This window comes from Tamandua tetradactyla, chromosome 7, assembly GCF_023851605.1.
Source record: "Tamandua tetradactyla isolate mTamTet1 chromosome 7, mTamTet1.pri, whole genome shotgun sequence".
Classification (NCBI taxonomy): domain Eukaryota; kingdom Metazoa; phylum Chordata; class Mammalia; order Pilosa; family Myrmecophagidae; genus Tamandua; species Tamandua tetradactyla.
In genome coordinates this window covers 106,761,867-106,833,955 of record NC_135333.1, presented here as the reverse complement: position 1 = coordinate 106,833,955, position 72,089 = coordinate 106,761,867, and the positions used below count along the sequence as shown (strand labels likewise).

General features: G+C 35.0%; 1 protein-coding gene across 5 annotated transcripts; it reads left to right on the top strand.

The window, feature by feature from the left end:
* The first annotated feature begins 23,530 nt into the window (after positions 1–23,530).
* Positions 23,531–63,773, top strand: SLC38A4 (solute carrier family 38 member 4). Of its 5 annotated transcripts, none has more exons than XM_077170663.1 (17): positions 23,537–23,630; positions 30,252–30,389; positions 32,645–32,873; positions 37,241–37,331; positions 37,826–37,941; positions 41,672–41,745; positions 42,198–42,290; positions 46,860–46,941; positions 47,030–47,112; positions 47,222–47,280; positions 48,081–48,356; positions 48,489–48,568; positions 49,876–49,976; positions 53,763–53,887; positions 58,963–59,107; positions 60,131–60,228; positions 61,589–63,772. In XM_077170663.1, exons 3-17 carry the CDS (start codon positions 32,755–32,757, stop codon positions 61,688–61,690), a joined length of 1,644 nt encoding a protein of 547 aa, XP_077026778.1. In that variant the 5' UTR covers positions 23,537–23,630; positions 30,252–30,389; positions 32,645–32,754; the 3' UTR covers positions 61,691–63,772. The 5 variants fall into 5 exon arrangements, with proteins under 5 accessions (XP_077026775.1, XP_077026779.1, XP_077026778.1 ...); XM_077170662.1 differs by having other exon boundaries at positions 32,642–32,873; XM_077170660.1 differs by lacking the exon at positions 30,252–30,389 and having other exon boundaries at positions 23,531–23,630; positions 32,642–32,873.
* The last annotated feature ends 8,316 nt before the right edge of the window (positions 63,774–72,089 follow it).

Here is a 72,089-nt window from a genome sequence, read left to right as displayed (position 1 = left end):
ATATAACTCCACCATCACCTTTGACCCGTCTCCCATTCTTTAGGGGTATTTGGGCTATGCCCATTCAAGCTTTTTCATATTGGAAGGGGCCCTCAATAACATGGGGTAGGGAGATGGATCTAGCTGATGTTTTAGAGAGGCTGGCCCCATTTGGAGGTTGTAGGTTTCTGGAAAGTTACCTTAGTACATGGAACCTTTGTGGAATCTTATATATTGCCCTAGGTGTTCTTTAGGATTGGCTGGAATGGTTTTGGTTGGAGCTTGGCAGGTTGTGATAGGTAGCAATGTTTAACTGAAGCTTGTGTAAAAGTGACCTCCAGAGTAGCCTCTCGGCTCTATTTGAACTCTCTCAGCCACTTATACCTTATTTGTTACACTTCTTTTCGCCGACTTGGTCAGGATGGTGCCAGGGACAGACTCATCTCTGGGAGACATCTCCTTATTAAATATTTTTAATAGTCTGTTTTCTTCTGCCATAAATAAAAGGAAGGAAAAGGAATAAATGGGAAAAAAAAAGTTAAAGAATACTCATGCAGGATAGTCCACACCAGAATAACATCATTCCCTGGATAATACAACGATGAAACATTCTCTTATCTTCTGATGGCTCTTTTCCCTCTTTATTCCTTATAAATCTAGTGTGCATTCATCACTAAAATGAACTTTATCTCTAGTTCCAGTGCTTTCTCTCATTTTTGTCTGTTTCGCTCACTGTTGTAGCCCTGGTGCCTCACACAGTACCTGGCATAAACAGACAGCACACATTTGTTGAATGAATGAGTAAAGAAAATGTTTTTTTTAACAATATTTTTTCTTCAAATAAACACTTTTTCGTTGTGCTGTTAAGGTCTTTGCAAAGTGAATATGGGTCATTATAGTTAGTACAAATATGTTCTAAATTAAAGTATATTGTTGCATATGGTTAAGAGTACAGGCTTGGAAGTCAGGTTAAGTGGATGTGAATCCCAGCACCACCATCATCATGATAAGATCATGGGCTCCAGAGGTGGGCTTCCTGGGTTCATATCTTGGCTCTACCATTTAGATTTTCTGAGTTCAAAGTTTGGCTTTACTACTTTCTAGCTGAGTGACCCTGAGCTTAAAATGGCTGTGTTTCCTTTTCTTTTAAACCCCTGAGAGGGATTTTATGAGGATTAAATGAGTCTAGATGTTTGTTAAGTTAAATAGCCGAAAGAAACCCTAGTGTTCCAATTAGTTATAATATAGTGCTTTTCAAATTTATTGTGAGGATACTGCATAGCACATAATAGTCACTCAATTAAAAAATGTTATTCCTATTAATATTGCAAATGTGTATATCTATTTTTCTACAATGAGGATCTGGGGCCTTGATTTAGCCTTTTCCTTTTTTTTTGTCCACTGAAAATATTGATTCTACTTTACCTATCATGCGTAAGTTCTTCTGTCTACCCTGTTTGCTCTGTCATTTTGCCTTGCATCATTCTCTCCTTTTACACGGTACTCTTCCCACCGGGGACTTAGCTCTTTGAGTTGGCATAGTTTTCTAACACTGGGCAGACTTGCAGTCCTATAAAAATGTCAAAGAAGATAAAGAAAAAAGATGTATTTCACCATGAGGCAACTTTGGCCGACGGTTGGTGGGGCCCCCCGTTCTGCTGGCAGTGTCGGGCCCCGGTGCGGGGTTGCCCGGGCGGGCGCCGGCCGCGGGAGCATGAAGCGGGTCGCGGCGCGCAGAGAGGACAGAGGGCGGCAGCCGCCTCGGAGACACCGCAGGACTCACAGGTCTGTCTATTTCGCGAAGACTTGGGGAGAGAGACCAGAAGAGGAAGTGAGATGAACTTAGAAGGGGAAGTTGAAAAAGAAGTCTAGCAAAGAACTGAAAAAGGAGGGGAGAAGAAAGGATTCATTAAGGAGATAAGCTGCGGCGGTGCAGTCTGTAGTTAAGGGCCAGTCACGTTTGCGGCGTGCTAGATGGGGCTCCACAAGCTATGGTCTTGTTTTCGGGAATTTTTCCAAATGGGAGGAACTTGTTACATGGATGCTAAAGCGATTTACTTAAAAGGATTCTTATTTCCAATTTCACTTTCTGAATGCCTGAAAAGCATTCAAATGGTTGTGTACTTCATAAATGTAGCTATTTTATTACAATCTTGAGAGCACATTGCATTACTATTTTATTCCTTCTAATGTTTTGAACAATTCTTTAGTAACAGCACACATTTTCCTCCTTCTTATATTAGATACTCTTTTGGCATATGTCAGCTATGTCATATTTAATTACACTTGCTGTAAGGAGTCTATACGGTTGCTTGACAAATATATTTAAACTTTTGGAAAAAATAATTGCAGCTCTACTTTGTGCTGCCCCTTTATAGTCACACCCACTCCTGTACCCCACTCCTGGAACCACTAATATATTTTTCATGGCTATAACTTTGTCATTTTGGGGATACTCTATAAATGGAATTATATAATATGTGGCCAATTTAAAGTGATTTTTTTCACTCAGCATAATGCAGTGCTCTTGAGATCCATTGAAGTTGTGTATAACAATCATTCATTCATTTTTATTGCTGAATAGTATTCTTGTCAGTTGACTATATTTAGTGGTATATTTTTTCTCAGTTGCTATACTTTTTTAGAATTTCAGTGGAATTAAAGAGGTGCTGAGGGCTTTTGGTGAAGTGAAAACTATGAGGAAAAATTTGAATAAATTTTTCTTTTCTAAGTGACATTTGTGTGTACTAAGGCAAAAGGATGTATTAATTACACCTTCAGTTAATACCCGAGGTCAACATTGGCATACTGGAAAAGAGAAAAGGAAAAGGGCAGGGGAAAGGCATATGTTTAGACAAAAAGGTGTAAAATCTAGTATATTTTTAAAATTTCACATCCATATAATAATCTATTCTGTTGTTTTACCTTTAGTTAAGACAACTTAGATTTCTTGAAACTAAGAAAAACCATGACTGCAATAGGAAATTCTCTGCCTTTCTATACTGACAACTCAGGGCAAGGGTATGGCTAGACATGACAGCAAGCACTCTTCAGTTTGATAGGGGTCACTGGGAGTCAAAACAACATCTTTAGCCCAAGGGCAACTGTTAAGGGCAGGATGTTCAACCCAAGACTGTCAGTGCTAACCTACACTGGCTTATCACCCCTTTCAACTGGTGAAAGAAGCATCTCTCAGAGATCACTTTAAATCAAATTTTTAAAAAGGCTGTTATCCTCCACATGAACACCCACAAACATGAGAGACCTGAAAAGTAGAGGCTGTGACTTACTAAGGGAAATAGATCATTTCTGAACAGTGCCTAGAAGAGTTAGGCCCGACTCCCGCCTTCAGCCAGCACCTACTGGAGAACTTTCTTTACGTTGCTCGTCCCATCCCCACCCCCCAGCCCTGTCCCCAAAGAGGAACCAAAAACATCCACTATTATCTGAGAGGGTTTGTAAAAACCCCATGGGTCTTTAGAATTCCACATTTTGGATTTTCAGAGACATATTATCAACTCTCATAATAAAACAAAGTTTCAATCTGGAGCCCTAACTAGACCTGAGTTTTGCTGAATGAATGCGTTGCTCCAAATCTCAATTTTTATGATTTCTGTTACCTGAAAAATATTCCGTAGACCTAAATCTGCGAGATTGGAGGATAGTTAGGGGATGCTGATTCTGAAGTCTAAACATATCAAGGGCAGTTATAGCAAGATAATTTAGTATTCCGCTTTGCAAGTAAAGCAACTGAGTAAATCAGCTCAAAGAAGATTTACTGGACTGCCCGTGTATTTTACTTCTAGTTGCCCCATTATCTACTAGCCAACACCACAAGTATGGCACCAGTGTGGCACATGTGAAATACTTGGTTCAGCATTGGGCTCACAGTAGGGCCTCAATAACAATTATTATTACTACCATGAATATGATCACTATTAATGACAATTTTACACTAACAAAACAAGGTTATGGTCTGAGTGGAAGTTGCAGATCATAGAACTTGTTTGTTTAGGCTTCTCTGGGTATCTCAACTCTATTCCTATAAAGCAGAGGGCAGAGTCCCTCTACTCCTATCAACCAGGAACTGAGAATTTCCAGTGGCCCACCCATTGAATTTGGACAAATAGACTAAGACAAAAAGATTCCTTTCTTAGTTCTGACAGAAATATGGGTGGCTTGGCAAAGATTTTATTTTTGGTTAGAGATAATCAAATGATGGTTGATGAATTTCTATTATAAAGAAGGGAACAAATGCTAGATATTGGCTTTAAAGAATAATTAAAATAATCTAGTGATGCATCATCTCTCCTTGAAGTTATTTGCAAATCCAATCTGTAGCCTTAGAAATATGAAAACTTCAATGAATGAATGGGTTGTTTGATCTAGATAATACCAAATTATTAGGTTTTCAGACACTCCCCTAGAAATTGGTTATTTCACTAAAACATAGCTTCCATCAAATCAACAGCATAAACTTTAGCACTATATTGGTTACACGAATGTCTAAACAAACCCCTTTTGTGTTTTGAATTATAGGTCAAAGGTGATGCATTTAGACCATAAGATGCAATTACACACAGAATAGCAATCAATACTTTAAAGAGCAAGGTAGACTGGGTTTCGAGTAAGGGGTGCAATCACACACAGATTCTAATATTAACCAGTTCCTGGGTCTTGTTAAGTTATTGGAACTCTTTGTATGCATGTGCTTCAAAATAGTAGCCCCTTCCCACCACAAAAGATGCTGCCCAAACAGCATTTTTTAGTTAACTACACATGCACATGGATGTGCATAAAATTCACAGGTATAGAAGAAGGAAACTGCTCAAAATTCTTTACTTGTCTACTTAAAGGTTCTTGGTTATATGATTAGGGAATGGAGTGTTCTGGTTAAAAGAAAATTATTTAACTGCCATGGATTGTTGATTTTCAAAGAATTAGAATGCAGTAAGGTTCATTTTTAAATCATTTTTAAATTTTACTGAACATAATTTAATCCTTCAATATTTCAGAGTGCTCCAGGATCATCAATGTAAACGTTTTCTATAATGGTAAACTCAAGAAGTATGAATTAATAGAAATTTTTGGATCATTGAAGTAATTAATAGTATCTTCCTTCTGTTTTCAAACTTTTGGGGGGAATATCAAGAAAAATCTATGTAGTAGTTCTAAAACTAGGAAACACACAAATCTAATATATGGAATATTTCTAATACAGTCTAAAGTAGATAGAATAGATAATGAACCTCTATTTTCATCCAACTGTCTGATTTAATCGATACCCACACCTTTCCTCCCTTCCCATTCCTGCCACAGTCTTTACTAGATTATTTCAAAGCATATTCAAGTAATCATATATTCGATCCATAAATAATTCTGTATGTATCTCATAAAGATAATAACTCTTTGTGAATAACCAAAATATAATTATTACACCTTAAATAAACCAGTATTTCCTTAATATTATCAAATAGCCAGACAGTGTTCAAATATCCTGATTGTTTCTCTGTCTTTTTTTCTTTTTTTAATCCTCAGTTTGTTTGAGTCATGATCTAAACAGGGTTCACACATTCATTGGTTGATAAGTCTCTTAAGTTTTTTTATTCATATGTTCAACCACCCCTCATCTTTTTTATTTCTCTTGCAGTTTATTTGATGAAACCTACTCATTTGTCCTACAGATTTACCCATATTCAGAATTTCATTGATTTATACAACTTTTAAAATGCCATTCTCCAACTCTGACATTTTACCTTTTTCAATTTAACCCTTGTACAATTGCTTCCCTTTTAAAGTTAAACTTTTCCTGTTGTAGTTCTTTTACCCAGCTGCCCTAGGATCCCCCAGTCTATATTTTACCTGATTTAGCTAAATATACTTCTTAATAGTCATAATTTATCTAACACTTCTTCCTGAAAGGAGGTGGTTGACCTGGAATGCACTTTTAATCAGGTTTCAAAATGTGTTCTGGTCTACTCACCAGAGGTGCTTGCTCAACTTTCTCTAAGATTGCAAGACATAATCAGTAAACAGGAGGTGTTGTTTTGGTTTTGATTTGTTCATATTGTACCACCAGACAATCTTTTAAGAAGTACTTTTCTATTATTGATATACACCGAAATATTTACCATTATTGCATTAAAATAATGGAAGCAGGGGACTGGTGGCCCAGATGAAATAAGATCTATTCTGCCTTGGTTGATAATTGTTTAAGCTAGATGATGGCTATATGAGCGTTCCTTATATTATCGTCTACTTTTTACAGCTTTTAACTTCTCCATTAAAAAATTGAAAATGAACTGTACTATGTTATCAAAGCTAAATAATGAGATATTTGATTTGGAGAGCTTATTTTATAATATTTTAGTGAAGGATCATCAGAAAGTCATGCCTAAGGAGCAATGTACTTGCTTTTCTCATTCTGTAAATCTGGTTTGCCTAAAAATAATCTAGCTTTAAACTGAAAAAAAAAAAAACATCATATAGTAATATTTAAATAAAATGAGGAAATGGTTTGAAATAGATCAAAATATGATTCGCCTGGAGGTACTTCATAGATTGTGACTTGTAAACTGCCTTATTAAGAATGAATGTCCTGTGTCAGCATGGCTGAACCCATTGACGTGCCTCCTGAAGTCTACGTGAAGCAGGCAGAAGACTCCTAGAAGTGGAATGACTAGGTAAGACCCAGACCAGTTAATTATTCCATGGGAGAAAGATTTTAGGATGGATTATGAAGGTCACATTTACATACTCTTCCTACTGCAATGCCGGATGAACAAATAGGCCCTATTTTTCCAAGGTGAAAGTCAAAAGCAAACCTTTCCAGAAACTTATCTTCCTTTAACTTTACTCTTATTTCTGTTTATGCTATTCAACTGTTGAAAATAAGAGAATTTATCTGTGCTTGCACTAACCATATAAACTAGAAAATACTTTTAAAGGCACTTTAGCCTTTATTAATTTTTTATTACTTTATTAATATTATATTTAAGTAATTTATTTGATGGTAATTGATTTTAACTATCTATTCAACTATGAAATTCATTATATACATGGATTTGGTTCAGTGTATTCTTTCTGTAGTTACACACATTTAATATCATATATGCAAATTCTTAGTCATTTGAGGATAATTAAGGAAAAAAGAGAAGGAACAGGGGGCCTGAAAAATGGAAAGGGAAGTAAAAAGGATAAGAGGAAGGGTTTTTGTGTGAAGCCCTGGGAAATATAAGGAGAAGCTGGAGCTTGGGGTCAGGCCTTAGAACTGGGTTTTTGTTTGAGAGGAGGGAGCTACAATGAGTGCAAAAAGGGCAGGGAATTTGTGCCTTGTGATAGAGTTTTCAAGTTGAGGGTTAAAAACACCTGTTTTTTGAGTGGCAAAGGAGTGGACTTGAGAAATATCTACTCATCTAGGCCTAGAAGATTAATTAAAAGTTACCAGAAGTTTTTCCATCTCAAGCATTCAAATTAGTTCTTCTTACTGGGCCAACATCAGGAGCTAGCAGGAGACAACACCTCTAATTCATAAAATCCGAGAGGTATTAAATTATAAAAATGTTTTAATATTTTTCTCTCAGTTGTAACAAATGTATCACACTGATGCATGGTGTTACTAATAGGTGGTATATGGAAATTCTATTTTATTCATGATTTTTCTGTAAACCTACAACATCTCTAATAAAAAAAAGGAAGTATTGATATGTGTATGTTTGCCTAGAACAAAGCAGCATGAATTTACAATTGTTGGAACACAGGAAACTCTTTGGTGAGGAAGATAGGAAATTGAAATTTAACTGTATTTATTATTACCAATGACAACCATGATATTTTTACTTTTATGCAGTGTAAAAATATTTTACAGGCTCATGAATGTCAGGTCCCACCCCTAGTAACTATATCTTCCCCATAAGCTATTAAATTACTCAATCTGGAATCCCCTTGCCTTATTCTGTTCAAGAAATTAATCTTTTCCATTGTGAGTGATTTTTCTGTACCAGGGTTTCCAAATCCCTCTTAAGCTATTACTTCTTACATAGTCACTTTTAAAAAGATCTTGGTCATTGAAATAAAAAGCTTAGTAATGCCCTTTTGTAATTCTTTAAAAAAAATTAATACTACATATGTACATAGTTAAGAATTTCTAGCTTTATAAATAATTTTATCGTTTGCCCCCAAATTAAAAAAAAAACCAATATGATAGCCCATGTGAAAACATTTTATTACCCTTTATTCTCCACCAAAATTAAGTAGAATAATAAATGAGAGCAGCATTCTACAAACAGGGAGAAAAATAAATGAGGGCAGCATACTTTGATCAGGAAAAGTAAAGAAATGGTCAAGTATGGTTGTTTTTGAATTTCCCATGGGACTTAGGCTACTAAGTACGTTGATAGGGGCCAAAAAGAAGGCCCAATTAGCTGCCCATCTAACAATAAACCAAAAATAAAATTTTCACAATAAAAATAGAAATGTTTTATACTTGTACTTTAGAAATAGGTATAGAGGCATTTTTTGTTGTTTTTTAGTTTCTTCAAAATTAATCTTTAACAAATAAACTTCAATATATACAGAAAATGTCAGGCAAAATTAAAATAGGACACTATATTTAAATACCATGTGTATTATATAAAATGAACCATTAGCCCAAAATTTTACATTGCTATGATTGTGTTCTTTGCCAGAGACACCATTATCCATCCAAATATACTTTACATTTAAGATCCATTTTGTAAAACAACAAAAATATTTAGTACTTAGAAATATTCCATTTAGAAATATTTAGAAAAATTCTTATGGTGTTATATTAGAATATATTTACTATACACATTTCTGATTTGCAAAATATCTAATCTGAATCTGTATAACTAACCTATTTTATTTATTTATATTTTTATTAATAAAACAACATACAAACACACAGTCTTAACATACAAACATTCCATACATGGTATACAATTAATGGCTCACAATGTCATCATATAGTTGTATATTCATTGCCATGATCATTTTTTTGAACATTTGCATCACTCCAGAAAAAGAAAGAAAAAAGAAAAAACTCATATATACCATACCCCTCACCCCTCCCTCTCATTGACCACTAGTATTTCCATTTACCCAATTTATTTTAACCTTTGTTCCCTCTATTATTTATTTTTTTATCCACATTTTTTACTCATCTGTCCATACCCTAGTTAACAGGAGCATCAGACACAAGGTTTTCACAATCACACAGTCACACTGTAAAAGCTATATCACTATACAATCATCTTCAAGAAACAAGGCTATCGGAACACAGCTCTATATTTCAGCCACTCCAATACATCATAAACTAAAAGGGAGATGTCTATATAATGTGTAAGAATAACCTTCAGGATAACCTTTCAACTCTGTTTGGAATCTGTCAGCCATTGACACTTTATTTTGTCTCATTTCTCTCTTCCCCCTTTTGGTCAAGAAGTTTTCTCAAACCCTTGATGCTGGGTCCCGTCTCATCCCAGGATTTCTGTCCCATGCTGCCAGGGAGGTTTGCACCTTTGGGAGTTATGTCCCATGCAGAGGGGGGAAGGCAGTGAGTTCATTCACTGTATCTGCTTAGAGAGAGAGGCCACATTTGAGTAACAAAAAAGGTTCTCTAGGGGGTGACTCTTAGGCCTAATTTTTTTCCCCCTTAGATCTAATTTTAAGTAGGCTTAGCCTGTCTTTGCAGGAATAAGCTTCATAGAGAAAACCTCCAAGATCGAGGGTTTGGCCTACTGCTTAGTTGCCCCCACTGCTTGCTAGAATCTCAGAAATTCTCCAAATGGGGAAGTTGAATATTGCCCCCTTTCTCCCCATTCCCCCAAGGGGACTTTGCAAATCTTCTTTATTCACTGTCCAAATTTCTCTGGGATTTATTGGGGGCATCACACTAACCAGGCCAAACCAACAAAATTTCATGCCCTACTCAAGATTTCATGTACTTATGATGTTGACTAAACTGACCATACAAATTAAATTAGGAAGTGCACTACCCAAAATATAAATTTTGCACCAAATAAACATCTCTCCTTTTAGTCTCACACAGAAGTAGTATTTTTAAAACGTGGATGATATCATCCTTTACCCAGTCTTCTGATATACCTTAGTCCTATCCAGATCAGCTTCATTCATGTTTCTACACTATGTCTGATCACTTTTTCAACTTTTTAAACAGTTTCTTTACGGGGTAGTGCTGACTTTCATAACTTCAGAGTTCTAACTCTGAGTCTCAGGTATCATATAAACACCCAAAGTTTCTGGGAAAGACCACATTGTATACAAACAGCTCAGTATCTGAGAATTTAGAATTAACACACAACTAACCTATTTTTGTATCTTTAATTAAAAAAAGTTCTCCTTAATTAAAAGCACATATATATTTTGTGCTGGAGAGGTTGCTATGGCAAGTTCACATAATTTATTAAATACCAGACCAGAGTAAACAAACATTGCAGCAGAATGAGGTAGTGTTGGAGACATTAAGACCATATCAGCATTTCTGTTATAAATATATATATTTTCAGGGGTTTTACACGTGAAATGTTAACTCCATAACAAGTTAGCACAAAGCAACTAATGCTAATGCCCAAGTGGCCATATATTTTGAGGGGTCCACTAAAGGAAGGAAATGATTTCTCCTGGAGAACTGTTAATATTTTAAATAACAAAAGTTTGGGACCCATTCCTGAAATGTTTGCCAGGAGGCCTAGGAATTAGACTTGCCATCTGGTTTTCAGCCAAGAATACCAAATAAAATTTTTAAATTGAGGTTTAGTTGTTCAATGTATAATATTTATTTTTACGACTCAAGATAGCTTACTGTTTGAGAATCAGTTCTGATAAAAATATTTAGCACCTAGGCTATTTTATATGGTCCACTGACTTAAAAATAAACCACCACTACCACCAATAACAAATATTTATTTAGTTCTTACTATATCCCAGCACCTGTTCTAACCTCTTTGCATGTATGATCTGTTTACACCAAAAAAGTAAATAAAGAATACACAAGCCTTCTTTAGTGAGTAACTGTTACGTGCATGAAGAGAATAGAATAGAACAGAAAAAGAGGCCTTAAATTCACCAGTCTATTCAAAACATTGAAAGAGAGCCATCTCGGTATGATTCATAGAGCTACATTTAGAAAGAAGCATTCAGAATCCTTGAAAAGACATTTCCACTAAAGTCTACTAATAAATGCATAGTATATCCCATGTATGTCATGTAGACAGTTTTTTCTCAAATAATTTCAGCAGCCATAGCAGAGAATAATTAAGTATAATTACATGAGATAATGCAAAGCTTTGAAAGAAAATAGTTTTAAAATTTTTAAGCAAAAACTCAGGTGCCACAAAGCCAAGTGACACCTACTAGCACACTGAAAATGAAAATGAATTTATATATACACCTAATACTCCAAATGGGTATGTGCTTACATATAATACTTATGATAATGCATATAAAAACTAGAGTAATTTTATTAGCCAAAATCCACCAAAAAAGAATAAACAAAACCTCAGATTTTTCACTGCAGGTTTAGTCATCTAGCTTATTGAATGATAAGGAGATTTCTCTTCAGAACACATCTAGAAATGCTTTTCATCTTTTTATCATGTATTTCTAAATTAATGTGATAAAACAGCTATGCTGGGTATTTAGGTATTATTTAAATATATTTCTTATAAGCTAAAACATAGGCAGAAAACACTAAGTAAAAAGGGTCTTTTAACTCGTTTTTTTGTATTTCAAATTATACTTCCTGCTGCTATCATTTCCTTCCTTAATTGGACATAGGAGTCGAAAAACATATTGTTTACTTAATGACTGCCCCAGGAAAACTTCATCTAGATGACTACACATCGGAAAATGAATAATTCTGTGGACCAGTTTCTGTAACCCTACTAAGCAAATAGTGGGACTAATTTTTTTAAACTAAATTTACCATTTAATTTTAAACCATATTGTTGAGACCATGAATCTTAATAGTCTGGATAATTATTAAGCCTAGAGATATCTACATGTATGTAATAAACAGACTTCAGTATTATTCTATTTAGGAGGAAAATAGAGGCTTAGTCATGTCAGCGTAAGCAAAACTCGTGAGAACAGCTTACACTGAAAGCTATAATAGCAACGGGAAGACTTTATTTGAAAAGGGGGTAACATGGAAGAAATGGAAAAAAAGTTGAATACCAGAGTGGACATCACTAACTTCCATCAAAATTATATTTATTTCCATTTAACCACCTAAAGAATGAAAAATCTGACATGTTTCTCAAATATCATATGAATGTTTTATAAGGCCACTAAAGATTTTTAAAAAATGTTATTTTAAATTTCCACAAAACATTAGGTTTCAAAGCACTGCATGTGTGTTTGTTTCCTCATTTCTAAATCTCTCAAATTGCACTTAAATAAGGGACTTGATACCAGTCTTTTCAACTCAAATTCTAAGTAATCTTATCTAGGAGCCCCAAATGAATCAGAAGTAGCATATATGTATGCTCATGAGAATCCCCTGAATTAAAGCAAAATAAAGATGGAATGTATTGATCAATTACAGGGTCCTATTTGATCAAGAAGCTGCCTCAACGAGAGCCACCTAACAATTTATGTTGCCAATTTACCTATGCACTGATTCATAATGATTAAAAGAGTCTTACAATAGAATCAGTCGAACATGATTAGATCAAAATTGTATGAATGTCCAGTTTCAGAATTAGTGTTAGAATGCTTAGCAATCTCAAGTCCTAGAGTGTAAGCAAAATGTAGGGCACTCTGGCATTTGGAAAATATGTCTTGGAACATCTTTAAGTCTTTATGTTCTGTCAGTCTCACTTAAAAGAACAACACTCAAAGCAAAACCAAATCAACACCACTCAAATCTACCAGCACATTTGCATGTTCAAACACTGGCTCTGAGAACAGGCTGAGGGGTAAATATGTACCATGGCACTGTTCAGCTTCACAGGTTAGTTAATATTAAACAAACACATATTGCAAACCATGTTTTATTACAAAGTTGTTTTCTGAGATTCCATGGGTCAGGGTCACAACCTGCCATTTTCCAGCTTTAGAACAGAGCTAATCAATAGTTTAACATATGAAATAATGGTAAAATAAACAGTAACAGTACTTTTCCAAAGCAAAATGTGTTGTAATTAATATAATTCGATGGTCAATCTTGCTAATGCCATATCAACCTTTTAATCAACCTGTTAATCAACAGATAACAATAAAACTACTTTATAAGTTTATAATATGTAACTATCCATTATCTCATTTAATAGTGTTTTATGTGTGCATTGTATGACAGTTATCAGACTCAGTTTTAAAGATGAGAAAATGGAATTTCAGAATATTTTGTGTGAATTTGTCTACTAATAAACAAAGACTTATTAGTTAGATATAAAGGCCATATTAGGTTTTGAAGCTAGAGATGATCTTCTAAATACATGTATATAGCAAATATTTATTAATAATACTCTTCTAAATCCTCCACAAATATTAACTCAGTCTTCATAACAGTAGTATGAGGTAGACACTATTATTCTCTCCTTTTATAAATGAAGAAACTGAGGCACAGAGGTGGCAAACAACTTGCCCAATGTCAGACAGCTAATAAATGACAGAGATCAGATTTAAGTCTAGGCATTTGGACTCCAAAATTCATGCTAGTTGACCCTATGCAATGTTGAATGAGACACAGTGTCTGTCCTCGAGATCTAAGTCTCGAAGGGCAAACATGTAAACAAATATTTACAGCATGTAAGCTCAATAGTAAAGCTTATATGAGGCTGAGGCAGCAGAGAGGGGGGTGGGTTTAATTCTACCTTGTCTAAAGTCTCAGGTAGTAGGTAGCAGAGCAGGAATCAGAACCAAATCCTTGAATTTAGACTCCACTGTTCTCCATTTTGTTGGGAAATGTTTTTTCTTTGAACAGGAAAAAAAAAACTATTATGATTCCTAATAGATAAAAATGTAGATATAGATATAGGTCATGGATTTTTCTTAATATGTATAAAATATAATACATAATTTAATATATATGTATCTATCAACAGAACTGTTGTATGCATCAACTCAACGGTAAAGCTCCCCAGTTGTTCTAAGGCTTATGGTTGAACAGAAAAAAAACAGGGTCAAATGTTAAGAATTAGAAGAAAATCCTAATGACATGGAAACTCAGATGTGCACCAGTCTGGGAATAAAATAAATGTTCAATAATCACTCACTGATTGATTGATTGGTTGGTTGGTTGATTGGCTGATGGATCTAACAAAAGAGAGCAAAAGAAAAAAGACTAAAGTCAATTAATTCCATTGTCCAGTTTTTACCTTTTGTGAAATTTTGATAAGAAGGATTCATTAAATTTATATTTGGGATTTTATATTTATATTTATAAATTTATATTTATATTTATATTTTATATCAATATATCAGACTTTTATATCCAACATATCTCTATGGAAATCACTTTGATATTTCTTTCACCATTAGATAGTGTACCTACCACTCACATTTCTAAGTCTCTTAATCCAAGTAATGCTAAAGGAGCTCCACAGGAAGAAATAAATCACTATTTGGCCACTTTCCACTACAGTTGTGGTTATAATGTATTGTAGCGGTAAAAAAAAAAATGTATATTTAATTTATGAAAATAGTGTCTAGCACATGTAGATCCTCAATAAACACATAAATTTAATTGGATCCTCCCAGTGGTCATGTTGTCACCCCATCTTACAAACAAAAAATGAGGGCCCAGAGAGTTTACTGACTTGATAATTGCATAACTAGTAAGTGATGGTGTGGGAACTTGAAACCAAATTTTCTGAATCCAAATGCAATTCAGAGCATAATAGAAGAGGAAGAACAGATCTCTGGGTGTGAGAAGCTTGCTCATGTAAGGGGTGAATAAGGACCCTTTCAAAGGCAAAAACTGAAGCTATTCTCAGGCTTCCTCAGAAAAAGCGAATGTTAAAAATGTTAAGCAAGTTTCAAAGGAAATGCCATCAGCCCTTAAAGCACAAAAGAAAGGGTATAGGCAAAACTATTTGAGTCAATATGATTGTATTGACTCAAATGTACATTTAAAAATCAATCAGGTCACTCATCATAAAAAAGCATGTACCAGGCTTCCAACTGTTACCTATTACACTACACTAGACATTGAAAAAGAATTAAAGACTTGAGATGTCTGCAAATTCAGAGAATGATACTACTGATAAATTACTCATATAATTTACTAAGTATAAAGCTTTTCTTAGGTGGATTTAAAAATAATTAAGAAAGGCTTAAATATGTTGAATTTGAGATTTTTATGTAAAAATAACCTTCAAATATCTAGGAAGGAAATGAAGAGTCAAGATTTCTTTAGTTTAATATTCAATTCCTGTATGACTTATCATTAGCTCCGTTTAATACATTTTACATTATTTAAAGCAAATTATCTCATGAACTTAAACTTTTCTTTTCTTGGCCAAATCATAATACATCAATTCCGGTACATTTTACATTATTTGAAGCAAATTATCTCATGAACTTAAACTTTTCTTTTCTTGGCCAAATTATAATACATCAGTTCCGATGGTCCAAACACAAGGTAGAGCCCAGGCAAACACTCTAAGGACAGAAGATGGATTCTCTCTCTCTCCAAACTTACAATGCAGAAAGAATTGCCTTGTGCTACTCAGATGGTTTTTACAGTTTGCAGTTGTCACAATTTCTCACAGATCACATTTTCTTCAAATATCTGAATTTTTTAGCTCTATGTGGCACTGCTTTGATGGACTTTTTAATTAATTCATTTGAATCAAACAGAACAAAGGATAAACATGGCATCCAAAGCCCCTGTGAACCCACCAATGATCTCCTATGCAGTCTTGTTCCTCATCATTCCAGAAACATCAGCTAGCCAGTGGGTGTTTCTTGTCTCCTTGCCCTTGCTTATTCTGTCCTCTCTGCCTATAGTTCCATTTCTCTTGGTCAATTCCTATTTATTTTTTCAATTTGAGTCCAGCTGTCACCTCCTCAAAAAGTCTTTCCTGTCCCTTTCAAACTGAACTGGGCATCACATACTCCCTACACTCAGGTGCCGTAAGGATTTTACCCACCACATTATGTCATCACAACCCACTTGGGCATGGGATTCCTTTGAGAGACCAGGGCTCCTTGAGTGCAAAGACTTGGCCTTTTTTTTTTTTTTTTTTTTTTAATTCTTTCTCTTAATCCTTAACATAAAGTCTGACACATGTATGGTTACTGAATGAATAAATGAAGATGACTTATTATTCTGTAATAGAAATTATCTCACAGCATTATGAAAAAAATAATGATCTGTATGTTTTCAAAAATATTAAGGTACCTCTTACTGACGGGGAAAAATAATCCATCCTTCCAGAACAACTGGGGATGTATAATTTTATCTAAATTCTATCTAGTTAAGAGCCTAATCAGAATGCAAGGTTTTTAAAGGGAGTTGATTGTTTCTTGGTCAAGTACCCAAAATATTCTGAGTAAAATAGAGATTTAGTTCGTGGTTACTCACTGGGATTGATTAACAATTGTGGCAAATCTTAAAACAGGAAGACAAGAACACTTTGCTTTTATTAATGCTTATTACTTTTCTGATAATAAAAAATACCTGTACTTTTAAAAGGTTAGTTGGTAAATATAGGTGAGAAAAAGTAAAACTAATCCATATTTCCACAATCTGTAAGTAACCAGTATTAATATTTTGAAGTATGCTATTTCAGGCATTTTTCCTTTGCATGTGTTTTCATATATTACATCCATAATTTTTAAAACAACATGGGGTAATATGCTATCATATTTTGTATCTTGCTTTTGCAAACTTATAATTTTTCCATATCTTCATTATTCTTCAAACACATAATTTGTCATCACTGCTTAATAATCCAGAAACTGTCCTCTCGATAAAGGAACTAATGGCTCCTTACATATAGCATGAGCTTTCACTTTACTACCTCACAATTGGCTCTTAGCATAAGAAACTACTACATTTTAACACATGGCAGGATCCATCAATTAGAATAATTATTAAAAATTTTCTTATTTCAATCTCATAAATAAGTTCTAAAGAAAGGTTCTGGACGCAAACATTGAACCAGTGCCTTTAATTAAAACTTTCATTCATTCAGTATGCAGTATCCAGCATAAACTAATATTAATCAGGGTAAACAAAAAGTTTTGTTTGTAACCAATCCAAATTGGCTTTCTGGATGCACTTGAATTCATCCCCAAACTACCTAGATATACTAATCTGCCTGAATGTCTCCTCTCCACACTGTCCTGCTGAATGAGGGGAGACATTCATTTTCTCTGAGTTCACAACTACTACATCTAAAGAAAGACAGGTGCTACCAATTTTATACCCAGCCCTCTAAGAATTATAACTCCTCATATATAACTCCTCAAAGCAACCCATAACACATAAAAAGCTCTGTCTGTATTGCCGTGCTGGGCACCATTTACCCTTGTAGTAAAGAACCTGTACAGGTCAACATGCACCCATGTGAGGGACTCTGGATGATGGTCCTGCCCTGGAGGAGCATAAAGCCCAGTAGTGGAGATGAACTCCACACACAAAAACCTACGCTGTCTTTTACTAAGGAGATCTCAGCCAGGAAAACCTTCTCTGAGTTTACTGAAAAGCCAATCAGGAAATGTCAACGTCACTGTCCAATATTTATCTCTGCTCAAATTCCTTTGAAGAACACATTATGAAGGGCATGCATTCTTTATTGCAACATTCTGGTTAGGACACTAAAAAGACCAGCTTGAACATCTGACTACTGATTCTCCCACCATCTAGGTTCATATTATCACCACTTAGGACAGACCCTCCCCTTTAAGAGTCTTGCTGAGTGCTCATCTGTCTTCTTTGACCTCTGTATCATCCCCGTCTAGTCATGTAACCTATTGTGTCACATCTAGAAAAACCGCTAGGAGTCCAGATTCAAGCAGGATGACACCGAGTTGACAAAGTCTAATCATTAATAAAATTACAAAATCAAAATACACAGATATTGTTCTGGTAAGGAATTTGCATTTAAAGTAAACAGACGGGTGGGAAAATGAAAGAGAGCAATGGGGATTAGTTTGCCATAGCCCAAGAAGAATGCAATTTTTAAAATCATCAATTGCTATTAATTAGAAAGGCAGTTGACTCAACCAGCACTTTATTAAAACTGTACACTGTACGAAGAACTTAAGTTAACAAGGTGATTTAATTGTTCAGGAAGTGTTGCTATACTTATAATTATACGTCTCTTAGCAGTGCTATTTTCTCAAACATGCCTTTAAAGGGTAGAAGTTATTACTTAAATCAAGCTTGTAAAAGCTCTAATTTAACATCTAGAATTCTCAGTACATTATTTAAGTTATAATCATTCATAAGCCTCATAGACCTTGCTGTCCTTCTTTGCTATAATAAATCTGTTTAGGCAAGACCTCTGCATTATTTCAGTTTGGAGTCATGGAATGAAATAGACCAGAAGGATGTGAGTTGTTTGAAAGGGTAAAGGCAGAGGACAAAACATCAACAGAATGGATTGTCTTCCAACTATTTTTTTTCATCAGCTGAGGCTAAAAGGAACTTTCTATTTAGGTCTGTGGCAAAGTCAATAAGTTTGTCAACCTGCACCAAACTTGTTTGCTAATTTTGCAACATAGCAGTTGACTATTCAAACATTTCCAAAATGCTCCATTGTATAACTGTAAGGGTGTTTCAGGCTGGGTTTGAAAAGAGGGGTACACCATCAACTAAGCAATTTCCTCAGAACTCGAGAGTCATTGCATTTTACTCGGCCAGGGAGGTTTTTGGGACAGAAAAGCATTGTCTCTTCAGGGCCTTGGGTGGGAGGACTTTTAGGGCCTTATACAGGGGAGAGTCTAAACTCTACATTTTTTGAAGGAACCATCAAATGAGGCTATTCATATAGTCATGTGTGTTAAGGTGTTATTTGTTCAATATAGACATTGAAAATGTACTATAATTTAGCAATCCTGCTTTTTATTTTAATAAATACATATATTTAGATCCTCAAAAAAATAGAATTGGCCCAAACTTCCATTGATATCTGAGAGGTCCTGCTGAAGGGGAGTTAGAAAATTATTAATCTTTAGTTCTATACTTACAGCCAAGTTAATATGTAGCTTTTTGGGGGGTAATATATAGTTATATCATCTGTTATTCCTTATATTTTCTCCTATAAATTGAGTTTAATAACTATATAACCAGGAAGAGAGACACATAGAGCATAACCTTTCTTCACTCCACAAGTGAGGCAAAGCACAAGTATATAAGTGCTTGCCTCACCTTCATGATAATTTCTGCTAATTGAATAATTAATTAGAAGAGTCCTGCAATATTTCCCTATAGAAATTTTTCATTTTCTTTTTCTTTGTTCCATGATACATATTAAAAGAAAAATAAAATGGACGTGACATCAAAAAAGAGATCATAATTTCTCTTCAATACTATAAGTTTGAAAACAAAAGCCAGTGGATAAGTTCTCTATGAAAAAGAAGTAATCAAAACACCTTTACTAACTGTAGTTGTGTTAGTGTCTTCCTTTTTAGGAACAACTTGTTAAGTCAAATAGACATTTACCTACAGTACTATAAAAAACAATTGGTGGGTGCAGGGGTAGTTCAGTGGTAGAATTCTTGCCTGTCACGCGGTAGACCGGGATTTGATTTCTGGACCATGCAGCTCCCTCCTCCCACCCACCCCACAAATTCAATAAACAGTGCTGCAATAATGAGATAGTCACATGGAAAAAAGAGGGAAATATGACCCCTACTATAGCATACAAAAAAAAAAAAAAGACAAAAATGCACAAATACAACAAAAAAGAAAAAAAGAAAAATAGTTGGGTTAATATGATTACTGCCCATAATTGGAAGCATTAATATTGATTGTAGGATGAGAACAGACATACAATCTTGAAATTTGATCTAGATTTTGAGTTTACAAATCTAAAGGCTGAAAATAACTCTTTTTGGAGAATAAGACATCATATAAATAGTGTAGAATAGATGAGTTTAAAAGAAGGAGTGACAAGAAAAAAGGCAGGTGACCTAAAGGGAAAGTGAAGAGAGAGCGTAAAAAGCCAAATGAATGCAGAAACAAAGGCAATACAAAATTAACAAGTAGGTAATTTGGTTTCTTAGTCATTGCTGTTTTTACTCATCTTCTCCCAATTTGGCTATAACCAGATTGCATTTCTGAGTATCAGTTATTTTGTCCCATGACTAAAATTAGAAATTTGGGCATAATCATGATGAGAACAAGAGGTTATCTTTCCCAGTTTCATTGCACAATGCCATGATGATCTGGCTAAGGGACTTTTTTTTTTTAATATTGACTAATTTGATTTGATCTAGCTGGACTCTTCTTTTTGAGGGAATCACTGAAGATAGAAATTTTTAACAGGATGTTCAATGTTTTTTTTTTTAATTTGGGAAGAAAAATTATAATCCATGCATAGGTATACTTTGAATCACTGAATCACTAAATTTACTTTGAGCCAACAATTTTGTACTTCCAGTAGATAACCTTATACTGAGTTTAGAAGTACATTCTAAGACCTTTGGCCCTATATGTAGTCAATAGTCACAGATAAATGGGAGGGGAGCTAAGGTGGATGAGTTATTGCCATATATATTTTTTTCTTTTTATAAACAAAAATGAAGATTTTATTATAATCTTCTTGTTTCTCATAAAATGATCACTTAAGATTCATAGCATGTATTGTGAGCTAGTAAAAAGGAATAGTGATATAAGAAAAATAATCAATAACCTTTGACCCCAACTTAAATCCTCTCCATCTCCCTTTTCATCTGCCATCATTTTCAGGCAGGCAAATATCATCAAACCGTCAGTTATCCTTCTCACTGTCCTCTGCCCTCACCTCCACCCCATTTTCCCTCCTGCATCCTTGCCCTCCTGATCTTATTATTTTCTTCCAAAACTTTCAAGAACAGATGATTCTCCTGGCTAATGATTCAAGTTCCCTAGACTTAACGCCTTTTACAGTCTGGGCTATTCCACTCAATTTCCCCATTTTGTCCCAGAAAATCTCCACTACAGTCAGACTATTGCCAAAGTATGCTTTTAACATTTCTGCACGTTCTCTTCTGGATGTTTTTCTCTTTTCTCTATACCCATTGGCTTCTTACCTGGAATTTAAGGCCTCCTCAGGTTCCATGAACTCTCTGAAGCCTTCTTGGATGTCCCTGGGTGCTGGAGGCTCTCATTTCCTGGAGTAACTAAGGCACACTGTACAGTACTGCTAACATTAGTTATTCCAGTCTGGGAAGCTGGGTATTCCTTTATGTGGACATTTCTTAATGCCCCTGCTCACTCCCCAACCCCCCACGTGCACAGAGACCAAGCCTCATATACCTGTTTGTGACACTTAAATGAATTCCTTATCTGAAGAATCAGTTAGTGTTTGTCATCTCATTGCCCAGAGTTGCTTCATTACTCATTACTCATATATTTTTCAGTTTATTCATTTTTTAAATTCAACATATTCTGTTCCTTCACCTCTTTCTTCCATGATATTTGAGTCAAATTAGAAACTAACTGAATATGTTGCATTTGCTGTGCTTTAGCAATCAAAGGAGCACAGACATACTAATAAATGCATGTGAAATTACATCATGACATGATTTTAAGAAAAATTCAGAAGCCGTAACTACATGGTGCTTAAGTCTGTATTTTCCTTATGCAAGTTAACTGTGCATACATTTTTTCATTAATTTTGGCTATGTTAAACATGGCAAATGATATAGGAAAAAAGAAGAGCTTAGCAACAAGCCAGTTCCTAAACTATTTTAGTTCAACTAATGCTTGTAAAATTAGTTTATATATATATATATATATATATATATATATATATATATATTGGATTTTTGGGTCAGTTTTAGAAAAGTTTTGTGACAAGAATTTTGCTATGTAAAGTAGGTTCAAAAGAAACATAAACTCTTCATGGAAGTCCCTTACATGTGACTTTTGTTTTAATTCCTAACATGCAAATTTACTCAAATTATTTAGTATACTTTAAAAGATCAGAATGATAAAAAAGCCAAAAAGTTAACATTTTAAGTGAGATAGAATTTCATGTATTTACATATTTATCTCCAGCCCTATTTGTGATGATATCATAGCATGACATTCACATATTGGGATACATTCATGCTTTTTCAGTTGACCCGCAATTAAGTGGAGTTTTTCTAGAATAGAAATATTTAATTTTTAACAATTATCGCAAGTTTTTAGCTTGCTTAAATCTTACTCATCTGGCAACTTTGCAAACAGAACAAAATCTTATGCTGGAAAGGTCACAATTAAATAATGGAAACTCAATTTGTAAAAGAATATTCTTTAGATTTCCCTGAAATTAAAATTTCTGATCTGATAAAAGATAAACTATATATTCTCTGAAAAATATAGAGAGCAAACTATCTAAGGGACAAGTAGACTTTAATATACTGCCAAGTTAGTAGACTACATAAACACATTTGAAAGGAAAAAGAAAAATGGGTAATTAGACATTTTGTTTAATGTTTCTCTTTCTGCAACCTAAAAATTTCACTCAAAGGGCATTTAGTTGAATTTTATAGACACAGGGAATTGACACACTGTTGTAATCTAGGATTGCCTCTGATTGGTCATCAGATTGCTTATTCATGTCATAAATATTTAAAAGGCAAAGAACTCTTAAATTTGGATTGATTTTTAATCTACTTTTCTTGCCTCACTTTCAGAATGATAAATCTTCTTGATATATTACATATACAGAATAAATTATTTACCATCACATTTAGCTCTTCCTCTCCTATGTGATGAGCTAAGTAGATTGTTTTAAAAGGGGGAAAACACCCATTTAGAAATTCCAAACAGTCTTTTGCTTTCTGATGCATGGCCTTTGAAGTGGTAACTGTAGCTGGTAATAGCCTAAGATTTCCAACTTTATGACACCTTGAGTAAAGTGGTGTCACTGGAAGTGTCTGACATACTGTAAAAATTTCCTTTGAACTGGTCAGCAGTTCAAAAGAAAGTAACTTTTCAGCTACATAATTAATATTTTCTATACATTCTGATTATAAGATTTTAGTAAGCAATGTAATTCCATTACTACTGTTATTGTTACTATTTTCTACTTTGACTTCAAATTTATAAACCTTTTGAAAAATTAACAGTTCTAGATTTATCAATCAGCCTAAAGAATCTTGACACAGAATGACAGCAATTAAGGTAAAACTTTCAGAAGAGTGTATTTTGCTGTATAAAAGCCAAAATTCTAAAGGCAAATAGAAATTGGTGTAACCGATGTTTAATCCAAATGTACAACAGTAAACTGATCTAGCGTCTCTTTTTTTCTATTTTTTTTTTTTTTTCAAAGAACTGACGCAAGTTGGACAGAGGGCGGTGTTGGGGTCAGGTGGTGGTGTTGATTGGCTTTTCTCGTTCACTCCCACTGATCTTTAAATCATTGTCTAGGTCCCCAAAGGTTCATATAAGTCAACCCTGTTACCGGGGCCTGCCATTCCAAACTATTCAGAAAAGACTGCAGAGAGCTGGATAGATAATTAAGGTAAAACTGTTTTACATGAATATTTGCAGGATTAAAATATGTTTACTTTCTTCTTTTTATTGCATTGGTTGTTTATTCATTGCAAATTAAACTGTTTAAACATGCTGAGTAACTTTTTTTTTCATTTTAAAAAAAAGATGAATTAAGTCTAATGTCAGATATTGAAATTATTCATCAAGACCCTGACTGCAGATTTCTCTTGCAAATATTTTTAGGTTTGAATATAAAATTAGGACAATGGATAACAGAAAAGGGAAACATTGCAAAAAATGTTTAGTTAGCAAATGTTTAGTTATTTCTATCTTCTGCTTAATCAAGGAGTATAATGAAAAGTTGTCATAATATGTTGTGGGTGAAAATATAAGTTTTTAGAAGTACATTCTCAATGTACTTTACTTTATCTTGAAAAAATACCCACAAAAATTAATTTTAAAAAGGAACATTATGCGACTGCAGCACATCTGAGTAGCTAAGGATTTAGACTGCACCATCATCAAATGAAAGACAGAATAAGTTGTGCCTTGTCCTCTTAATTTGATCATTTTAAAATGCGGGATTATTTTAGAGCTACACTAAACTGAGAAATTGAATATAACATAAGTTTGGCTTTAGATGTTGAAGAAATAGAATCAACTATATAAAAGTAGAGCTATTGTCTTCAAATTTATTTATCAGGTAGGGGGAGAATTCCTAGTAGATTTAAGCATTCCCATGTGGCGGGCAACTTACCCAGCATCTGATGATGGTTTTATTTAAATGCCCAAGTGATAGTAAAGGTAAAAGTGCTTTATAACTCAATTTAGAAAGATCTGAACTAATGATATATATCATACTTATGGCTGGTCATCTGAAAGAGGTTTTGTTTTAAGCAAACTAAAGAAATTTAGGAGTGTTTTCTTTCTGGAAAATGTAATTTATGTTACAGGTCAAGATCATCTAGTTGGTTGTATTTAGTTTTAGATAATGCTTTGGGATTTTTCTTGAAATTATTTATATTTATATTACTAAGCATATTGGCAATATCTGAGAAACACAGTATTGCTGGCTGAAGTCTTGAGTTTTCTTTAACCACGTCACATGGTATGCTTTAAAGGTTAGTGAAATTATTGTTTTTAATATATGAGTTACTTTAAACAAAAATGAAAATAATTATTTTCAGAATAAGAAAACATGTACCTCTGGGTATGAGCCATTATCTATTATATAAAATGTAGACATTTTGGAATTTATTATATTTAAAATTCACAAGGTTATTACATATCATGCATTAAAATATGCAGCATAAAGAGTTCACTGTGTTAATATATAAAGTACATAATCCTATACATTTCTGAAGAAACTAACTACTGTCTGGGAAAATATAAACTAAATTTTACATGGGAATTTATGTTTAAAATGATTAGAAAATCTGTCTTCTTCTAAGAGTAGACATAGAAAGTCTGTAAACAAAATGGCATATGCAGATTTGTGACTAGCCCTTTATACCTCATCTATTGGCTGCTCTGAAATCTTTACCATAGGGCCACTTATTACAACTTTTTAAGTTCTTCCTAGATATTTTTGCTAAGCTATGTCTGAATAGAGAAAGAAATACAATTGCTAAAATATTAGCACCAACAATAAGAAATAGTCTAGTAAGCATTCTTCCACTGTTATTGGAAGTTTCTTTTCTAAGATGTACCACAGACTGAATGATAGTGCATGCTTTATGGAAGCCAATTTCTGTGAGAAATCATGATAAACTAATAAGCTATCTTGATGCATTGATGTATCAATTGTTGGGGAAGTTATTTAAGATAATTTAATATGTAGGTTAATATTGGACTGTTTTCATTGATAAAATTGTGTTCCTTTATCTTAGGTACATTTTGGATGTGGATTTAAATCAGTTCCTTGGATATAAAATAATCTGGCTTTTAGAAGTGGTATGAATAACTATTTCCCATTTGCCCAACCAAAGGGTAAATGAAATGTGAAGCTATCTGCTGCCTAAACGTAAATTTCATAGTAGTTTGGTCAGTACTGGGGTATGATAGACAAGACAAATAGTGATGGTGGGAAATCTGTTCTGATAATGCTGGCTCCCTTTTCACTCTCACTAGTCAGGTAAAATCAATGTTTCCAGTAACTAGGGAAGCTCATAACTTCTGTCTCTTGACTCAAGGATAGTTTTGCTTTCCAGATATGATGTCTTTCTTTGAAGTTGAACCACATAAGTAAAATTTGAGAAATTTACTGTTTTGAGATTCAACCACTCTGAGTTGCTTTGGTCCCTATTCAAAGAACATGACATTAAGATGCCTAACAACTTGAGAATATTTTTTTCAGAGCAATAGGTCTCAACAGAATTTAGATATAATAAGGAATCATCTACTTGGGACGTTTAGCTATCTCTTGATAGCTGTTATGAAACTGTCTTCTAATATAATGACATTCTAAATACAAGTATATTTCAGAGGTGTTGTGGATTGGTTTCACACCACTGCAATAAAGCAAATATCACATTAATGAAAATCATGAATTTTTTGGTTTCCCAGTGCATATAAAAGTTATATTTATACTATACTATAGTCTATTATGTAGTATTATGTTAAAAAATACAATGTAATACCTTAGTTTAAAAATAATTTATTGTTAAAAAATGCCAACCATCATTTGGGCCTTCAGTGAGTCTAATTTTTTTGCTGGTGGAGGATCTTGCCTCGATGTTGATGGCTGCTGACTGATCAGGGTGGTGGTTGCTGAAGGCTGGGAATTTCTTAAAGTAAGACAATAGTAGTGTTTGCAGCATCCACTGACTCTTTTTTTCATGAAAGGCTTCTCTGTAGCATGCAATGCTGTTTGATAGCATTTTTATCCAAAGTAGAATTTCTTTCAAAATTGAAGCCAATCCTCTCAAACCATGTCTACACTTAATCAATTAAGTTTATGTAATATTCTAAATTATTTGTTGTCATTTCAACAATGTTCACAGCATCTTTACCAGGAGTAGATTCCATCTCAAGAAACCACTTTCTTTGCTCCATATGAGAGGCAACTCCTCATCCATTAAAACTTTTATCATGAGATTGCAGCAGCTCAATCACATCTTCAAACTCCATTTCTAATTCCAGTTCTTTTGCTATTTCCACTACATCTGCAGCTACTTCCTCCACTAAAGTACTGAAACCCTTAAAGTCATCCATGAGGGTTGGAATCAACTTCTTCTGAACACCTGCTAATCATTGATATTTTAATTTCCTCCCATGAATCACAAATGTTCTCAATGGCATCTAGAATGGTGAATCTTTTCCAGAAGGTTTTCAATTGACTTTGCCCAGATCCATCAGAGGAATCACTATCTTAGCCTCATGAAGTGTATTTCTTAAATAATAAGACTTGAAAGTCGAAATGACTCCTTGATCCAAGGCTGCAGAATGGATATTGTGCTAGTAAGCATGAAAACAACATGCATCTCATTGTACACTGTCATGAGAGCTTTTGGGTGACCAGGTGCATTGCCAAGGAGCAGAAATATTTTGAAAGGAATATTTTTTCAGAGCAATAGGTCTCAACAGTGGGCTTAAAACATTCAGTAAACCATATTGTAAACAAATGTGCTATCATCCAGGCTTTATTTTTCCATGTATAGAGAACAGGCAGAGAAGATTTAGCGTAATTCGTAAGGGCCCTAGGATGTTTGGAATGGTAAATGAGCATTGGCTTCAACCTAAAGTCACCAGCTGCATTAGCCCCTCACAAAAAGCCTGTCCTTTGAAGCTTTGAAGCCAAGCATTGACTTCTCTCTAGCTATGAAAGTCCTAGACGGAATCTTCTTATATAAAGCTCTTTTGTCTACATTGAAAATGTGTTGTTTAGTGTAGCCACATCCATTTATTATCTTAGCTAGATCTTCTGGATAACTTGCTGCAGCTTCTACATCAGCACTTGCTGTTTCATTCTGCACATTTATATAAAGAAAGAAGGCTTCTTTCCTTAAACCTCATGAACCAATCCCTGCTAGCTTCAAACTTTTCTTCTGCAGTTTTCTCACTTCTCTCAGCCTTCACAGAATTGAAGAGAGATGAGTTCTTGCTCCAGATTAGGTTTTGGCTTAAGGAAAGGTTGTGGTTGGCTTAATCCTCTATCCAGACCATTAAAACCTTCCCCATATCAGCAATAAGGCTGTTTTGCTTTCTTATTGTTCATGTGTTCACTGGAGTAGTGCTTTTAATTTCCTTCAAGAACTTTTCCTTTGCATTCATAACTTGCTGCCTGACACAACAGGCTTAGCTTTTGGCCTGTCTTGGTTTTCAGCATGCCTTCCTCACTAAGTTAATAATTTCTCACTTTTTATTTTGTATGAGAGATGAGCAACTCTTCCTTTCACTTGAACGCTTAGAGGACATTGTAGGATTATTGATCATTATTGATTTCAATGTTTCTTGTGTCTCAGGGACTATGGAGGCTTGAGGAGAGGGAGAAAGAAGGGAATGGCCATTCTGGGGAGTAGTCAGAACACACAGCATTTATTAAGTTTGCCATCTTATATGGGTGCGGTTCATGGTGCCCCAAAATAATTATAATAATATCATCACAGATCATTGATCACAGATCAACATAACAGATATAACAATTAAAAAGTTTGAAATTTATTGCAAGTATTACCAAAATGTGACACAGAGACATAAAGTGAACACAGGCTGTTGGAAAATGGCACTGATAGACTTGCTTGACATAAGATTGCCACAAACCTTCATTTTTAAAAAAATGCAATGTCTGCAAAGCACAATAAAGCAAAGCACAATAAAACAAGGTATGCCTGTACCTTTGTTTCAAGTATTGATTTTATATCTTCATGAATGACTGAACTGAATCAACAATCCAGTCTACCACTGCACATGAAATCAAGTCTCTTTCCAAAGACATCTGTTTCATGGGAGGAACTTAGCTTCAATGGGGAGAAAGGAGAGCCTCCAGAAAGTTCTTTCAAACCAAATTTGATTTTGTAGAATAATTCTGAACATTCTTTGTGCAACAAAGCTTTTTTTTTTCTCCTGGTAATCAGTGGGTATATTTCCATTTCACTTTGAAGCATAAACATATTAAGTTATAACAAGAATACATGCATGTGTCTTTTGTGGAGATTATGTAAAGTTGTATTGGTCTTAGTGGCATATTATAGTGGGCACTGTGCTAGATACTGAGAATATGTAGGGTCTATAAACCTGGCACTGCTCCAAACTTCATGAAGTTTTCAGCCTAGTGGGGTGGACAGTTAGTTACCTATCAAATAATTATAAAACTAAAAATGTAATTACAAAGTATGATAAGCACTATAAGGGAAAGGAGAACATGCTCCATGAGCATATAATAGGGGATCTAGTTTAGATGTGGGGGTCAGGGAAGGTTTCCCTGAACAAGTGGCATTTAATGATTTTCAAGTTGTAATCAATGTAAGGAGGCACCGAGGTTAAGAATGTGGGGATGAGCATTCCAGGCAGGAAGAACAGCATATTCAAAGGCCCTGAGGTGGCAACAGGGTAATGAAAGAAGCCCACTGCATTGCGGGAGTGAGGACAGGTATGATTCAACATGGTACTAAAGAACTTGGTCTAGGTTAGTGTATATAGACCTTATAGCATATTAAAAATATTTGATTTTATTCTAAAAAACTAGACAAGAAAATCATTGTAGGGCTTTTAGGAAGGTAATCCATTGGAATACATAATGGCCATGGAAAGAGAAGTGGATGAATTTTAAATAAATGTTGAAGAAAGGATTGATAGCACTTGGTGAAAGTGAGATGCAAGAAGCATAGATACCAGTGAGGCTGCTGCACATATGGAATTGGAGCTCAGAAGAGAAGATCGGGATGAAAGTATAAATTGAAGAAGAAGAGACAACTATAATAAATTGTCTACAAAGAAATGAGAATCAGATGCATCAGTAGAAGCTAGAAATCCAGGGGACAATGTCCTGAAGGAAAATTATTTTAAATATAGAATTCAAATAATCAACAAATCTAACAGAAAAATAGATAGTTCTCAACATGTAAGAACTCAAATTTTGTTACAAACATACATCCACTGTGTCAAAAACTATTTTTCAAAGTGCTGCAATGGTGGCTCAGTGGCAGAATTCCCACCTGCCAAGTTGGAAACCCGGGTTCAATTCCCAGAGTCTGCCCATGCCAAAACAAACAAACAAACAAACAAAAATTCTTCAAAGTGATATTTCAGCAAAATGAACTGAAGAAAAGAGATGTCATGGCATTCAAGAAATATTGGCAGCTGAGACCCAGAGGTTGGAGGAGGAAGCCATTCAGAAAGTTAAAGAGCATGGAAAATAATCTTTCAAAGTTTTAGTAGCTTAAGATTATATTTCATTTATTGTGTTGCCAAAAACACTATTTGTTTCTTAGGGTGTTACTATTTACACAAACATAATGCTGTAAATGCCAATGACTGGTTTTCAATGTTTAGAAACCTATGGAAAAATGAAATTTAATTGTCTTACAGAACAGGATGTAAATATTATGATTCTCAAAACTGTAAAAGTATTTTTATAACTAAAATAATTAAGAGGTGTGGAGAGAAAGGAAAAGTAGAAAAAAAGTATACTACTTTCTTTATTTTTCAGAGACACCAGTCTAGAGTAAATAAACCAAATCAGAGAGGTTTTAATGAAGAATTTAAAGTTAGGATGACAACAAAAGAACTAAAAACAGAAACTGTCATTAGTGGTTATTCCTGGGAAGTGAAATGGATATTGTGAAGGGTAAGGGAAACATTTGTGCTCATTTAATTTGAATCCTTTAAAAAAAACACTTCTCACTTCTATCTTTTCTGGTAGCTTATAAGACTTTTCTCTTTAATCTTTGATGTTATGCACTTTCATTAAACTCATGTTAATGAAGGCATGTTGTTTTTATTCCTTCTGCTTGAAGTTGTATGTGCTTTTATAAATTCTGAGAATTGTCTTCCTTCAATTCAGGACACTTCTTTGTCATTATATCTTTTTAGTTTAATTATTAGTCTCATAATTCTCTCCTATAAGACTGCTTCTAGAATATGCTAAAACTTCTTATTCTTGTTTTTATTTATTTTTAAATTTTTTTCCATGTCTCTTAACTTCTCCTGCATGTTTTTCATCTCTTTATCTCTGTAATATAATTTGGGTGATTTCCATAGATCTATCTTCCAGATTCATAACTCTCCCTTCAGCTGAGTTTTCTCTATTTCAAAGACTATATATATATATTTATTTTTAGAATTTCCTTTTTTGCTTCTTTTCAAGCTGAACTTATTTTCTTTTGCAAAAACATACAAATGTTTTTATTCTGAACATGTTTCCTCTTTATTTTGAATCTTTTTATTATATTCACTTTAAAGTTCTTTTTTAATTTCTCTGTTAGCTGTAGTTCCTCAAATGTGAATCTATTCATTTATTGTGCTTGCTGACACACATCATAAGGAGTTTCCTTTTGTGTTTTGTGATTTTTGCAATTTGGACTTGTGAATTTGTCTCAAGTGAGTTGCCTTCCACAGGCATACTGCTGCAGCTCTGGATTGTGGAGGCATTTCTATGTGGTAGTTTCATGTTTGTCATGTTTGTATGGGTTTTATGAATTCTGAAACATTTTTTATATTAGCTTCTTTGTTCAGGATTTCCTTACCAAATGGGCAGTGCAAATCCCATAACCACACCTTTCAAGATGCTATTTCTCCCAAAATAATGGTTCAACAAGAATTGGATGAATCTAATAGTAAAAGCTTCAGAAGAAATTATATTAACAGTATATAATGGACTCTCTCTCTCTCTTTTTTTAAAATAATACCATTCTATTCCTTTTACTTTGACAAGTGAAGTAATGGAAGTCTCAAAAGTTAAGTGATGTGTGCTGAAATCCAGTGAATTAACTACAGAATAGGGCCTAAAAAACTATCTACTTGTAGTTAAAATACATTTTAATTTGATATAGATGGTGACTAGCACTGATTCAAAGGAAAACCTACACTACCTTTTCTTACTATTCTTAATATTGGCTTCATGATACAAGGGGCTTAAAAGTGGCCCCCTAAGCTGGATCCCACCCTGTGTGGTGGTGTTAATTCTTTCATGTCCAAATAGCAAATTTAAGCAGTAATGTTCTTTTATTACTGCTAGTAGAGACACTAGATTTTGCCTGTGAAGATCTTCCTTTGTCAACAATTTACTTTTCCCTCCCTTTCTTTTAAATCATGCAATCTTCTTACAAATACCTGAAGCTTGAAGACTGCTACCATGTATTAAGATTTCTTTTTCTTCCTACAGTGACTACCAAAGACCCTGCCGTGTTCATTATAGATAGGCACTCAGAGTTGGTGATTTATTAGTAAATTCCCTTGTTGTTTTCCTTTTTTTTTTTTCTTTTGTATTGGGTAAAGAAAGCTATCTGGATATATTTCAGTGTTTACTTCCTTTCCATGTGTGGTGGTTTGAAACTGTATATACCCAGAAAGCATGTCCCTAAAGTTAATCCATTCCTGTGAATGTAGACCCATTGTAAGTAGGATCTTTTGATGAAGCCTCTTCAGTTAAAGTGTGACCCACCTTGTTCAGGATGACTCTTAGTCCTCTTACTGGAGTCCTTTATAAATGGGATGGAGAGAGAGAGAGAGAGAGAGAGAGAGAGAGAGAGCCATGGTAGCCAAAAGCTGAAGGCAATGAAACCTGGAAGAGAAGGGAGAGGGCAGCAAATGCCATCATGTGCTTTGCCATGTGGCAGAGTAATTAAGGATCACTGGCACCCAGTCTTTAGGAAGAAAGCATTGCCTTGATGATACCTTGATTTGTGCATTTTTCTCAGCCTCAAAACTGTAAGCTATTAAATTCCCATTGTTAAAAACCAACCTGTTTTATGATATCTGCTTTCAACAGCCTAGGAAATTAAAACACAATGATTTTTAAAGAAAGCATACAAGTAGATTATTTATATTTATTCATCTAATTTAAAGAAAATCATAATGATTTATTCTGTATTCTGTTAGCAGATCAGTGTCCTGAAAGTCAACACAAAGTGGGAGAGCCTTAAGCTGAAGCTACAGTATATTATTTACACTGAAGGAGCTTGTGTGTGGACAAGAAAGTGCTGACAGCTCAAATGGATCCCATGGAACTGAGAAATGTCAACATTGAACCTGATGAGGAGAGCAGTAGTGGAGAAAGTGCTCAAGATAGTTACACTAGAATGGGAAACTCAGAAAAGGCAGCAATGAGCAGGTATGGGGTTAAAAATCACAGGTTCCATGGAAAAATGACAGAAGTTTATGGAAGTGGAAAACATGGGTCTTATCTGAAAGAACTGGTTTTATTATCTATTTGAGATAATAATGATGTTAGCACATCAATTCTCTAATCCTGAACTATGATAATGTCAATCCTTTATGTAATAACTTAGAATTTGGGTTACAATGTTCTTGTCTCCACAAACAATGCAGAATAATTTCTCAATTTCAGGTCTCCTATGAGGCCTTCTCCAAACGTCCCCACTCCCCCAAATAAAGGTGACCACCTTTGTGTACTTATTACTCTATGCAGATGTTCATCATACCACTTACAACACGTTAATGCTCTTATTTGGCCTCTGTGGTCCCAGCCCATACCACTCTGCCTGGTATATGGTAGGTGCACAGTAGTCATTTGCTAAATGAATTAATTTCCTACAAAATGTAACCAAACACAAATTATAAATAGTATAAGAGGATAAGAAGGTTTTTTGTTTGTTTGTTTTTACCAAATCTAAGTCTGAAGTAGAGACTATTATCCCCAAATAAGGACTTCTCATTTCATTTACAATGTCCAAGAAAGGCCATCAGGAAGAAGCACTGCTCTTTTTCCAAGGAGTTCAGTGCATGAACTTTAAGGTTATTGGATTTGAAAGGCCATTAAAATATAAATCATATATATTCTAGATCCGCCCTTAAGGACACAAGGAATGCTGGTGACTCTTGAGGAAATGCAAGGTGGTAGAACACAAGGCTTTGAGTCTGCACAGAATAGTTGCTTGCCTTCGGAGAAGATATATATCTTTTTTGAGTTTCAGTGTCAAATGTAGAACAGCAGGCTAATTCTGTAAAGCAGCAAAACCAGTACCCACCATTCTGTGGATTAAATGAGTGCCTAGAATATACATGATTCTCAACAAATTTTTGTTCTTTTTCCTCCACTTCATCATCCTTAGTAAATTGATCCAAATCTGAACCACTTTTGTTTGTGAGGGGGATGCATCAAATATGAGCTCTGTAGAAGTTGGCCACTGAAAGGGACATTGTTCCAAAACAGTCCTGCAGAGTCATTCCATTTGCTTCTCAAAAAAGCATGATGGAAAGAAAAGGAATACTTTTGTTAAGCTTCATACAATATTTTTTGGAGTGCTGTCAGTGACTTGCCTTTTCACTCTTGGCTCAAACACTGGACATCATTCTGCAATTTCATAATCACTTCAGAATATGGGTTTTGTTTTTGTTTTGTTTGGACTGTTCTCTTAAATGTAAATTTTTGAGAAATTTAACATAATGAATTTCTTTGGAATCAATGTACTTATGTTTTCAATACATGCTGGGTTTGGTATTAAAACATTTAAGACAATGAATATTTCTCACACATTTTATACAATCTTTGTTTATTTTCTGATTAAAACTCATCTTATGCAAAATAAGAACGTGAAAATTCTTCAAAAAAGAAAATAATGTGTTTATTTTTAAATTCTAAATTTCTAAAATTACTCATGGAGTAGAAGACCCTAGTTTATTGGTTAAAGTGAAAAACAGGGCATTGACATTCTTGAGTATAAACACCAGCGAACACTTTTGATTTTAGTCCTTAGGCCTGTTTTAGGCTTCATTTAATCCTATTGTCTCAGCTTCCAGTTATGAACATCAGGTACCAGTGTTCACATAGCAAGTGTATTGACTACAGAGTACTAAAATAAAGCACCAAACGGGGGTGGCAGAGATGGAAGAGAGCAGCAATTTGAGGGCATTATGCTCTTAGGAGAAATATGGGAAGAATCCCAGGAAGTGTTCCTAACTTGTACATGTGATATATCTTCTTCCTGAGTTCTAGAAAGGCCCAAAAACCTTTTAGTTTTCTGATCTCTCTTCTCAAAAAGTAATCCTGCCAGTCCTCTTCCACAGGATTAGCTCATAAGATAAAAAACAATTTGTACAGATCTCATTATTATCCCATAATTTTCCACTTTTTTATTCTAAGGGTTATTTTAATAACACTCCATTTAACTTACACTTTCCTGCTGGACACACCTTAAAATTGTATTTTATCTAATTAGAAAGCACTTTTAAGAAACATACATAGTTAAGCATTTCATATAGTGAAAAAAAAACCTGTTGGATATTTTCCAGCATTAAAAATATAATGGTGGAAGCTGGGCTCATTAGTCAAGACTTTTGAAAGTGCAGCCAGTACTAGGTCCATATCTTGTCATTAACTGCAGGAGCTGACCAGCTTTCAGCATGTATCCAAGTAGACCATGATCACAATATTCTTTTGACAGTGACATTTTTTAAAAATTTAATTTATATTGTATTATCAAATCAAAACAACATACAAACATGAACATTCTTAACATACCAATATTCCTTGTATGGTGTGCAATCAATGGCTCACAATATCATCACATAGTAGTATATTCATCACTATGATCATTTTTTAGAACATTTACATCACTCCAGAAAAGGAAATAAAAAGGAAAAAGAAAAAACTCACACATAACATACCCCTTACCCGCCCCCGTCTCGTGGACCACTAATATTTCCTTCTGCTCAATAGATTTTAACCTTTGTTCCCCTATTTTTTTTCTATACTTTACCACTTCCTTTTGTTCACTGGTATCTCAATCCACTCAATTTATTTTAACATTTGTTCCCCCTAGTATTTATTTATTTTTAATCTATACTTTTTAGTCATCTGTCAATATCATAGATAAAAGGAGCATCAGACACAAGGTTTTCACAATCACATAGTCACATTATGACATTATACATTCATCTTAAAGAAACATGGCTACTGGAACACAGCTCTACATTTTCAGGTACTTCCCTCTAATCTCTCTAATACACCTTAAACTAAGAAGGGGATATCTACTAAATGCATAAGAATAACCTCCAGGATAACCTCTTGACTGTTTGAAATCTCTCAGCCACCGACACTTTATTTTGTCTCACTTCTCTCTTCCCCCTTCTGGTTGAGAAGATTTTTTCAATCCTTTGATGCTGAGTCCCAGTTCATTCTAGGATTTCTGTCCCATGTGGCCAGGGAGACACCCCTGGATGTCATGTTCCACATAGAGAGGGGAGGGTGGTGAATTTGCTTGCCGGGTTGGCTGAGAGAGAAATAGGCCACATCTGAGCAACAAAAGAGATTCTCTGGGGGTGACTCTTAGGCATAATTTTAAGTAGGCTTAGTCTATCCTTTGCGGGGATAAGTTTCATATAAACAAACCCCAAGATTGAAGGCTCAGCCTATGGATTTGGTTGTCCCCACTGCTTGCGAGAATATCAGGAATTCTCCAAATGGGAAAGCTGAATTTTCCCCCTTTCTCACCATTCCCCCAAGGAGACTTTGCAAATACTTTTTCATTCACTGTTCAAATCACTCTGGGATTTATTGGGGCATCATTCTGGACAAACCTACAAAATCTCATGCCCTATTCAAGGTTCCATGGACTTATGGTGTTCAATTAACCTTGTTGACAGTGACATTTTAATGTCCTGTTCCCAACTCTTCTATGAATTCATTAGGTTACCTTGATATTTTTTCTTAGTTTCATCAATTAGCTAATAACTCAGCTACATTTTCAGAGTAAGTAAAATGCACACACACACACACAATCAACCAAGCACAATGCAGAGCGACCATTGATACTTTGCAGCAAGAGTCATATGTATAGACAGATGGAGCCAAAAAAATATGAAAATACCAACTACAGAGTCCCTGTGCTTCCTAGGACTACTTGATACTGTGAAATAACATAGACTTGAAGTGTAGCAGAGTGGGCACATTACTTCATTTTCTGAGCCACAGGGCTTCATCTTTAGAGTAGGGGTATGAAAGTTCCTCTGACAGGGTTAGGGTTGTCTGTAGCATCAAATGAGATGAGGATCCCAGTACCTGGCACACAGTAGGTAGGCATTTAATAAATATTTGTTTAATTAATATAATTATATGATTATGATGTGGTTGTAGTTGAGAAAGCTTCGAGTCAGAACTCAGTACCCTTTCTTTGGAAGGCCTCTGGGAACAAAATTGTCTCTAATTAATTTCTGTCTTAAATAGTTAATGAAGGAAAGGAGAAACAGGGTGGTAAAAGTTTTCAACAAAAATATTTTCTTTCTTTGTAACTTCTTCCTTGTTTCCCAAAGTATATTCACAAATGAAGCCCAGTTTTTGGTCTGGAAGATGCACTTGTGGGAAGGAAGAAAAGGAAAAAAAGAGTTTCAGGTGTCTTATTTTCCATTCCAATTCGGTTACTTAGATCACCTGAAGCATAAGTATAACTCAGAGTGCTTGCTAGATTATTTTATTTTTTTTATTTTTCTCTTTGTGTGTGTGCGTGTGTGTGTGTGCAGCAAATTTGCAAATGAAGATGCTGAAAGTCAGAAATTCCTGACAAATGGATTTTTGGGGAAAAAGAAGCTGGCACATTATGATGATGAACATGTAAGTTAATCTATGCTTTTAGGCAGTAAACAGGTTTTGAGGGTATCTGACTTACCCAGGTCTCTGTGGGAAAAACCATGTGACTGAAATTTTCCAAGCCCTGATCAGCACATTCTGTGTTTATTCAGGCCCTTACTGGAAGAAGGGCTTGTTTTTCCCGTTCGCCATATGGCTGCATAAATCATTTATGAAATTCGTTTGTGTTTTTGGAGAAATCATTCAAACTAAAATGCAATCTGCAATCATAAATGTTTTTCCCTTTTTTTATGGTACTTATATTTTTGGTTCAGACCCCTGCTGAGACTCAGCATACATGCCACTGAAAATCACATGCTTTTATTGGGGTTGATGATGGTTCCCATTCACTGTGATTTTATCTTACTCTTCAACTTTGGACTGTAATCGTCTCTGGCAAAGATAATGTGAGAATAGGAACCTGAAAAGGTTCTTTTTCAGCATATATTTGTTTGTAATACATCCCTTTGTTCTTCAAGCATCCAGGAACCACCTCTTTTGGAATGTCTTCGTTCAACCTGAGTAATGCCATCATGGGCAGTGGGATCTTGGGCTTGTCCTATGCCATGGCCAACACAGGAATCATACTTTTTATGTAAGTGAATGTGTATGCCCACATTTAGTGATGAAGTGTATACATGTTTTGTGTTCCTTAGTTATACAACCTGAGAATTGATCTTTATGAACAAGAACAAGTGGAGAAAGTATTTATAAATTTCTCTTGTTTTTAGATAAAATGGCAATCTAAGTTAAAATTATCAGAGCAGTCTAATCATGGTACTTGTTCAACTATCTATAGCCAATATGCTCACTACCTAAAATGCTGGGCAGTGAGTTCCACCGGTCCATAAGAACTATTTTATGAAGTAGGTCATTGTTCAGTAGATGCTTAAAAATAATTTGGTGTTTCGTAGTAAAAAAAATCTTTCCCAGAAACAAATTAGTTTTATCACACTCTTAGGATAAAGATGCCATCCTTGACCTACAGCTCCCTACATGCCCTGGCCTTATTTCACCCCCTACTCCCTGGGCTTGCTTGCCAGGCCACTGGCCTTCCTCCATTCTGTGAATGTGTCATGTGCCCTTCCACCACAGGACCTTTGCACATGGCACTTTCTCTCCTTGGAATGCTCCTCCCTTTCCTCTTTATTGAGTTCACTCTTCATATCTCAACTCAGTCCTCCCTTCAGTGCTGCTTTCCCTGACGCCCATGACTAAGACAAATTACCCTATTATACATACACCACACTTTTAATATTTTAGTGCATTTTCCCCCATTTATTTGGTTAATGTCTATCTCCCTTATAAGACTATACTCTCCAGCAAGTTGAGCCCATGTCTGTATCCCTGGGACATACCAAGTGCCTGGCCTGGGAACATCTGCTGAGTAACTGAAGCTTCCCTTCAAATCTACATACTTTAATCATATTTGGTCCAATGCTGCCTAAGGGTTTGTTCCAGTTTGCTAGCTGCCAGAATGCAATATAACAGAAATGGAATCGCTTTTAAAAGGTGGAATTTAGTAAGTTGCTAGTTTACAGTTCTAAGGCCAAGAAAATGTCCCAGTTAAAACAAGTTTATAGAAATGTCCAATCTAAGGCATCCAGGGAAAAATACCTTGGTTCAAGAAGGCTGATTAAGTTCAGGGTCTCTCTCTCAAGTGAGAAGGCACATGGCGAACACGGTCAAGGTTTCTCTCTCATCTGGAAAGGCACATGGCGAACACAACATCATCTGCTAGCTTTCTCTCCTGGCTTCCTATTTCATGAAGCTCTCTGGGCAGCATTTTCCTTCTTCATTTCCAGAGGTTGCTGGCTGGTGGACTCTTTGCTTCTTGTGGCTATGTCATTCTGCTCTCAGAAACTCCCCTTACAGGATTCCGGTAAAGTAATCAAGACCCACCTAGAATGAGTAGAGACGTGTCTCCACCTAATCCAGTTTAACAACCACTCTTGATTGAGTCATGTCTCCAGGGAGATGATCTAATTAAAGTTTCAAGCATACAATGCTGAATAGGGATTAGAAGAAATGGCTGCCTTTACAAAATGGGATTAGCATTAAAACATGGCTTTTCCTCTGAGAGGATACATATATCCTTTCAAACCAGCACAGGGTATCATGTAAGTGAGCTATCGATGGATGTCACATTGTGTGTGAGAGACAGACACAGATGTTTGCAGGTATTACGTACTGCTTGGTATTTTTGAGGACACAGCTGGCAGCAGTGGAATTTTTCATAAGAATAAACTCTAATATTAGTCAGGCATCACTGTGAATACAGATCACAATTCCAAATGCATTGCTAGAGAGTTAAATAACTGTCTAAGAATGCAACATATATAAATATATGCTATTTATATTCTAAACACCATATATGATTAGATAATCACACAGTTATCAAGGACTAAGAATCAGGATTATAAATATTTATATTGTTAGTGAAATAATAAACATTTTTTACTTTGAACTATTTTATGTATAATTTTATCAGAATGGGGTTTTTTAAAGATATATTATATATTCACATACCATATAACTATCCAAAGTGAACACTTATTGGTTCACAGTATCAACATTTAGCTATGCATTCATCATCACAATCAATTTTTGGATATTTTCATTACTCCAGAAAATTAAAAATAAGAATAAAAATAAAAGTAAAAAAGAACACCTAAAACATCCCATACCCCTTTTTCCCCCCTTCATTTATTTTTTGTCTTTCTTTTCTTACTCATCTGCTCATACACTGGATAAAGGGAGTGTCAGTCACAAGGTTTTCACAACCACCTGGGTAAACCTTAAAAGCTCTTTATTTAGCAGAATGGATTTTTACATCAAGTTTAATTTTATAAGCCCTGTTTGAAATAAACTAGTACATTTTTATTTTCTGAATTCTAATGGCTAGAGATGCATTCATGTATACTTTTGTATATATTTGTAATATATACCAATTCTAAGAAAAAAGGTCAGCCTTCTCCTGATTACGGACACATACCATTAAAATTATTAAGGAGAGCATTGTAGATCAATCATGAATAGAAATATGAAATACTTTCCCCAACCCTAGAGCTATATCGCTTTTTCATGGTAGGAGAATCTTCCACTTTTAAAACCAAGGGACTGATTTCAGGCCTATAGACAGTAGCAGGTTGAATTGCTGAACATCCTGAGGTGTGTTTTATGTGTTCATGTAGCATAGAATGAATCCAGCTATTTTCCTTAATTCAGAGCAAGTGAAACAGTATTTCGTTGGTTTTACATTTAGTATTTTCTGTCAAAACAATGATATATTTAGAATTCAGGGAATGCTCCTAATTGTTCCAGGGGATAAAATTATATAACCGAAATTACAAAATTCTTTAAAAACAGGTACATTGATAAAGCACATGGAAAAAATTATTGACTAGACAAATATTTTGTGGGAAATAAGAGCACAATATAGCAAGAGCAGTTAAAAAATTACAGCTCAGGCTCAAATGTACATGTGCTACATTGACTTTATCAATTATTACCAAAGAATTAGATTAATTGTGGGGAAAATGTTTGCTATGTACTTGTCACATAAAAGAAACCAAAAAAAAAAAAAGGTGTTTCAAAAAGTTTCAGGCAAAGTTTAAAACTATTCCTTCATTTATTATGTAGATATTTTTATCTCTAATGAGATTTCTGGGCTATAATTCTTGTTTTGGTATACTAGCATACATAAACAACACACATATATGGAGAGAATCCTGAAACTAGAAACAATTTTTTCTAAATGATAAAAAAAAAAAGGAATTGTCCTGCATCCTATACCTACTTTTCTCTGCTTTCCCAATTACTCATGCAACTGGCTGATCATCTGGTCCACAAGCGACCTGGTCATCTAATGACAGGATCAGTAGTAATGGAGCACAAAAAATGGAATATGGACATTACATGCAATGATTTCGGCATTTTTAGATTTTAGTCAGGATATTGAATAGCCTTTCAATTTTCCATGTTCATGTGAATATCATACAAATACGATGTACATATATACCCACACTCTGAGTTATTATGCACTTAACATCTAAATCATGAATCAGATTCTACAACTGGATAACTCTAAAAAATTTTATTAGTAACTTCAGGCAGTAAGTTTGGCATATAAAATAGAGACTTTCCAGTTCTGTGACATTACAGGGTAAGTGTGGAGTTCTGAATATTATTCCTCAACTTCCTAGAAAACTTTATTTTTGGAAAACTAATGACTGGAAAAAATCAATATGACCATTTATTGTAGCATCTAACATTATTCTATCTTATTATAAAACTTTATTTTCTACTCTCTGTTCCCTTTACAGAATCCTGCTGCTTGCTGTGGCAATATTATCTCTCTATTCAGTTCACCTTTTATTAAAGACAGCCAAGGAAGGAGGTATGTTACCTCTTAAATTCTAATTTGATTCTCATAAGAAAATATTTCAGTCTTTAGCTCCATAATTATACAATGATTTTAGTCAGTTTCACATCTCATTTCTTCTAACCCCGGTGACATGGTTTCTCAATGTTTTCAGCTATTTGGGCAAGTAAGAGACAGGAATGAAAGTCAGCTGGTCCAGGTCAAGCCAAAAAGAAAAGACCATTTTTTTGTAGATGATAGAAATAACAGTTTTGACCTGTTGCATGAGGCCAAAATGAATGAAGTTTCTGCCTCTTGTTTAAAGAACAACATATTTCTTATTTGGGGGGGAGTTGCATCTTTTTGGTTTATAATGTATATATGGTGTATTTATTTCCATGTTTGAGGCTCAAGTGTAGAATTATACAATATAAATATTTTAGGCATTAAAGCAATCCTTTAACAAGGATATTTCATCTTGATTGTAGGCTCATTAATTTATGAAAAACTGGGGGAAAAGGCTTTCGGATGGCCTGGGAAAATTGGAGCTTTTGTCTCCATCATAATGCAGAACCTTGGAGGTAAGGGGCTATAGCTTTCATAGATTGCTTAAACATCCAGTAGAGTGTTTAATATATAAGAAAACTTATGACATCAATAAATACTTCAGAACAGAAACATATCTGTTTTATAGTTATGAAATCTAAAACGTTACATTTCTTAGATTTTCTCTTTTTAATTAAAAATAGTGGCATCTAAGAATGAAACATAAGCATAACACCCTACCAATTGAGTTCTAGAATTAAAACACAGAATACAATTTTTCTTGATTTCTGATACTATTATGGCTTTAATTATTCCTTTCAACAATGAAATTACCAGTGCTTATTTCTGTCGTTGCCAGAATCCTATGTAGGATATTTTTTCCCATAAATCTGAATAGTAAGTATCTGGGGAGGGGTGTGTAGACATCCAAAACAGTGGTCCTTAAGACACAGTCTGCACTGAGCCAGCCAACTGGAGAGTGTCTCTAGAAGTTATGCCACACATCAGAAGCATTATAAACCACAGATCACTTGGTTCTACAGATCTTTATAATTCCTACTGAATTATAATTTCTATAGCAGAGCCCAGAAATATAAATTGTTAATACTGCTCCCAATGATATGTTTTTCCACCAGCTTCACAATGACGTAAGGTTTTATGTCTTAGACCTTTAGAAGGCATTCAGACCCACATTTGAAATGTCCTACTGGCTGTGGCCTCCTGCGTGGCCGAGACTGTCTCTCCACCCCGTGGCACTTACTTCCTCCCCTCCTACCCGGTCCCCACGCCTGCCATTCCTCTACTCTTTCTTCTCTCAATGAACAGCACCACCAGCCAGCAACCTTCTTAAGTCAGAAATCTGGATGTTATCCTAAATTTTTCCCTTCTCTCTAACCCTGATCATACAACCAAATACCAATTCTTGCCCATTCTATTTCTTCCTTATCTCTTGAGACTGCCTCTTTCCATTCTCACCACCACAGTTCAGGTTATCACCTTTGCTGGCTTAGATTGTTGCAATAGCTGTGTAAATGCTCTCTGCCTTGAGTTTTCTCCACTCCCATGTATACTTCATCCTCCACATAAACTTTTTTCAAATCCAGTTCCCATGCATAAAATTCTTCAGCACATCTCCATCATTTTCAAGATAAAATTAAAATTCCTTGACCTGACACATGAGGCTCTTCATGATCTGTTTCCTGCTTACCTTTCTGACACCAACAAACCTTTACTACCAATGCTCATATCTGTCTATTTATCTATCTACCTTTATTTTATCTATCTTACCTATCTATACTCTATGTATCTTAACATCATACCATAACAAACATTATTCAGTTTCCCTAATGGTTTTAATACTTTAAAAATTCCATGATGCCTTCTTTGCACGTTATTTCCTCCCCTCAAATGTCTTTGATGACTCTCCAACCCTAACACACATTCTCTCTTTCACTTATTCTCATTTGTTCTCTTTCTCTCTCTCTGTCTCTCTCTCCCCACCTCTTTCCTTCCCCCCCAAGCCCCCCTCATTCACTTGCTGTGACTGTGGTCCCTCCCTTCTATTGACTGTTAGATTCTACTTCCCCTGGGCTCCCTTGGCCCTCTTTGCATGTATCTGGTCTTGCCCAGCTTTTAAGAAGATATTTTTTTAATTTTTGAGGTATAGAATAGAATTTTGGAGTCTGATTAAACCTGAACTGAGTCTGTTTCTATTACACATATTATTTGTGATCTTGGGAAATCACTTTACCAAGTCTCATGTTTCCATCTATGAGAGTAATGCTTCATTCTCACAAGGTAATTCTGAGGGTTAGATAACATAATATATGGCAAATAATAAGAGTTCAGTATCTGCTTCCTTCCTCCCCCCATTCCCAGCTTTAATAACCGCGTCTCTGAAGCCCCGTGATTGTTTTTACAAATGGTCATTTACAATTATAAAACAAACATATGCTAATGTGAAAAACTAAACATTACATAAATATATAAATTATTAAAAAGTTTATGTTAAGTCACCCTCAGAAATAACTTCTCCAGGTTGTCCTCTATACTGACTTCAACAAATATATTATTATTGTAAAAATTGGATAATCTCATAATATTGTTTTGTAGCTTCCTTTCTGTATTTAAAAATTTGCCTTGAATGTATTTCATGTCATTCTTTTTAATGGCTTTAGAATTTTCCATTTTTTCCAATTTTCCAGTTTTCCATATGTACCATAATCAACTTACTGAATCTCTCACTGATGAAGAGTGGGAGGTCATTTCTAATTTCTCACTATGACAAAGCTTCAGTGAATAAATTTGCACAGATATCTTGCAAGGTGGCAACTCCTTTTGTTAAATAAACTCATCGGGATTTTATTAAACTTATCTAGGGTTTTTGAAATGGAGTAATTCTTTTAATAACCTTTGTCCAACTATACATGCTCCTGATAATAGATTATTGACAAGCATATAAATAAAATCTGTCCATATCTTTAAGATTTGTGTTTATTTTCATATTTTTATATATAATTCTAAAACCCTGGGTAGAATTTGGCAATGACAACAGGATTATCTCATTTATTTCACTGGTTGGGTCCAGAAGCTTATAAATCCCCTCCCATTCCCCACCAAAGAGACAGTTTTACATCTTTATCAAGGTGGAAATGATCAAACAGTTTGTGGCATCACTTCACAGTTGATTTAATTTACTTGCCTTGGCAACTGAACTAACTGAACAGGAGCATATGCAACCCTGAACCCACCACCTGTAGTTCACAATGAAGCCATTATTATGCTTCAATAATGGGATTGCAAAGTGGTCTCTCAATCAGATACATACACCTAAGAAATGTGGCTTTAAGGAAGTCAGGCTAAATTTCATAATACCATCCCTGAAATACTGTCAGTTAGTTACTCTATATAACTAGTGGCTGTTCTAGTATCAGGGAAATCATTTGTATTTCTGTATTTAGCAATTCCATTAAGAGCGTTTAATTTTCTCAATCCCTTGAAAAATGAGCAGTTACCAAAGTTCTTTTAACTTTAGCAGAATAATGTTGGCATTTCCCAGGCAGCTGTGGATCATTCTGAATTTCTGAAGGCCAAACACATTAACAGTAGGGACATCACTAGAAGTCAGCAATTAATAGATCTAAATTGAATGGTACCTCTCTGAGCCAGTTAATCAGAAATACCTCTCCTGTTTACTTTCTGTGCAACTTAACTTTAGTCAAGATCTTTGTAAAGTTAAACCACATAATGCTTACAGAGGACAGATCATTTTATTTTGACAACAGAGACGAGGTACTGGTCCAGAGTCAGGAAATTTATATATTAGAAATGATCTGTCATTTTCAAACTATGTGATCTGGATGTGTCATTTAACCTCTTTAAAATATTTATATCCCACCATGCAACATACAATATAATAAAATAAAATATTTATCTCCTCAACTGGAGAATGAGAATTATAGCATATATCTCCTTGCTTCACAGAGCTTTTCAGATGATCAAATGAAATAATGTAACAAATTAAACTGTGTGGAATCATTACCTCCATTATCAGTTGTTTGATGTTAAGGAAATATTTTTAAGCCATTAATAGTTCAACATGCAACTCAGATATATGTTTAAATGTCTCAGCAAAAATTCACCATAAGGATATAGCATAGATTTATATATACTATGCAAAACTTGGTTTTATTTTTCATTGAGTCTTTTGACCATGTAATTAGCAAATTAATATCATACTTTACTTCATTGATGGACTTGAGGATAGGGTGTTGCATAAATCCCTACAATTGTAGGCAAAATTGTAGGTCATACAAATGTAAAGATTAAATGTTTTTAGGAAGAGAGTTTATAGAATTTATCAGATTTTCAAAAGAGTGTATGATCACCATCTATCACTTACCTAGAAGCTCAAGATTTTTAGCATTTTGAATCATTTCTTATTTGGCCAAAGGTATACTATGATAGAGAGAGAGAGAGAGAGAGAGAGAGAGAGAGAGAGAGAGAGAGAGAGAGAGAAAACCCTCACTGACAAATGGGAGAGAAGCTATCATCTTCTGTATTCTTTAATCAATCCAGGATGATACCAGTTCAGGTAATAAGCTGACTTAGACTTTGTATGCCCCTTCACAGAATCACAGAAGGATAGATTAATGCACAACTGGAAAAAGCCAACAGACTGTGCAGTCTACTCAACTCTGACCTACAATTCTGCCCTCTTGTCTCTGGCCCATGCCTTTTGTTGCCAGACCCTGGCCCAAGTTACAGACACCCAAACAGGGACAGTCAGAAGGGCCATGATAATTTTTAACTAATAAAGGTAAAATTTTGAAAATGTAGCTTCACTAAAACCCAAAGACCTGGATTTAAAACAGAATCAGCATTAGTACTGTTAACAAAGGTCCACATGCAAGAGCCAAATAATATCTATTTTTGAAAAGAACTTGGAAGCAATGCAAAATACATGATGGTTTTTCTTTCCATATGGGGGATTATATGCTCATGATATTGAGAAGAAAGGATGCTCCAAATGTCATGACTTCTTTTAACATAAATGTGTCTTGAGTGCTATGTGTATCACTGAGCTATCATGTTTTCCTTTTTAGCAATGTCAAGCTACCTCTTTATTATTAAATATGAACTACCTGAAGTAATCAAAGCATTCATGGGACTTGAAGAAAATACTGGGTATGTCCTATATTATCTCTATAACATCAACTGACTCATTCTACTTCATCTTTTCTGATCCTCAGTCTTGTTTCTCTTTCTCTTCTAGAGAATGGTACCTCAATGGCAACTACCTCGTTATATTTGTATCTGTTGGGATTATTCTTCCACTTTCTCTTCTTAAAAATTTAGGTAAAGCCATTTTCATGTGAAAATATTTTTATTTGCATTTTATATTCTAATAGATAAGCTGATTGTAGATGGAATATTCACCTTCCAGAATTTTTCTGCTAACTCCTAGGTTACCTTGGTTATACCAGTGGATTTTCTCTTACATGTATGGTGTTTTTTGTCAGTGTGGTAAGTGATTTATTGTCATGATCCCTGTAGCTTGGTACTGAATTAGTGCCCTCATTTTTGCTCAGACACTTCAAAAGCATGAAATAGTTCTTGCATCACAAGCAATTTTTTGTGTTCTAATTTGGAATAAGAAAAGAGTAGTTTAAAAATAGTTGAGCTAGAATGTCAAGGTAGCTGCTAATGATATGTTCTAGGTACACTGGGTGTATACCCAGTGAATGCATTAAGCAGAGACATGACAATAAACCAGTATTTAGAAGACAGGAGGAAGAAGTAAAGAATCCTACAAGAGAAATGCATAGGCTATAAAATTAGTCATATTCACATGAATTAGCCATTTTCTATCATACATTCTATCCATGAAGAGAGGGCAACAAAAGTGAAATTAAAGAAGAAAGCTTACCACTTCTCCACCCCCGCCCCGAAAAACAAACAAACAAAAAATAACCAGGAGCTTCTTACAATATCATGGATGCCAAAATTAAAACATTTCCTCGAAGAGGCAATGAGAGAAGAGTTATTTTTTGATGACTCGCATTCCTGTTTCATGGAAGGGTATGAACGTGGCTTGGGATGGATTCATGCAAAATACTGACCTATTGACTGTAAAGGGCAGGGCTGTCAGCTATAGTTCCAATCTATCCCTTAGAACAGAGGATAGAGGCAGTCTCTGGTGTCCATTAGTCCTAAAAGGAATCCTCAGCAGAGTTTCCCCCACCCTGAATAAACCATGCATATGAATTTTTATTTTATTATTTTTCCTCAGCAGGCTGACTTTTTTTTTTATTGACTGGATTTAGGTGATTTACAAGAAATTCCAAATACCCTGCCCTCTGCCTATTCTGGATCACAATGTTGGAAATATGACATTTAACAACACACTTACGATGCACGTGGTAACATTACCCAATAACTCTGAGAGTGCTGGTGTCAACTTCATGATGGATTATACCCACCAGAATCCTGCAGGGCTGGACGAAAACCAGGCCAAGGGTCCTCTTCATGACAGTGGAGTAGCTTATGAAGCCCATACTGATGACAAGTGTCAACCAAAATATTTTGTTTTCAACTCCCGGGTGAGTAAGAGACCTAGCCCGCTAATGAGACTTGAAATGTGGCCTCTGAGTTTTTATTTCATAAATGGAGATGGCCTGGGATTTCCATCTGCATTGGAAGGCTAAACTTTCGGTGTTGTCTTTGTTTTTCAGACGGCCTATGCAATTCCTATCCTAGCATTTGCTTTTGTATGCCACCCTGAGGTCCTTCCCATCTACAGTGAACTGAAAGAGTAAGGCAGTCATCATATGAGCATTTCTAACTTGCTTTCAAAATGTATTCCTGTGTTCAAAGGGTCTTTATGCAGAAGCATGGTTTCTAGCTTCCTCTTCAGAGAAAGTTTATGCTACAACCACTCTTCAGTAATGTGCTTTAAGCATTAAAGTGTGAATCAGCCCTCTCAGTGGGCTTCCTTCTCCCCTATTCCTCCAACCAAATAGTCCAGGAGAAGGGTTCAGATCAGATGGAGGAATCTGTAGCTATAACGGTTTTGCCAGGGGTGGGGAATTTGCATTTGGATTTTGGCAGGAAAAATGATGTCATCAGAATCGGAAGTGACCATACCCTGAAGACAAAAGACTAGGGATAGGGAGACCTTGCCCAAGCCACTGATGTCATCGGTAGACAGTCCCCATGCCTTGTTTAAAAGGCATTCATCACAAGAGTTACACCATCTGCCTTCCTTGTCAGTTGTCAAATGGACACGTTGGGCAATCTTGTTTCTTCCATCTAATATCCTATGATTTGTTAATCCCCTATTTTTGGGGGGTTAGTCCCTCGAGCTTGACCTCTACTTGAGAACAAAATGGGGTCTGAGCCTATGCACAGCAGCTCCCCCTCTTTATGCTTAGAAGAGAATGTCGCATTGTAATTCTCAACTCCTTTAATCCATACATCAATAATTCCAGTGTTCATTCTCACTAAATAGCAGTAACATCCCCATAAATTCTCATTTACCTCATAAAATTTTTTTTGGAACAATTTCTATTATTCACTCATTGTGGTTACATTCGAGACCTAACAAATGACCACAGCTATGTGTCCTCTAGATTGGGTTTCCAGAAGCTGTCCAGGTGATGATATCAGGCTTCCTGGAAGTCTGAACTCCTAGAAGTAGTGCTATTCTGTTTCTATTAGGTTTTTTTCCCTCATTAAATTCATCTCACCATGACACACACACAAAAGCTTTTTACATTAGGAGCCCATTTGACCTTTATGTTCATTATATTCTTAATTAAATCTTTATGTCTTTATGTTAATTACATTCAGTAGACATGCTTACTTATTGACATGAAATAAGCTTTTCCTCTTCTAGGGAAATAGCTGTTTCTAAGACTGAAGGAATGTTTAAGAAAAATGGAAATAAATCCTCAGCAGCTATCTGAGACAAATTTAAATCAGCTCTAAGTTTATGCACTAGACGTGGTTTTATTATGAGCAACACAGACATGCATTCTTTATTGAATTTCATTTTAATTTTATAAATGGATATTTCTATAAGTTTTAAGAAGCAGAGCTCAGTGTTTTTTCTTTTTTCAGCCGGTCCCAGAGGAAGATGCAAACAGTGTCCAATGTCTCCATCACGGGGATGCTCATCATGTACCTGCTTGCTGCCCTCTTTGGCTATCTAACCTTCTATGGTAGGTCACTTTTTCAGGGTCATTCCCTTGTGCAATTCTTGATTAGTCTGATCATTAACCCAAGTAGGTATAATTCTTTTAATTGCCCTCTATAAGCAGCATGAGTTATAGATGCCATATACTCATTTAAGTTTTGCCACTTGGCCTATGGAAATGGGGCCTGAAACACTCTGGCTTCCAACAACTTGTGAATTGTTGGAAATCCATATATGTATTTACAAAATACATGTATTTTATAAAAAATTTCCCTCAGATTATTTTCTTTCAGAGATAGATAGCATTTAAAAAATTTTTTTTTGCTTGATTTCTTAGTCTATCTTAGACTAGACAAAATGAGAGTGGATACTGAGCTGTATGTATATAACCTGGTCATTCCCAGAAACTTGAGGTATTAATCTGACACCTGAGATTCAGAGTTAGAGCTCTGAAAGTCAGCACCACACCATACAAGAACTGTTTAAAAAGTTGAAAAAGGGATCAGACTTTGACTTGAGCTATGAATGAAGCTGATCTGGATAAGACTGGGGTAGATCAGAATACAGCATAAAGGATGATATTGTCTACATTTTAAAACTCCAACGTCTGTGTGAGACCAAAGGGAGAGATGTTTATTTGGTGCAAAACTTATATTTTGGGCAGCGCATTACCTAACTTGTATGGTCATTTTAGTTGAACACCAGAAGTACACAGAATCTTGAATAGGGTGTAGGATCTTGTTGGTTTGTCCAGATTAGTGTGATACCCTGATATATCCCAGAGTAATCTGGGCAGTGAATAAAGAAGTATTTGCAAAGTTCTTTTGGGGAACTGGGACAAAGGAGGAAATATTCAACTTCTCCATTTGGAGAATTCCTGATATTCTCACAAGTAGTGGGGACAACCTAATCAATTGGCCAAGCTCTCGATCTTGGGGTTCGCCCCTATGAAACTTATTCCTGCAAAGGGTAGACTAAGCCTACTGATAATTATGCCTAAGAGTCACCCCCAGAGAACTTCTTTTGTTGCTCAGATGTGGCCTCTCTTTCTAAGCCAACTTGACAGGTGAGCTCACAGCCCTTCCCTCTATGTGGGAAGGTGAGTGTTCTAGTTTGCTAGCTGCTGGAATGCAATACACCAGAAACGGAATGGCTTTTGAAAGGGGGAATTTAATAAATTGCTAGTTTACAGTTCTAAGGCCGAGAAAATGTCCTAATTAAAACAAGTCTAGAAATGTCCAATCTAAGGCATCCATCCAGGGAAAGATACCTTGGTTCAAGAAGGCTGATGAAGTTCAGGGCTTCTCTCTCAAGTGAGAGGGCACATGGCGAACACAGTCAGGGCTTCTCTCTCTCAGCTGGAAGGACACATGGCAAACACGGCGTCATCTGCTATCTTTCTCTCCTGGCTTCTGGTTTCATGAAGCTCCCCCGGAGGCGTTTTCTTTCTTCATCTCCAAAGGTCGCTGGCTCATGGACTCTCTGCTTTGTGGTGCTGGTCTCTCTGAATCTCCCATTCTCCAAAATGTTTCCTCTTTTATAGGACTCCAATAAACCAATCAAGATGCACCCAAATGGGTGGAGGCATGTCATCACCTAATCCAGTTTAGCAACCACTCTTGACTAAATCACATCATCCAGGGAGATGATCTGATTACAGTTTCAAACATACAGTATTGAATAGGGATTATTCTACCTTTATGAAATGGGATTTTGATTAAAACATGGCTTTTTTAGGGGGCATACATCCTTTTAAACCATCACAGGGAGTAATGACTGCCAGGGGTGTAAACCTCCCTTGCAAAGTAAGAAAGAATTCCCAGGATGAGCCAGGACCCGGCATCATGGGAATGAGAAAGCTTCTTGACCAAAAGGGGGAAGAGAGAAATGAGAAAAAATAAAGTGTCAGTGCTGAGAGATTTCAAATAGAATCGAGAGTTTATCCTGGAGGTTATCCTTATGCATTATATAGATACCCCTTTTCAGTTTATGGGGTATTGGAGTGGCTGGAGGGAAATACCTGAAACTATTGAGCTGTGTTCGAGTAGCTTTGATTCTTGAAGATGACTGTATGACTATATAATTTTTACAATGTGACTGTGTGATTGTGAAAACCTTGTGTATAATGTTCCTTTTTTCCAGGGTATGGTTAGATGAGTAAAAAAATATGGATAAAAAAATAAATAAATAACAGGTAGGATAAGGGGTAAAAATTGTGGGTGGATTGAAATACTAGTGATCAATGAAAGGGAGAGGTAAAGGGGTGTAGGTTGTATGAGTTTTTTCTTTCTTTTCTGGAGTGATGCAAATGTTCTAAAAATGATCATGGTGATGAATACATAACTGTGATGATATTGTAAGCCATTGATTGTACACCATGTATGGACTGTTTGTGTGTGAATATCTGTCAATAAAAATATTTAAAAAAAAAAAAAAAACAAACAAGAATGGCCACACTTACATGTTGTGAATCTCTTTTGGTGGCATAACTACCTACCACGCAACTGGCAGAAAAGTATAAAGTACTTGAGTTTCTATTGCTTCTTATTTACCACTCTAGTCAAATCTGGGGACTTGGAGTTGTAGACATATTTCTTGACATATCATTCTATTCTGTCATTGTGAATGGTTTCCTAAGAAAAGAGAGGGGCATGACAGAATTCCCTTACATCTGGGAATTTATTATCAAAAAGAAAAATGGAAGAAGAAAAAATGTGCCTATGCCACATTAGATTATGCCCAAAATATTTCTTTTATGGCATCTTAAAGGACACAACATGAGTAGGATAATTATTCCCGTCCATGTAGTGTGGCCCGTTAGACAAACTTCAGGAATCAAACTTTGACCTGATAGCTTAAGTCCACACTAATTAATATATCAACATAAGCATATGTATTAACTTCTTGGATTTTTTTCTGACTGACTTGGGAAGTTAAATTGATTGCATGCTAAATTGAAAAGAAATATATGGGGGAGGCACACTATTTGCTTAGGTCTTATTCTACTTTTGACTATTCACCGAACACTTGATTTAGATTAGATGTTAATTTCTTACTGGTCGTGAGTTAAGGAAAGGTATTTTCACCTTTTTTTTGTCTAATTTTGAGGGGAGTAGTGGGCAAATCAAACTACATCTGATATCACAGGTATCTCCTTGTCAGTTCTGTTTGGCGTTATCAAGGGGAGCAGCATCTTCATCTCTAAAAACTCATTGAGAGATCCTGTAAAATCACACTAATTTAGCCTTTCATGGTACTTGTACTTATTCTGAGTTTCATAAGAAAAGTAGAACCTTTAAAAGTCTAAAAGTATGCTTTTCAGTGTCATGATGGAGTCATAATTGTTGAGCTTGCAAAAACTTTAGAGGTCATTTGTCCTAAGATTTCTATATTGCATTCAGTGAAGCAGTGCCAGGGATAACTGGGCAGGGGTCAAGAGGTAAGTGGCTGAAGGAGTGTGGGCCTTACCGCCCCTACAACCTCAATCTTTTGTCAATTTTGTGATGCTTTTGTAGAACAGTGATGAGTTTATCATGATGCTAATGAGTTAGAGAAATGCCTTAGCAATTTTATATTAGCTCCTACAACTGTATAAGCTTTGGGGGCTCCAAATCTGGACCTGCCCCTGTGTAAAGGCTTCATTTGAACAAAAGTCACATAGGTAATAAAACTCAGGCAGGATAAGAATGGAGGTTTTAAATTCCCAGACATGGGCCCCTTTTACTGCAAACCTCAGTAAAATATTAGCATTGTTAGCCAGTGCAGAATTGATAACACCAAGTGAACTCAGTTCTCTTCTTTCTCTTTGTAGGAGAAGTTGAAGATGAACTACTTCATGCTTACATCACAGTCTACACATTTGATACCCCTCTCCTCATGGTGCGCCTGGCAGTCCTTGTAGCAGTCACCCTAACTGTACCCATTGTCCTGTTCCCAGTAAGTGCACAAAGCTTTGATGGAAGAAACCTGCTTGATCTCAGACAAAAATGCATGTTCTAATGTATGTTTTCAATTGCAATGCCTGAGGACATTATTATTTTATGTGTCACTTAAAATTCCCCATTTAATATGTAAGTGCCACAAATATTTGTAGGTGTTAAGTATTTTTAAAGAACATTTAATCTCAAATTCAAAAAGTAGATCATGAGCTTCTATCTAGTGGATTAATTCAAATATAGTAGGGGTTCATATAACTTCTGAAACTTGCAAACCAAAGTCATCAACTTTCAAATCATATTGCATTTTCACCACAGTTTTGAAGGCATTTCATTTTTTCCAATTTGTTCTGTTGTAAAAACATCAAAAAGTCAGCTTATTTAATTAATACTTTGAAGGTTAATGAGAAAGGGACTCATATTAAGTAAGTTATACACCAGAACCAAATTTCTTGAAACATAGTTATGTTATCCACTCATATATCTCCTCCTCTTCTGAAATTGACACATGCCTTCTGCCAAACTCATACTGGGGTTGCCCCTTCTTGGCATTTGCCATTGGAGTCAGTTTGTTCTGGAATCACAGAGTAGAGCTGGTAGTGGAGATTTGTACTGTGCGAGCTAAAACCACTACCTATGGATAAACATAGGTCTTCTCCCTGCTGCCAACTCTTCTCCTTTCATAAACACTGAATTTACTCATTCATTTTAGGGGAAAAAATAAGTGACACAGTAGACAGTGCTGTCTTATACAGAATGTTCCATACAGGGTCCAGGATATGAGAACTACTTATATAACGATACTGTGGTTGCTTTAAATGTAGCTTGTGTGCTAAGATATTTTTTGGCACATTGCTTTTTCATAAGTACATGAAATCAGATCTTTATACGATAGTGGCAAATATTTTACTTTTAATTAATATCTTCACTCTAATACATCTGAAACTATTTCAGATGGCACACCCACAGCGTTAGCCTAAAATCAGCTCAATCTTAGGTATAAAGCAGAAGACAGTTATACACAGAAGATATACTGTAGGATAAAACTTCCAAGCAAATAGCTTCACTGCAAAAAGAATATCTGGAGTTCTTTTTTGAATGGTAAAGATTTGATTGACTAAATTTTGGCACATAGTAGGCACTCATTGCTGAATCACAGCATTTTGAATCCATTGTGTGCTTGCATATTGCTCCACTCATAAGCTTCAAGCATAGTGCTTTTAAGCTGTGGTCCCACTTGACCATGGCCGCACAGCTATTTGGTGACACTTGAATTAATGCATGTGCCAATGGCTGCAATCCTGATAGTGGGAAGAGAAATAGGCCTTTCATTTACTAGATGAGGATTTCACCTTCACATTGAAAATCCAGACCTGTCTATAGAAGTTCTTCCCCTATGTGACAAATAAGAAAGCACTGGTGTAAATTTGACTATCAGGAACAGCAGTAATTGATAATCTTTCATTAGATGCCCATTAGAACCAAAATTCAGAAAAATAATGCTATGCCTTATTATGGACTTCCATGCAATATTAACATTTGTAAAATATTTTGCACATAATTGGGTCTTCACCCTTAAAATACTACATTGAATAAGATCTGTATCCATGTCTGCTTCCCCAAGAAGTTATAAGTCCCTGGAGGTTAGGGACCTGCACAGTGACAGGCACACAGGATGAGCTCAACAGTGTGTGCTAAGAAAAACAGTCTCCAAGTGAGTCCTGTGTTTTCTTGAAGTGCATAAATTGCAATTTTCAGATAAAACATAGGTTATTTCTCATGCTGATGCTTGCCATGAATCTCAGTTTGGGTGAAAATCTGGGCTAAGTGAGCCAAGTCTCCATAAATGGCATAGAGCTGGTGACTGACAACAACCTTGTCACAAACAAGTCATAAACAAAGCTAAATTCAGCTACTTTTCTCCCAGGTGATAGCAGTTATTATTGGTGCTTTTGTTTGTTTGTTTGTTACAATTTAGAGCCAAGATTTTCAATGTCTGAACTCTGAGTTACAGCATGTTTCTCCTAAAAGGTTACTTGAAATAAGAAACTCTTGACCAATAAATTTATTTACTTTACCTTGATATCCCCACATACAATTAGTAAAACAGGCAAACAAATAAAACCTAATTTGGATTAAAATCTATCAGTTTTAGGTATTGTGACCCCCTTCTTTCAACAAATGATAATGGGCTCTTTTTCTTAGGAACCCAAGGAGAGACAATAGTTTTGGGTTATTTTTTCCTTCAATGACTCTATCTATTATCTTTCTTTTCTTCAGTTAGGTTCATTTTTTTGTCACTTCTTAGTACAAGGCACATAGTAATTGCTTGAAATATATGTTGAACAAATGAATAAATGAAGTGGATTAAGACTATAGCTTTTTCACCAGCAGTCCAACATTTCTTTTCTCTTTCTTATGTAGAGTGGGGTGATATTTAGTGGGGGAATCCAACATGGGACAGCCCTTCTTCCCTGAGGATTTTTGATGATGCCATTTCCAGTTTATGCAATAAAGTTCACACATCCACATGAAAAAAACAAATCATTCTTACAAGTTTATTAAAAACACAGACTCAAAATCCACTTGCCACACCTTAAAAGGGAGATCATTTCGGGGATCCTCTAGGTAATTCTCTTCCATTTTATCATAGTAAAATCATTATTTTCACTCATACTGCCTTCACGTCTCCTGTTTTGAATGTAGATAAAGGTATAGAAAGATGACAGATACTCCATGAACTGGCATAGAGTAGTGATCTATTTCCAGTACCCTTTCCCTAAACAATCCTACAAAGAAAAACTGATGCACTTCTAAGCAATGGGAGAGTTGATTTTAAAAAATAAGAATTCAGAAATAAGGCATCCATTTTCTATTCTGCCTCACATATCTGACTTTCACACTGGGTTTCCATATCAGAACACAGTATTTCTTGACAGGTTCCTGTTCAAGGCACTGTTTCTTGAAATAGATAAATTCTCTAGAGCTGCACAGAACCTTTGCAGAAGGATTCTGTGTCTCAGGCTGTGGCCGGGACATTCCCCACCCACAGCACGTGACCCACATTTCCAGGTTCTTATTAGTTTTTGTCAGTAGAGAAAGGGGCACATAGATATGTGGAAGAGCAGGCAATGTGGGTGGAGATCCAAGATGCCACACTGTCCTGATATCAGTAAATACAAGTAGTGAGGATGAGATGATCCCAGGTTCACCCCTGCTCAGGGCAGCATTTTAATGTGGAATGACCATCAAATTTCCTTTTTCTTCTTTTACAATACTCACAGCCACCACCAGCGCACTATCTCCGTGTTTGCTCTCAAGTAATATCCAGGAATGCATTGTAAACTCTATAAACAATTCTGTTTGGGATTTTGTTATTCCTTATTCACTGTGAGGTACCAGCTTGCACTATTTACTCCAACAACCTCTACCCATTATCCCTGTAAACTTTCTGTACTCTTACATACTCTTACATCATTAGGCCAAACCTCAGTCTTTCTTGGGAGCCACAAGACCTTAGGAAACTGCACTTGTATTCAGAGGCCCAGAAAGTATAGGATTGCCTCTACTCAGCTGATTGAACTGAAAGTGCAATATTAACAAAGAACTAAACACCAGTAGTTGTGATCTCTACTTGAAAATGAGTCTTTTAAAGATAAAGAACTTTGGATATGAACACTGTTGAACAAGTTTAACACTTTCAGAAAAGTCCTTAAGAACTATTCATGTATTATGAAAAGATTTTTGTAAGTCTACTAATTAGACCAGCTTGGACAATACTGAATGAGCACTAATTGCAGGTCATAATGTAGAGTTTATAGGCTGCTGGGCAAAATACATGCACCATTTGCTTTTCTCTGCCTACTTTTCAGAATGGGTTTCATAATTTTGACTAATCCAATTTTTTAAAATCCTCTACAAAGTCACTCAAACCATTTCAATGACTTTCTGGTTTGCTACTAATTTCAAATAAATGAAATTGCCTTTTAAATTTGAACAGATGGCTTTAATTTTTGGTAGAATAGTAGGAAAGGAATGCCACATTAGAAACTGCGAGAGATTCAGCTTGGATTTTTTGTCGTTTGAACATGTGTTTCAAAATATATTTAACACCTTCTTTATGAGTTCCCATGTCCATTCAGAGCTTCGGAACTAAAAATTTAAACTAGCATTTCTAAAAATTAACTGAAGTACTCACTTATTGAAAAACCAATAGACTAATTTTACTATTTCAAAAAGTGTTCTCTAAAAGATTCTAAAGATAAGAGTATTTTCAACTTTGCTAAACTATTCAAACACGAACAGCACTCCCTCCTCTACCCACAGGTATCTCTTTATCTTGATACCCTGGTGTAATTTGAGCAGCTTCTGCAAACCGAGCCACTCTTGACCTTTTACCTACTTATTTCAGCTGCTGAAACAGAGATGAAATCTGTTAAGGTTCCTAAAGGGAGGGGAAAGATTGTTATTGTTCAGTTTAATAACATTAATTGAGCAACTGCTGTGTGCAAGATTCTAATCTTAATATCTGACGAATGTTAAGATTACTAAATCCTGCCTTTATATATATATATATATATATATATTTATATGCCTGGATTTATAATCTTTGGTGGGGGGAGGTCACAGAGGAGAATGAGTACAAAGGACTACAAAAAGTATCATATTTTTAAATAAAATGCAAAATTAAAAACAAACCTAGGTTTGTAAAAACTCCTTTTGCAATAATGTATAAATCAATGTAATGCCTCCTTGAATACTTAATCCAGTCTGAAAAGACGTAATTAGAGAGCAATGTGTTTTTTTGCTTCTGAATTATATATTATCATAAATTTTATTTCATTCTGACTTAGATTACTTTTACCAAAAAATTTCTGAAAACTGAGAAAGTGAGCATGATATATTACCAAAGAAAATTGACAGTCACTCTATCTTAAACATTAAAAAAAACAATCAAGATCTTTGAGAGTAAAAGGAAAAAGAAAGAAAGTGCTTTAGACTGATGAGAATATTTGAAATAGTAATTAAAGCCAAAAAACTAAGAAGTGGCCCTTGTCTTTGAACTTTTCATTACAGATTCGTACATCAGTGATCACACTCTTATTTCCCAAAAGACCCTTTAGCTGGATAAGACATTTCTTGATTGCAGCAATACTTATTGCAGTTAACAATACTATGGTCATCCTTGTGCCAACTATAAAATACATATTTGGATTCATAGGTAAGTTTTAGAAAGACTTTTATTCAATCAATGCAAGCATATGTTTCCTTAAATGATGTAGACAAGGAGCCTGTGCTGGAATAGTTAAGGATTCTTGGTCCATCTTAGACTCAGAGAGTCCCATTTACCCTGCTCCAGTGCTAAGCTAGTCACCTTACCTCCCTCTCAAGTGACAATGGAAGCTATTCCCAGGATAAGAAAATATTATGGTCATCTAGTCCAGCTGCCTTTTCTGACAGGTGAGACTGGGCTCCCTACAAATGAAGCCATGTCTTGTAGTAGGCCCAGGATTTGTACCTAGGTCTTAACTCTTCATTATGAAGAAAAGAATCAGGAAAATAGAGTTTACTTATAAGAAGCTCTCTCAAGTCTATGAGAATCAGCTCAGCAGAAAAGGATATATATATATATATATGTTTTTTTTTTTTTCCATGGGAAGACTCCGGGAAATGAACCCGGGTCTCTGGCATGGCAGGTGAGAATTCTGCCACTGAGCCACCATTGTACCACTGCAAAGGATTTTTTTAGAGGAGGAGGTTGATGATAGCACATTATTGTCCTTAACTGTATAACCTGTTAATATATTTGACTTTTCATTCTATTGATTAAGGGGTTACTCAAATTTTAAAATACATTATAAAAGTTTTAAAAACCAGGTGTAGGCAACTTGAAAATTAAGAGGTAGATAGGAAGGTCATGTGGTGAGTTCCTCCTTAGTGTATATTTCTATTACTAATCACCTTTGAGGTTTTATTATGTTCAACTTTTTTATTGCTTATTATATGTTATGTATACTTATTATGCAGCTATGATGCTAGGTAATTTTAATTTTCTTTGTATATTTCCTATGAATAAGCAACCAAGATGAACTCATGTGTTTTAAATGTGTGCTTTCAGCACTAAAAAGAATAAAGTAGCTGAATATTCAGTTTGTTTTTTTTAAAGCATGTATCCTTGCTTACTGCCTTGCTGAGCAAGACCTGCTATGTAAGGCACTGACTTTTCCTGTGTTTCTCCTCTCAGGGGCTTCTTCTGCCACTATGCTGATTTTCATTCTTCCAGCAGCTTTTTACCTTAGACTTGTCAAGAAAGAACCTCTTAGGTCACCCCAAAAGATTGGAGTAAGTAAGGCTTGCAATCTTCCCCATTTTACGCTATTCTTCAACAACACATGATTCAGAAACATGAATTGATAAATAAGAACCAAATTCAAAGTGGGTTGGGATTGTCTGGTGGAGGGAAAGAGGGATGAATCTGTGGCACTCAGATGATTTCAGGGTTTTGTATCTTCAAATATCAATTTTTTGTTGTTGAGTCTGCCCTACATGTCAAAAGCTAATGGAATTTTCTTAAAGCCATATATGTTTTATATGAATAACAGTTTCCACACCAAATTACACAACCCGTGTGAAATTATGCAGGAAGGTATTAGGTTTCCTAGAAATGCTATGAAATAATTTAAACATGTTAGCTGTGGTTTTTAGGTTTTCCAGGCGAGAGAAAAGATGTTGCTTTTGTTTTCCCCTCCATAAAACCCTCCTGTCCCCCAATGGGAGCATTCGTCTGTCTGTGGACTGTGATCCAGAACAGAACCATTCATTTTCCAGTTAACATCTTTAGATACAAAATATAGTCTTACTAAACTAGAGTGCTCATTTCTTTTCCATAATAGTACTACAAAAACATATATGGAAATAATTGTGATTTTTCTAATCATAAAATATTAGCAATAACTTCTTAATAGAGTCCTATATTAGGGATTGAAAAGAATGCTTCCTACTGAATTTCCCTGAGATTTTGTCTGGGAGTCAAGTGCCTCTAGGGACTTCAGGACAGTTTCATATCAAAAGCTCCTTCCATCATCTTGCCAGGGTTTCCATTCTCCCACTTTATGTAGCCTATCCTTCTTGGACTCCTTAATAGGTTATTTGTCCTTTTTTGTGACCCATTTTCAGTTTGACCAGCCGTAAAATGAGTAAAATTATCTCCTAGACAATTTTAGAAAAAAATTTTACCTTCTGTTTTCTAATACATAGAATTAGAAGGATGGTCTGTGTGGTAGTATATAAGGCCCCATTTAGTGTTAAAACTCTGACATATTTTAATTTTATTTATTATAACAATTAGTATGATTATCAAAGCAATTTGCTCATTGTATAAAATGGAAAATTATACAAAAAAATAGAGAAAAAACAAAATTATCCATACCTATTATCCAGAAATATCAATGTGTATATATATGTATATACATATATAGATATACATATATATATATTTCTTTGAGTTTTTTTTAAAAAAGAATATGCCACAAATGTTAGGCTCTTGTTTTTTTATTTGTTTGCTTTACAAAGCTGGAAAAATACCATATATAATATTCCTTTATGGCCTCCTCTTTTTCACCTTACTTATTACATAGAAGCAAAATATGCTAAGTAAATATGGTTTCTCTTTGTTCTCTAACAAGTTCTCTCTGAATTGCAGGCTTTAATTTTCCTTGTGATTGGAATCATCTTCATGATTGGAAGCATGGCACTTATTATAATTGACTGGATTTACAATCCTCCAAATTCCAAGCATCATTAACTAGAGGGAAAATACTTTCTTTTTTATTGGAAATTATGCTCCAAAAGACATTTGTTATCTTTATTGGACTGTTATTCATAGGAAATAACAGGAAGATTACAAAGACATTTATTAGTAATTTCACCAGGCACCTGCAAAGACAGGACCATTGTTTTTTTTTTTTTTTTATCAAAACTGGATGTTTATGTGTTAAAATTCTGTGATGCACATTTCTACCCAAGTTTAGGGCAGCGTAAATGATCAAGGTATATTTTTGCTGCTGAAAAAGCGAATATAAGGGCAGCTGCATGTAATGGTCAACAGATAATACTCCCCACGCCAGCTCCCCAAAAGTACCAAATAGTTATATTCTCAGAACTTCAAACAAAAATGCCCTGGTGGCAAAGCTATCACTAGTTAATGTCTTTCCCCAAATTCACACATGCTGGGTCTTTTTAATGACAGAAGTAAAAGGCATGTCTTGTGAACTGTCTCTGTAAGGGGCATGAATGATTAGATATTAGTGTATAGCATCTTACGGTTAAAAGTAAAGGAATATTTTGTCCGTCCTTGAAACATTTTACTAATAAAGAGAGGGGCTTAATTTAAGTTACAGAGCAACAAAAAATGTTAATAACAAGACTGCCTGTTCTGGAAGTATCTGCCTTTTTAATGTTATCCGCTGTCCTTTTGTCTTACTTTCATCATTGCACAGTGCTCTCCCTCTCGTCTTCCGATCTCATTCACAATTTTTAGAAGACCACAGTTCACGTGGAGATACACTACCCAGTATTGTTTGATACATTTTTATTTGATAAACATTCAGTGCAGGAAACTGTGATTTGCTATATGTTTATGTAAATAATCTTATTATGTAGTCATCAGAATTTTAACATGTGGTACCTTTGATTTTTATTTTTTACACATGTAGTTTTCTCTTCTCACAGTCAAAACATTTATATTATTGTGGGTGGGGCCAGGGAATTAAGATGGTGGCTCAAATCCATGTGTATGTATCTGTCTAGTGGGAATATTTTAAATTTGAAACCTAAGTTATATATACTTCAGTAATATTCTTCAGTGTTTATAATAATAGCATAATCATCTACAACTTATTTGCAATAAGTTCCTTACTTGCAAATAATTATAAATACGAAGGTTGTATTTTTCATGCAGCATGTCTAAAATAGAATTTAATTCATTGTAGCATGCACAGGTATTGGTTGACATTCATTTGCCATTCAATACAATGTTGAAGAGTTCTCCATAAAAATAAAAGTGTTAACACTACAAAGAAATGCAAACTATCATTTTTGCCCACTTCTATAGCATACTTACATAAAATGGATTTAAAAATTACTACTCACTGCATTGAAATTCTGCAGTTTATTTTTTTTCCAAATCAGTACATTTGGTGTATATTTTAGTAAAGCCAAGTACGATAATGAGCTCTTGCTAAATTATAGCTTTTCTGAAATGTCCCTAAGAAAATATTCATTTATTTCCTGTTATTTTCGAGAGACATGATATAATAAAATGGTGCACTCTGCTATGGAAATTGATATTACTAGAAACTATCATAACTTTTGAGTTACTGTTATTGGAAAAAGATGGTGAATGGCATCTTTAAGATGTAGTTTTATTTCCATTCATCTAAAGAGTGTATGAAAATAGTAAGAAAGCAGAAAAGGTACCTTCTGAGTGTGAAAAAAATGCTTAATTTGAATATACATAAATGTAAATATCAAAGATTAATTTAAAAATTGGAAAACTGTAAAATCTGTATATATTTTGAATGCCTTACCATTTGAAATGTCTAACTTGAAAACATCAACATACAGAATTATATAAATATTTAAGAGCAATATACTACAGTGCCAAATAATAAAGCACCATTTTTTTTCATGGTCATTTTCAGGATTAGAGTCCACATATATTGCAGGACAGACATACGTATGGTATAATATAGTAGTTAATTAAACCCATTTGTAAACAGATGAAAATTATATTTTCTTATTTCATTTATAAGATGGTTCAATGTATTGGGAGGCTTTTTTATTACAGAAAGTGTATATTGGTATATAATAAATGAGTTTTTCAAATGATTATGATGTAATTTTCTTTCTGTGTTAAAGAAAGCTGTGTATTATTTATATATGAATCAAAATTTAAAATCTATATATTGTCTTTCTTATTCATATATGTTCCATTTTCATTGTTACCTTGACATATAACTAATATATATATTTTTTAAAACTTTTTTTTTTTGTATGGGCAGACCCTGGGAATCGAACCCAGGTCTCTGGCATGGCAGGTGAGAACTCTGCCACTGAGCCACCATGGCCCTCCCGACATATAACTAATATTAATAACTGTCAAGAAAATAGTTGCCATCTTATTCTGGCAACATAAATATCTAACCCTAAATCATTTTTATTTTATTTCATCACATATACACCTCCTGAAATCAGTGTAGAGGAAAAGTCTCTTTATAGTTAATTGAGAAGCAATCATTTAATATGGGTAGAAATGGTGAACTATCAGAGGGATTGATGGTTACTAAGAGTGTGCTTAACTTAATAAGAAATTGCAAAAAATGCTTCAAAGGCTTATAACACTTTCATTTCCACCAGTAACATGTAAGAGAGTGCCAGTTGCTCCACATCTTCACCATCATTTGGCACTGTCTTGTATTTCAGCCTATTTAGTGTATGTGAAATGATATCTCATTGTGGCTTTCATTTCCATTTACCTGATGACCAACAATGTCAGAACCTTATCATGGGTCTTATGGCCATTTCATGTCTTCTTTTATGAAGTGTTTGTGCAAATCTAGCCCATTTTAAAATTAGGTTATATATCTTGTATTTTGGATTAATAGGAGTTCTTTATATATTCTGTATCTATATATGTCTTTTGTTAATTGGAATATATTTCCCCAGTCTATAGCATGTCTCCACACACCCCACCCCTGCCAGATGTTCACATCCTAATCATTGGAACTTGCAAATCTGTTACTTTACATGTGAAATGGGAAATTTTGCTGATATAATCTCCCTTAAAATAGGGAGATTATCCTGGATAATTTAATCACATGAGCCCTGAGAAGCAGAGAACTTTCTTTAGTTGAAGTTAGAAAGATGGCTCAGAAATGAAGTCAGAGAGATTTGAAGGGTGGAAAGGATTCAACCTGCCGTTGCTGGCTTGAAGATAGAGAAGGCCATGTGGAATCTGTGAGAGGGAAATGAACTCTCTCAACAACCTCAATAAATCTAGAAGCTGATTCTCTCCCTCAGAGCCTCCAAAAAGGAGCCCAGGCCACAGATACCTTTATTTAAAGCCATGTGAGAGCCCAAGCAGAGTACTCATCTGAACCCACCAGACATCTGACCTACAGAACTGGGAGATAATAAACAAGTGTTGTTTTAAGCCACTAAGTTTGGGGTTATTATAGCACTTATTATAACCATAGTGTGGTTATAATAAGATACTACAAAATACAATGTTCCTGCCCTTTGATCCACTAATTTATTTTCCTAGGGATCTACTCTTAGGCAATAATCAGAGAAATGAACTGAGTTTTATATAAAAACATATTCTAAGATACAATGGTTACAATTCTGAAATACTCCAAATGTCGAAAATTGTGGAGTGATTAAAAAATTATAGTACCTCCATAGACTACCCTATGATGCAGTCATTAAAAATGTTTTAAAATATTCAAAAATGAAATGAAAAACTGTGGCATAATACTAAGTAAAAAATGAGAATATTAACTTTAATATCCCAATTTTAAATATCAAAAATTAATGGAAATAGAAAAGAACATAAGAACATATACTAAAATGTTAAAAGTGGATATTTCTAGGTAGTAAAATAATGAGCGATTTTTCATTTTCATCTTCATACTTTTGTTATTCTCCAAATTTTCTTCAAAGTGGATATATTCCTTTTATAATTAGCAAAAACTTTTAAGAAAGAAGAAAGCTTTCTGCCAATTTATATTTTCTGGAAAAAGAATTAAAACACGTGGCCAATTCTTTTTTTTAAAACATTTTATTTTTTATTTTTATTTTATATGGGCAGGGACCAGGAATCAAACCCGGGTCTCCGGCATGCAGGCGCGAACTCTGCCACTGAGCCACCGTTGCCTGCCCACACATGGCCAATTCTTATATATTTTTATATTTTCAGCTAAGTCTAAAGGCAGGATTGGATGAAAGCACAAAACACATTTGGGGTATAGTCATTGATGCCTGGAGCAGAAGCTGAAGGGATGGGGCAGAGGCTCCCTGGAAATGAGGCTAGGAAGAGATGGGAAAGGCTTTTGAAGAAAATGGTTCACTACAGCCACTGACCATGGTTTGAGTACCAGATCAATGATTTGGGCAAATCATTTCGTTTATTGAGCCTGTTTCCTCATGTTTGTGGGGAATAATTTCTGTTTGCTGCAATCCCCAAGATCATTTAGCTCTTGAAAATATCAGAAGGTCCTCATAACTTAGTCACATTTCTAATATAAATTCCTGGCAATAGCCATAAAGAAGGGGTCAATAGAGAGCTCCAAATAAACCTTCCAGCAATGAGTTATGTAACTCAGTCCTGAGAGTGAGGAGATAAGTCAAATGCTTCTGGGGAACACTCTGCCTTGACACTCCCAACCGAGTAATTTAATCAGCAAACAAGCATTCAGTGAAGACCATATGCAAGATATTGCCTGATGCACAAGAATACAAACACAGACAAATCGGATGAAAAGTGGTATGTTATATACCCAAGATTCCAAGGACCCTCTTTGGGGAGTGCTCAAGCCAACCTTGTGGGGAGAGTATTAAGCAAAGGAGGTTTCCTGAAGTAGATGCTCCCTAAGTTGATTCCTGTGTGACACACTGGAGTTAACAGGCAAACAAATGGAGAAATAAAGGCAGCAACATATATAAAAGCATGAATCCTGACTCCCTCTCCACAACACTTACATACCTTTTATTAGTTTCCTAGTGCTGCTGTAACAAATTACCAAAAATTGGCCTAAAACAATACAGATTTATCTTACTTAAAATTAAGTTTGGAGGCCAGAAGTCATAAAATCAAGGGATCCTAAATTCAAATGCTATGTACCTTCTGTAGGCTCTAGTGAAGAATTTGTTTCTTTGCCTTTTCCAGCTTCCAGAGGCTTGTGGCCCCTTCTCTCATCTTCAAAGCTTGCAGCATTGTTATCCTTCTCTCTTTCTCTCTCATAGACATACCTCTGCTTCTGTTGTCACATCTCATTCTTTGACTCTGATCATCCCACCTATCTCTTTCCCTCATAAGAACACTTGTGATTACACCCATGATTATCTCAAGAGTCATAACTTAAATAAATAATGGCAGAAAGCTTCCTAAATTTCGTGAAAGCTACAAACCTACAGATTCAAAAAGCTAGGGAATCCCAAATAGGATAAACCTAAAGAAATCCATGCCAAGACCACAGTCAAACTTCTAAAATTAAAGTCAAGGAAAAAATCTTGAAAGGATCCAAAGGGAAATCAAGACATTGCCTATAGGGGAATACTAATTTGAATATTAGCTGATTTATCATAAAAATTCATGAAGGTCAAAGAGAAAGTCACAATATTTTCCTAGTGCTGAGGGAAAAGAACCATTAATTGCAAATTTTATATCTAGCAAAACTAACATTCAGAATGAAGAGAAAATAATGAGCAAAAAGGAATGAAGTTGTGAGGCATGCAACTAGGGGAATGAAGCTTAAGGACAGTATGTTGAATAAAATGTTAGAAACAAAAAGACAAATATTAGCATGCCTCACTCATATAGATTAACCAAAATACACAAACTCAGAGAATTGAAGTTGAGAGCATGCTTTATCAGGAAAGGGCCTATTGTAAATGTTCCTAGATTGTAAGCTCTTACATCAGTCATATATATTTAGGAGCTGTAACAGATAACTTCTAAATTCTGAGATACTGAGCTAACTGCATGTAACCTGGTCATACCCTGAAATTTCAGGTATTTATGTGACACCTGAAACTCAGAGTTAGAGCACTGAAGCTATGAAAGTCAGCATTACCCCATTCAGCAACTGTTTAAAAAGCTGAAAAAGTTACCAGACTTCATCTAGAGATATGAATGAAGCTGATCTGGATAGGACTAAGGCAAATCAGAATACTGGGTAAGGGATGATGTGGCCCATATTTTCAAACTTCAACCTCTATGTGAGACCAAATGGAGAGATAGTTATTTGGTGCAAATTTTATATTTTGGGTAGCACATTATCTAATTTAACTTGTATGATCAATTTCCTTGAGCACCATAATTACATGGAATCTTGAATACGGCATGAGATCTTGTTGATTTGTACAGGTTAATATGATGCCCCAATATATTCCAGAGTAATTGGTCAGAGAATAAAAAAGTATTTGCAAAATCCCCTTGGGGGACTGGTGAGAAAGGAGGAAATATCCAACTTTCCCATCTGGGGAATTACTGATATTCTCTCAAGCAGTGGGGACAACAAATTCAGTAAGGTTGATCCCTCAATTTTGGGGCCTGTCCCTATACAGTTTATTCCTGCAAAGGAGAGGCTAAGCTTACTGATAATTATGCCTAAGAGTCACCCCCAGAGAGCCTCTTTTGTTGCTCAGATGTGACTTCTCTCTCTAAGCCAACTTGATAGGTGAACCTACTGTCCTCCCTACTACGTGGGACATGACTCCCAAATGTGTACATTTCCCTGGCAACATGGGACCTGGCTCCTGGGAATGAGAAAGCCTTCTTGACCAAAAGGGGGAAGAGAGAAATGAGACAAAATAAAGTTTCAGAGGCTGAGAGATTTCAAACCAAGTTGAGAGGTTATCCTGGAGGTTATTCTTACATATTATATAAAATACCCCTTTTTAGTTTATGGTGCATTGCAGTGCTTGAGGAAAGTACCTGAAACTGTTGAACTATGTTCCATTAGCCTTGATTCTTGAAGAAGACTGTATTACTACACAGCTTTTACAATGTAACTGTGTGATTGTGAAAACCTTGTGTCTGATTGATGCTTTTAACTAGAGTATGGACAGAGGAGTAAAAAAGAAAAAATAAGGATAAAGAATAAATAAATAATATGGTAAAAACATTGCCATGTGCCTTCCCAGTTGACAGAAGTGTTCCAGATCCGTTGGCCTTTCTTGAATCAAGAATCTTTCTCTGGATGCCTTAGTTGGGACATTTTAATGGCCTTAGAAGAGTAAACTTGCAACTTTTCCCTATTTAAAAGCAAAATAAAAAAGAGAAAGAGAAAATGACATTCTCAGACAAAGGAAAACTAAAATAATTTGTTTCAGACATATAATCTTGGAAGTTGGCTAAAAGAAGTTCTTCAAACAAAGTATATAATAAACAAATATTGGCGCATCAGGAAAGACAAAACAACAGAAAGAGAGAAATGTGGGTAAATACAATAGACCATCCTTTTCCTCATGAGTTTTATAAATTACGTTTGATGATTGAAACAAAAATAACTTCATCTAATGCTTAAGGCAATGATTTTTAAAGGCAGGTAAAGTCAAAGGACCTAAAGTAGAAGTGAGGATTTCACACTTCACTCAAAGCCACAAAATATTGATGCAAATGATGGACTCTAAAAATTGTTTAAGTTACCAATTGGAAGGTAAAATAAGAGAAGGAGAAGAACAAGAACCAGAGGAAATAAACAGGAACCAAATAATAAAGTGGCACTTAAACATCAATAAATGTCTTTAATGTAAATAGTCTAAGTACACCAATCAAAAACAGAGATTGGCAGAGTGAATAAAAAACAGCACTCAACTATATTCTGTTTACAAGAAACACTTCAAATTCAATTACATATAGTTTGAAAGTAAAAGGATGGAAAAAATACACATGCAAACCTTAATAATAACAGGAAAGCAGGGATGGATATATGAATTCTGATGAAGTAGACTTCAGAGAAAATAAAATTACATCAGACAACGAAGGGTACACTGCACATAATGTTAAAAGATCAATCTAGCAGAAAGACATAATTCTAAGTGTATATGTACCTAAAAGCAGAGCCTCAAAATACATGAAATAAAACTGATAGAGCTGAAAGAAGAACAAATCCACAATTGTGGCTGGGAATTTCAAAATTCACCTCTCAGAAACTGATAAAAAGAAAATCAGCAAAGACATGAAGATCTGAACAACATAATCAACCAACAGGTTATAGTTGGCATAAAGAACATTCCATGCAACAACAGCAGATTATACAGTTTTTTTCAAGCACCTATAGAACATTATCAAGATAAGCCATGTCTTGGGACATAAAACAAACTTCAACATATTTAAAAGAACTGGAATCATAGAGTTTGTTCTCTGACCTTCTTGGAATCAATTAGGAATCTATACCAGAAAAGTAACAGGAAAATCTCTAAACACACTAAAATTAAATAATACACTTTTATATAATCCATGAACAAAAACATAAGTAATAAAGGAAATTTAAAAAGCCAACAGGACTAATTACAATGAAAATGCAACATATCAAAACACTTAGGATACAGCTAAAACTATGCTGAGGGGAAATTTTATTGCACTAAATGATTCCATTAGTAATGATGAAAGATTTCAAATCAATAATCTAAAATCATCAAGAAACTACAAAAAGAAGAGCTAAATAAACCCAAAATACAGAAAGAAGAAAATTAAACACAAGAACAGATATCAATGGAATTAGGAAAACAGAGATAATCAATGAAACAAAAAGCCGATTCTTCAAAAAATATCAGTAAAATTGATAAACTTCTAGCAAGACTGACAAAAAACAAAATCAGAAAAGAAAGCACCATATCCCCATTTAATTGGCAGAACTTTTTCCTTTTTAGTGGAACATAAAAAACAATGGTGTATCTTAAAGGAAAAACATCTAAATTGAATAAAATATATTTTTTTATGTTATTGGAAAAGTTGTAGGTTTATAGAAAAATCATGCATAAAATACAGGATTCCCATACACCATTTTATTACTAACACCTTTTACTAGTGTTGTACATTTGTTTCAAATGATGAAAGAACATTTTTATAACTATACTATTTTAGTTCATGGTTTACTTCAGAGTTTATAGTTTCTGTTGTATGGTTCATGGATTTTTTAAAAAAAATTTATTCTAGTAACATATATACAACCTAAAATTTCCCCTTTATCACCACCATCTATCCCAAATAAAAACTCAATACAATTTAAGCATTAACTCCCCGTTGCCTATCCCAGCCAGGCCCCTAGCAACCTATATTCTAATTTCTGACTCTCTGAATTTGCTTATTCCAATTATTTCATATTAGTGAGATCATGCTATATTTGCCCTTTAGAATCTGGCTTATTGCACCCAACATGATGTCTTCAAGGTTCATCTATGTTTTGCATGTATAGGTTTTCATTCCTTTTTAAGGGTGAATAATATTCCATTGTGTGTATATACCACATATTGTTTATCCATTCATTGTTGATGGACACCGAGGTTGCTTTCATCTTTTGGTAATTGTGAATAATGTCACTATGAACACTGATGTGAAAATATCTGCTTGAGTCCCTGCTTTCAGTTCTTTAGAGTATACACCTGGAAGCGGAATTGCTGGGTCATATGGTAATTCTATATTTAACTTTCTGAGTAACCATCAAGCTGTATACCCACAGTTTGCAACACTCCCACTAACAAGTTCTCCACATCTTCACAACACTTATAATTTTCCTTCTTTTTTAATTAGAGAAGTTGTGGGTTTACAAAAAATCATGCATGATATGTATATGCATGTACAGTTCCCATGTAACACCTTATTAATAACACCTTTCAATAGTGTGGCTCATTTGTTACAACTGAAGAAAGCATATTTTTACAACTGTACTATCAATTATACTCCATGGTTTCCTCTAGGGTTCAGTTTGTGTCCATTTTTTAAAATAGTAATCCTTTTAATGGGTGCAAAATGGTATCTCTTTGTGGTTTTGACTTGCATTTCTCTAATGGTTAATGGTGTCGAACATCTTTTCATGTGCTTTTTGTCCATTTGTATATCTTCTTTGAAAAAGTGTCTATTCAGGTTCTTTGCCCATTTTTTTATTGGATTGTTTGTCTTTTATGTTGTTGAGTTGTAGAATTTATTTATAATTCTAGATATTAAACCTTAGTTAGATACAATGTTCCAAACGTTTTCTCCCATTATATAGGTTGTTGTTTTATTTTCAAAATGAAGTTTTAATTTCAATGCAGTCACATTTATTTATTTTTTATTTTGTTTCTTGTAATTAGGGTGTAAAGTCTAAGAAACCATTGTCTAACACAAAGTCTTGAAGAGGCTTCCCTACATTGTCTTCCAGGAGTTTATGGTTATGGTCCTAATTATAACATCTTTTGGTCAAAATGAAATGTACACC

What these genes read in the sequence shown, in the direction of transcription:
- SLC38A4 (XM_077170660.1), top strand. Translation starts at nt 32,755, where the DNA reads ATGGATCCCATGGAACTGAGAAATGTCAACATTGAACCTGATGAGGAG. An exon ending in GGACTTGAAGAAAATACTGG is followed by an intron (nt 46,942 to 47,029) that starts GTATGTCCTATA and finishes TTTCTCTTCTAG; the next exon opens with AGAATGGTACCTCAATGGCA. An exon ending in TGGTGTTTTTTGTCAGTGTG is followed by an intron (nt 47,281 to 48,080) that starts GTAAGTGATTTA and finishes GACTGGATTTAG; the next exon opens with GTGATTTACAAGAAATTCCA.